At 34.9% G+C, this 72089-nt stretch overlaps 1 protein-coding gene across 1 annotated transcript in view; it reads right to left on the reverse strand.

Moving 5' to 3' along the window:
- Positions 1-71399: 71399 nt before the first annotated feature.
- Positions 71400-72089, reverse strand: part of LOC131034400 (laccase-11-like) — a 2955-nt gene continuing 2265 nt past the window's right edge. Inside the window, exons 5-6 of the mRNA XM_057965869.2 lie at positions 71665-72089; positions 71400-71574 (exon numbers count right to left, since the gene is read on the reverse strand). The exon at positions 71665-72089 is cut by the window's right edge and continues 508 nt beyond it. Coding sequence (XP_057821852.2) covers positions 71444-71574; positions 71665-72089 — 556 coding nt within the window. The 3' untranslated portion in view covers positions 71400-71443. The remainder of the gene's footprint in view (positions 71575-71664) is intronic.

The following is a 72089-nucleotide window of genomic DNA, read 5'->3' on the forward strand; positions in this document are numbered from 1 at the left end:
AAAGGTATGAAGTTTTTTTAAATCTTCTTACAATTATTGTGGTAAACTGGGTCATAAGTCTGATGTCTGTAGACATCAACTAGTCAGTCAAAAGAAGTCTTTCACTTTTGATGGCTATTGTTGTAACTATCACAAGTATGGACACACTACTTATGAGTGTAGATCTCAATCCAGCAACATATCTAGTAGAAGAATCTTTAATGGATATTTCTTCACATACAATAAATATGGGAACAAAGCTAAGGAATGTATGTTCAGGACAAATGCATCAAGATCACCATCCAAACCGGTTGGCTCTAATAGAAAGAGTAATTAGTTCAATGCCACTTGTTCCACTTTTGGCAATTTTGGTCATGGTGCAGAAAATTGCAAAATGAGAATGGGTCAGAGAAACAATGCAGGACCATGGAAGACAACTGGTATGGCATGTTTCAATTTCTCTAAGATCGGTCACTTAGCTAGAGAATGCAAGAACCAATCCTATAACTATTCTGAAGACAGGAACCAATTTGGCAAGAAGAAAGGGCAAAATGACTTGAAAGGAAAGAAAACAATTGAAAAGGTGAGGAATGAAATGAAGAAAACATGGACTAAGAAGGAAGAAAGAAAAGAAGGAGAGATTTTTTCTAAAACTAATTCATCATCCACTGGTGATGACAGTTCCTCTTCAAACTAAGCATACCGATGCTCAGGGGGAGCACATATGGTAAGATCATTATTGAATCCCCTCGACCGATATGAGGTTATGTCTATCTGCATAGTTTAGATGCATAAAAGTTTGTTTAAATATCTTATTTGGTAAATGTTTTTAGGGTTATTGTAAATGTTGTTTGTGTACTAGTATCTGTAACAAGCAACCAGTAAGAAGTAAATCAGTGTAACTTAAGTTATAAACTGTCAAAATTGTACAAACTAGTTATTGTATTGAAGCGCCGATAAAACTTAATAAATAAATGTCAATACATTTCATTTACCTTTCTTTCTTGTGAACATTCTTGAGCTCTCGTGTGACCCAAGGTGATCAAAATCTTGCTAGCTCTATTTATGCGAAGTGATCAAGCAGTGTGATAGTGGTGATTGGTAATCCTAGAGGAGAAGGTATTCAAACCATGTTTTTTAAAAAAAAAATTATTTGAAGTTCATCATGACATCTTCTATGTCAACTCATGTGTTGGTTGAAGCAATTGAGGAACCACAACCCAAGTTCAAACTACATCCTATGAAGGCTAGAGAGATCAACATGACCGGTTCCCTATCATTTGTGCCCTCCGATGTGTTACTAGTTGAAGATATTCGCTCCTTCATCCATTGCAAGCTTGAATAACTTGGAGATAAATTCATTCAAAATGAATTTAAAGATTTCTGTGATCATGAATTGTTGAAGGTAGAATGTTTGCATCTGAAGACCAAGGATTTTGTCAAATGCTGTTGATTTTCTTGATCAATTTCATGTCGATTGGGTTAGGTATGTGCTAAGCAGAGTGCATAATCAATTTGTATGGCTTGAAGCTGAAGCACCAATCAAAATCACAAAGGATGTGATCCAAAGAGTAATAGGGTTTAGCGCAACTAGTGAAGAACTAACCCTAAGATCAATATCATCCACACTCAGTTGAATCAATCCTGATATGACAAGAGAGAAATGAAAATCACTCACATTGAGGACACAGAAGTGAGGTTTGCTTCTGCAATGTTGGGTTATAGGGTCTATCAATCAAGCTGCATGAATAGTGTGCCAAGCAGTGCTATCCATGTAGCCTATCGAATCATCAAGGAGGATGCTACATATGATATCTATGAGATCATCCGAAGTCAATTCCTAGTGAACATGGATCAAATTAAGAAGGACAAGAAGCAATCATTCAAGTATGGTTCAGTACTGGTATTTATATTCTTCTATGTACAAAATTTCTTTCTCGGTAAGGGAAATGTAGTGTGGTCTGAAGATAAATCTATCATGGTTCAGATAGGTGAAATTATTAGAGATTTAGGTGATAAGTTTGGAGAAACAATTTGGGGTTATTTTGAAGAATTCCAAACCAGAATGCACAAAAGAGAGAGAATCTCAACCGGTATAGTTCAAAAGTATAAGGACAACATTTGTTTTCTTGTTGACACTAATTGTTGCATTATTCAAGCGGTTCAACCTAGAACCTTTTGGGTACCTGTTACGGGTTATAAGGTCAAGGCAGACACTACTAAAGTATATGAAAACATGTTACTGTCTAAACTGGTAGACAGAAAAGCAAAGAGATTTAGAACTGGTGAGGAGGCAAGCTCCAAAAAAAAGGGAACTTGAGGAGCCTATCATACAAAAGAGACTAAGGAAAATAATTGATACCTAGACAAAAAGTATGGAGGTGAAGCATCTAGTGCAACTGCTTCCACCAATACAAGTGAACAAACATGGGCCAAATCAAACAAAGTTGAAGAACAAATAGGAGAAAAGAAGAAAATGCCGAAGGCAAAACCTTAAAGTACTCCATCCAGGAAGCCAGAAGCATACACGAAAGAAAAGGACTCAGATACTCCTACATCTTCCCCGAGTAAAGGTAGACTAGTAGGAGTGACATATGCAAGAAAGAAAAAGAGTGAAGGGACAGTTGACACAAAGGCTAAAAAGGAGCCCAAGAAGGATGAAAAGGAGGGTGATAACATTGGCACCCAATCTAATGTGGAAATAAAAGAAGTCAGAAGAAGTGGTAGAAATGTAGTTCCAACTGTCGATGAATCGGTCCATGGGATCAAAGAGTATGGAGGTTTATTTGGTGTTGGGATAAATAATCCCCTTTGCAACAAGGAGGACAAAAGAAAAATTGTAGAAGCAATTATCTGGAACATGCATAAGTTCTGCAGAACTCCCAGTGAACTATATGAAATAATTCCATCAGACTTGCAAAATCAAATTGAAGAGAGATGGAAAACAACTTTAGCTATTGAGAAAGAGAACGGGATAAAAGCACTCATTGAAGTGCAACATGATCTTGATTATAATCAAGCATGTATAGTGGCAGAAGCATGTGTTCAACATGTCAAAATAATGAACATGATAGGGAGAGTGGCTATAGGAGATGTACAAGGTGTGCATGATGAGGGTGTTGCCTTATGGAAAACAATTTTGAGCCAACAAAAGGAAGCTGAAGAAGAAATAACAAAGGGAACAAAATAGGACCAAGGTGCAGCTTCGCTTGACAAAGGGAAAGGTAAAGACAAAGACTCTACTAAATCTTTTGATGTTTTCATAGTTGATGATATCATAGGTAATGTTGTCTCAGATATTCCTAATCTGACAAAGGATGTAGAGAAACTGGTTGAATAGAAATCAACTATTGAAACTATTGATATTGATGTTTCACTAGTAAAGGGAACCACTCAAACTAAGAATCCCGATGAAGATGAAGTCATAATTGAAGATATACCTTATGAAGGAAAACCTCATATAACTTCGGTAACAATAAATCCTACTGACAATGAGCCTCTTCTGTCAAAAAAAGGTGCAGAGGAAGGGAACCCAAAGGTAATAAATTCATCAATACCACCTGTTGAAGATTCAGAGAAGAAGGAAACTGAGGAGAAGGAAGAAAACCAGAAGGAAGCAGAAAAGAAGGAAGAAGAGATGAAGGAAATAGAGGAGACTAAGGAATCAGAACAACATAAGAAGAAAAAAGATTCTTCGTCCAGTCAAATTGAAGGTGGTAAGAAAATAGTTGAGGAGACTCCTCCGGTGAAGAGGAAGTTAGAGATAGCGGAAGAAAAGGTAAAGGAAATAGAGGAGGAAGAAGAGGAAGAGTCGGTAATAGATATTAAGAATATGACCCATAAACAATTAATGAAAGTTTCAGAAAATTGAAACTTCAAGCTAAAAAGGCAAAACTTAGAGAAAAGAAAAAGAAGATCAAAATTCTTAATATTGCAAAGACTATTTTGTCTGATCTCATTCATGACACTTTTTTTTATGACAATGCACCCATCATTGATCAGTTGAGCACTATAGTCAAAGCAATTGGTTTAGAGGTGTGAGATGCACTATAGTCAAAGCAATTGGTTTAGAGGTGTGAGATTTTGCCAAGATCTAGAGGCAATGGAAAGCAAAAATAAGAGAGACAAAATATATGATAGGAATAAACTGCATTCTATCAAGATGCAAAATATGATCAACTAGATCATTACAAGATGTTGATTGATTGACTGTACAAACAATATAGATGAGCCTACTTATATAGGCAAGGCTAGGGATATGTGAGCACACAAACATGACATGTGGCTCAATAAGAAACAAGGGTAGGTAGGAAATAGGTGTAGGTAGGTAGGAGAAATGATATAATAGTCCACATGAGGTGGATCACCCATTGAATGTGGAGTGTAACAACAAGATAAGACCATAAAAGGTGGAAATTATCCTACACACACCATCCCAATGTTGGCACAAACACCCAAGTGTCTCATACCCAAACTACTATGAGATGCATTTCCTAAGTAAACTTAAGTATAGTGTAATAATATCCAAGATGAATAATTATTTAGCAACCAATCTGGAGAAGGTTGTAGTTAGACAGTATGAAACAAGGAGAGGTGAAAAATTAATGGAACGCATATCAGTTGGCAAAGTTGCTCTCTCCAACAACACTGAAGAGGTCAAATCTATACTACAAAAAATTGTCCAATTATTAGTCAAGTCATCAAGCTTCACTGATTTAATCAAAGATCTTGAAGATAAAAGAGCTCATACTCAAAGGGAAATCCAAGAGCTGATAGGTTCTTTTGATCCTCTTACAAGCTCTGCAATGACCTTTAGTGGAAAGATCAAACAGTTAACTCATGAAATCAAAAATTTAAAAGAGGAAGAGGATAAACGAGCTCTTAATTTGTTAGAGCTAGAGTGCTACCTTGCACCGATCATTGATTTCATGCAAAGGAATGTCAAAGAAGTAGAAAGCCTCATAAGTGCACCTGACTATAAGACAGTATATAATATGGAGGATTTTGTTACAGTTTTGCATGGACACTTCAACACCATGAAATAGGTGAAGCCTTCATGGGAATCCTCTTTGCAAGCTGCTAAGGAAAATTTCAAAGACATTTTTGCTTTACTTGCATGAATTATTTTGTATATTCTTTGCCATTGATGTCAAAAGAGGGAGTTTGTATATACATGAGGCACATAAACAAGATATCAGAACTGGCACATACATGACTATTTTGCAGTGTTTTCCACCAACGCCAAAGGTGGAGTTTGTTGCCATTATGATGCATTTTGTATGACCGGTGAAATGGTTGTCATTGTTGGCAACATCAGCTTCTAAGTATCTGCAGTCCATCAGCAAAGGAACAAAGGGTAACCAGTGAAGAACAAGAGTCCTTATTCTTATCGGCAGTGAGTATACCAGTATATAGGGGTTAAATGGATAAGCAGTGAGTAGACCGGTATATAGGAGTTAACTGGCTAAGCAGTGAGTAGATTGGTATATAGGGGTTAACTAGCTAAGTAGTGAGTAGACCGATATATAGGGGTTAATCGGCTAAGCAGTGAGTAGACCGGTATACAGGGGTTAATCAGATAAGAAATGAGTAGGCTGGTATACAAGGGTTAACCAGCCAAGTAGAAAGTAGACCAATATACAGGAGGTAACCAGTTACGCAGAATTGGACAGGTACATAGGTGACTACCGACATCACAAGAGTCACAACCAATAGACTTAGAAACATCGAGTTGAACAGGTAGTCTTCCCTTTTCAATTGGTGAGATTTTCGGCATGAATGGTTGTCTTGACTGATATTCACGGAATGATTTTTGGAGAGCAATTTGAGGCACAATAATAGATTTTTGAATCTGGATTTTGGAGGGAAATTTGGCGCCATATCTAAAGGCTAATATATTCACATCTTTCATTCTGATTGTGTGTTGTTAATGTGAAAAAGATCTATGTGAATAAAAAGGGTGTAGAGAACAGAGTGCACGAGACATAGGTATGAATCGGTGAAGCCGACACTGATCAGAAGAACAGGGCATGCAAAGTGGATCTATGAGACAGAGGTAGTGTCATCAGACAAATCAAGAATCTTAGTTTCCATCTAACAATTGCAGCATTATAAATCCCTTAACATGGTGAACCTTAACCGGTTCTTTATGTAAAATCTCTTAACCGAGTCACTTCATAAATGAAGTTGTAAAATCCTCTAGCAAGGTGAACTTGAACAGGTTCTAAGGTATTCTTAACCGGATACCAGTCACTTCTAACAGGGTGATGTTATCAGAAAGAACTGATTGTAAGCTCTTAAACAGGGCAGTCTGTTTCACTATAGTAAAAGAGATTGTGGGTTATCCCCTCTGTGGTTTTCTCCCTCTAACTGAGGGTTTCCACGTATAATTGCTAGTGTTATGTGATGCTTATTTGTGTATGTAAATTTCTTCTCTTTGATTTTCTCTGCTTTCATGATTAATGCAACGTTTAAGTTAATTTGGAAGGATAGTTGCAAACCGGTCATTTTGAAAGTTTGAATTGTGAATAAATTATTTTGACTGATTAACTCCCCCTCTCAGTCACCAGTTATCACTAATATATATTTACCCTAGATATCTCCTGGTAAGGGTGATGACTACTATGGTAAATTTTATATTCCCCCTTGAGAGATTGATCTATCAATAGAGTATAGGAAGATGATTGCATGATTGATATTGTGCGAGTGGTTAAGTTAAGATGCACATTTGATGAAAATGCACAACTAAGAGGTAGAACTGAACAATTGATAGAAATGATCAGTATACCGAGGTTGATAAGTTGATTAAGCTAATTGAGATTGATGCTAACACAAGATAAGTTGATCCAATAATTGAATAATTAATTGATCTAGGGGTGATGAGATTTCAAGAAGCAAGTTGATTTTGACAAATCCACTGATTAAAATATTAAGAGACATGCATAGGTTGGATAAATCATTTGAATGATTTCTAAAAAAAGAAGGATGATGAAGAGATGATGAAGGGAAGATGAAAGAAAGAAATGAAAGGTAGAAAAGAATGAAAAGGAGATGAAATGATGAAAGAAATGTTCAAAGGAAATGAAATGATAGAATAATGGAAGTGATGAAAAAGAATAACAAGAAGCAATGAAATAAAAATAAGGAATGAATGAGATAAATGAAGAATTGACGAGAAAGAGATGAAGAAGTGATGAAAAGAATGAAAATAACAAAAGGAAAGAATATGACAAAAGAAATAAAGATGATGAAAGAGGAAGTGATGAAAATTTTTATGTGTTTAAAGTGTTTATATCATCATTGAGCTTATTATGGAAAAAGGATGAACTCATCCATTTATGAAGTAGACTTGAATGACTCATACTAGTTGCATATAGGAAGACACATTAGATAGTGAAGAAATGCCCCAATTCACATGAGACCCATACGTCCTTGATGATCATAGACAATAATGTCCTAATATAAGTTGTCATATTACTAAAGATCAATCCACATGTAGTGAACAAGTGAACATGCCCCATCCTCACGTTTCTAATAAAATACATGATCCTAGAGATAAAATATCTAGTTAGAGACATCCAAAAAAAGAAAAAAACATGTCACCACAGATAAAACTAGAAGCAATCAAAGACCAAACAAACAAACAGACATCATGTTTCATGCAATAATAATTCTTGTCAGAATTGGTTTGAAGACATTGATAGGAATATTGTTCTGTCTGCACAACTATAATTTGATCGTATCATGATTTTGCTGAAACCCAAAAGCTATACTACATGTCTATCTGAAAATATAATGTCATCTGCAAAAAATCCAAAGCTACACTAATTTTTTGTTTGAAAACATGCTACCATCTGCAAACTGGATGCTTTATTGTGGAGAAAAGATTGAATTATTCAATAGTTCCTCTGACCATGAGATATCAAGTATCCCAATCTTCTATGAATTGAAGGATATGACCAAACAACCCAGCTTAGTGTGCAGGGAAAAAGATGCCTGCCTGAGAAATGAAAAACAACTCACAATACATGATGAGGATGGAAAGGTTATTATGAAATGGTGGGATAGGAAGGATATGGATGGGAAATATCAAGCATAATCTTGAAGGAAGAAAGAGAAAAGTCACTACACATGGTGCCAGTTTCCCAGTATTCACCATGGTACTTTCCCAAAGCAACTGTTTTCCAGGTTTTCACTACAGGGCGAATGATTTCTCTTTACTTTATATTTCTTTTCATTTTTTCCATCACACAAGACATCTAATTTCTAGGTTTCATCAAGGCGATTTTTTTTTCTTTTTCTTTCCTCTTTTCTTGATTTTTTTCTTTCATTTTGTCAAGACCTTTTTTCATTTTTTTTTTCACTTTTATAGGACTTTTTTTAACTTTTTCTTTCCTTTTTTCAGGACCTTTTTCATTTTTTTCTTTTCTTTTTTCAAGAACTTTTAAAATAAATTATCTAAAATGCTCAGGTATAAATTTGCGAAGGTGAATGACAATTGATTGGATCATCGAGTGATTCACCCTTTGGAGTGGCTAGTTGAGATGCTCTTGATCTAGACATAGTAGTAATAATGTACGGACCTATCCAGTTAGGTTCAAAATTGCTTTTATGTTTTGCCTTCCTTGCTAAAGAAACTAAGATATAATTACTAATGTGTGTGCCACATAGGCCCATATGCACATCAACAAAAGGGATTTGGGTAACTCTGATAGCAAAGCACTTTGAGGAATTTCTTCAAAAGGTCTATTGATATGACATATTGCCAAAAGTGGACGAATGTATGAAGCGAATGAATGTGGAATGAAGGAAAATGAGTGCAAAAATAAGTGAAAGTAGCATGACATGATGGAGACTTAGGATCAACAAGTATGCCTTTTAACATGTTATTTAGGGACCTTTTCCCCCAATTATTTTAACATTAAGGGAGATCACTTCATGTGATTTTTTCTTTATAGGATTTTTATCCCTAATTTTTCCTTCTGTAGAGTCCAATAGCTTTTGATTTTGAGTTATACTAAAGGACTTTTTCTTATTTTTAACTTTTGAATTTTCCTTTTCATATCTTAAATTTTTATCTCTGATTAGTAAGGGCTTTTGTAATTCCTATGGATCCAAGTCTGGGAGAGGAGAAACAATGGAATGAGTGGATGAGATGGTAAGGCTATATGAATTCTTAAAAAGATTGGCAATATCTTCAATGGATTCTTCATTGGAACCACTCTCAAGACTATTGATATCAAGAGTTGCTTGCACCTCTAGAGGATATTTGCATTTAGTATTAGTAGCCACAACATTAGGTGATTCTTACCCAATTCCTTGATATTCTAAATTATCTTGTTCCTCCATTTTATCAAATAAAACTTCCCCTTTTTAGTTTCCATCTTATGTGTTTGTTCATAATTTTGTAGAGACAAAGGTATCTTTCCAATACAAAGAGCATGAATCATGGTATATTCTCCTACTCCTTGTTTTTTAACTTTTGTTTTTATCTCAGTCTCTTTAGATCTAGACGTGGATGATTTCAAAGACTCGGGATCAACATATGCTTGAGAAGGAGGTACTTCAAGATTGCTAGGAATGGTGGATTCAAACTTAGGATTTAAATTGTGGTAATACATGAAGGTATTTGGATCTCTGGTATAGTAACTTGAGTGCCATTATGTGGGAACTTTATACATTGATGGTATGTATAACGAACAACTTGCATTTTATGTATCCAAGGTTGTCCAAGAATATTATTATATGTTAAGGGGTGATCAAGAACGTGTCAAACCACATCCTTTACCATAGGACCAACCATGATTGTTAATGTAACAAATCCCTTAGATGACCGTACCTCCTCATCATAAGCCTTGATAGTGATTTTGTTTTTTTTATCCACTGCATTTTTAGAGAAGCCCAATTCTTTGAATACTTTCAAGGTACAAATATTGAAACCTACTCCCCCATCTATTAACACTCACATAACCTTAACTTTATGGATAAATATTTCAAGGGATAATCGAAAGTGAGGATATGAGGGGCAGTGATATGACCCACCATGGCTTGGAATTGATCTAGATGCAAGGTGGTAGGCACAATGGTATTGCAAAACACTTTGTCAAGAATGTCTTTATGCTCAAGAGATAAACGAAGTAGCTCAAGTATGAAAATTTGTGTGGTTTCTTCCTAAATGCTCTAAGAGGTTATATTGTAAAGTTGGGGTTGTGGGTTTAGAACTAGGTCCAGGACCTTGAAGGATAACTGTGCCTCTATGGGTAACAACATCACATTTAGGTTCTTTTCCTTTGATTAGAAAGGTGTTCACATGATTATCAGATTCACTAATATGGTTTATGCAATAGTCTTATAGAGCATTACTATAGTTAAAACCATAACTAGATTTAGGGGTTTTTTCTTTAGCTTTATCATGTTTTGGAAAGGGATTCTTAAATACCTCATGGTCAAAGTTAGCAGGAGTATATCCATAAAATGAAATTTTACCCTCATTAAGAAGATCTTGTATCACGTGTTGAAGCTTATTGCAGTTGTTTATCTAATGCCCCTTATGTATGTAATAACCACAAAAATAATCTTTGTTCCACCATGAAGGCTTAACTTGTGGATCATATTCTCTTATCTCTCACAATGTTATAACATCATTTTCAAGAAGCTCATTTACTGTAGACTCCTTGACTATCCCAATGGAGTGAAAACTCTCTTAGTAAAATTTCTCTCCTTCTCTTTGCCCTTATTTGAAGAAGAACCTTCAAGATTATAGACTGTCTTAGAAACTTTAGAATCAACAACTCCATAATTAACAATATTTTTGTTCTTAGCCCAAAAAGCTATCTTATTATTATTGTTTGTACTAGAACTTCCTTTATAATATTTGTTGTATATCTTAATAACTCCATCATCTATAATAGTTTGTTCAATTCAAACTCCCATTTTGATCACTTCCTCAAATGAGTCTACACATTTGAGATGAAGTTTCTTTCCAAGTTCTATGGTAAAATTACGATAGAAAAGATCAACAAGTTTCTTATTAAGGATTTTTTATGGTGTTCTTTTAGTCAAATGTCTCCATCTCTGTTAAAATGAAACAAAAGACTCTCCTTGTCTTTGCTTTGTATAGTTCAAAGATCTCACATAGTCACTTCATGTTCACAATTGTATGCATAGTGTGAGATAAACAAATATGCCAATTCTTGAAATGACTTAATAGTAAGAGGTAATTTTGAAAACCATTCCATGGCACCACCCCCAAGACTATGAGAGAACAATCTCATGAGGTAAGTTTCTTCGATAGTGAATTCCAAAGTTGCAACATAGAATTATCTCAAATTATCTTTAGGATCAATCACCTTTCCCTCTATACTTATCAAGCTTAGGTATCTTCCAATTAATAAGGAAAGGTAGTATTAGAAATCTAGGATCAAAATGATAAGGACATATATTGTCAATGAAAAACTTGCAATCAATGTAGTTTTATTACTTAATAGTATCCAATTCATATAATGGTTCTCTAAGCTCATTCAAAATGGGATCATATGTGGGTGTTGGTTTTGAAGTCTATGTAGAACTCTAGTAATCGGATCTTAAATAAAAAGGTCTATGATCCTTTACTTTCTCCTCATTGCGAGTTTTTGAGATTTTAGACTTATTAGATCCATCTTTTCCATTTGTGAGTAAGGATGCATCAAAATCAAGTGGCATTTTTAATATGTCATCAACCATGGCTTTGAAATAAGGTTTTGGATTAATTTTTGCCACTTTCTTGAACAATTTGAGAAATATTTTTTCTAAGTGCTTGTTCCACATCTACTCGATCTACCTCCTCACCACTATTACTTCTACTACTACTACTTGTACTATCATTTTCATTTCATTTTCTTGATCCTCTAGAATCTCAACATGTTCTTCCTCTTCATCAAGTGGCTCACAATGTTTTCTTATTTGTTCCAAGTCCCTTTCATGATCTTTTTGCAATTATTCAATTCTCAATTGATATCTAGTCTTAGGTAGCATTATCGATAATTTTGATCTTTGACCTATACGACAAAATAGGTAATTGATTGATTATGAAGACCACTATGAGGTTTCAAGCTGACTTAGATGATGGCAAATTGAAAGTGACATGAAGGTAACCCTAGGTCTAAAAATGATTATGTAGGCAAGATTAACTTGTGTTATGATAAATAGATACAAGGACAATGATTAAAGGAGGGTATGCTAAGGTAGGAGATGATGAATTCCAAGAAACTTTCCCTATTCTAAGACATTGATATGATTCCTGACTCAAGTATGATAAACCTCAAGCACTAAAGGTGATATGAAAACTAATGTTTGATTTAAGGCCAAGGAGAGTAACCTAGATACAAGCTAATAGTTTTGTTTAAGAAATAATGTGACTGCAAATTGGGATGACTACTAATAGATATGTAGATGGATATGACTAATGGAGTGACTCTAGATATGCAAGGACTAATGAATCAAATCCTAAAAGATCATAATTGGAAAGATGATGCCAACAAAACAAGATATATATTTCTATGTCATTGAAGTGTAATGTTCTCAAATGTAGGATCACTGATCAAATGTGCAAAGTTCTGATACTATGACAAGTTAGGTTAATCTTTGAAAACTATGATTGAATTTCCTTGTTTGTTGTGACCAATTGTAACAAGAAAGAACTAAAGCTCAAGAACACAATATTTAAATGTTTGAAAGGTAATAGTGTAAACATGATGTGTATGTTCAATAGCCCCTCAAGGCCAGTTTTTCACTCGTCTCAACACAATAAAAAATACTTGAATAAAAAAGCCTATAGTCAATTGGTTTACAATGCAAATGATCCATCCCACAACTTGGTATTTCTTCACCTTGAATGTTCAACACCTTAAGGAGTGTTTAAAAATATTGGCTTTGCAAGAGAGGATTAGTTGGGGACCCCAAGCCTAAACACATAACACAATCACCCTTTTTTCAAAAAACTATAAATAGCCTATAAAACACCAAAAATTTATATCTCATCTCAAAGAAATACATATGGTTAGTATCTTGGGAGGGATAACCAGCTATCCACTTGCACTAAAATCTCCACACCAAGAAAAATAAGGGTAGGCTTCTAAGTAAGGTGTTTAGTAAGAATTTGGGGACTTAATGTCCATTTGAGCATCAGGTTTCCCCACCCTCGGACAAGGCTCCCCCTGTCATTGTAAGGTCTAATATGTCTTAGACAAGTGTGCATATGTAAGGAGTTGGCGGAATGGCTAAACACCAAGAAGCGGAAGGCTTTCACCCTCTGGCCAATTTATATAGTGGATCAAATTGAAAGCACCGCTTAGGTCATTCCCTCTTGGACGACCCTAATGACTTCTTAGGATGCAGGCCCTCTAAGGTTAATAACATTTTTTCTTACACTCAAGGTCCTGATGGCAAGGGGAGAGGATACTTTTGTTATTATTTTGATAGGATCTACTAAAACAAAATTTTGTGCAAATTCACCAAGCAAATCAAACACTTGTTCTTTTTAAGAACCAAATCGAAGTGTGATTTAAGCTAAAATAAAAATAGTTTGTTTCAAAATCAAAATTTCTTCGACAAACATCCCACACTACACAAGTTAGTAGTTTCAGAATATGATCTTTGAAAAGAGAGAATGGATGCCTTGCACAAATTGTTAGCCCTGCAAGATTGTGTTGGGAATTGACACTCATTAGAATAATTTTTTTGTCATTGATGGCAACAAGATTAGATTGGAGTCATATACCGGCATTAGGAGGCATTCATAGGGAGACACTGACATTGAGCATCCAGTGTTACATCCAACACCGACACCGATAATGGCACCGGCATCCGGCACTCCAAGGAAGCCGACATGAAGGAAGATTTATTTAGAAAATCATTTTGAAATTATTGTATAAGGCCAACATTGTATATCTTTTGTATTGTAAGCCGACATAAGGCATATTGTTTGTAAAGGGTATATAGGTCAATGTGTTAGGTCATTATGACAAGTAATTATGTAAGAGTAAAATATGTGGATGATATTGTGTATTATCATAGAATAGGATTGTGGAATGCGAAGATCATTTGTATGCGAATTTTATTTCATGCAATGATCTGTAGATGTTTTGTAAGATATTCTTGGAGGGAAGGAGATATTGGTAGAAGTGTTTAGGGTTTATGAACCGGTACAGAGCAGAGCTATAACTGGAACTCTTTTTGGCATAAGAGATGCATTGTGTGAGTTCATTTTTATTGTTTTCCTCCAGTAAAAGCTCGTAGTCAGTGAGATTCTTTAGTGATGAGCAGTGTGCACTAGGAAGTGTGCCTTCCTGCATGTGCAAGCCCCCTCTTTATGTAATATCTTTCATATGGCTATTGAATTGATATTGTGGGTCACAAATCCCACCATGGTTTTTCCTCTTTGAGTTTTTCCATGTATAAATTATGTGTGTTGTGGTGTTCATTCATGTGGATGGTTTATTTGGTTCAAGTTATATGTTTATTCATTTACCAGTTTATATGTGTATGGTGTAAAAGCATAAAATCTTATCTTACCGACACAACACTGATTCACCCCCACTCTCAGTGTTCTTGGATCCCAACAATTGGTATCAAAGCCTGGTACCTCAGAAGAAGTTTAATAGCTTGAGGAAGATCTTGAAACTGGAATCTTTAGGCATGGCTATGGAGAAGCAACTTGAGATGGCTCTTGAGGATTATGATGTTGAAAGGATGAAGAACTTGAAACTGCAAGATGATTTGAATTCTGCAAATGAATTCATTCTTGTCCTGCAACAAAGGTTATCATCAACACAAGCTAGGATAAAGGAACTTTTGTAAAAACAGGATGATGATAATGCACTCAAGGAACATTGTCAGACACTGAGTCAAGAAAACATGCTCATGCAAAATGAAATGCAAGACCTAACTATGAGGATGTCAAAGGATATTGAGGATAGAAAGAAGAAAGAAGAAAATCTTGCTACATCTCTGAAGAACAAATTTGAGGAATGTGACAGATTGGCTCATGAGAATGATATGTTGAAAACTAGTTTGGTGCAATCCCATAATAATGAACAAGAATTTGAAAGACAAGTAATATCTCTGAGAGATGATCTAACTACTGCAAGTCAGTACAAAGAAAATTTTAGGATTAGTGTTGCACAACTGGATGACTTATTGAAAAGACAAAGGCAAAGTTATGATTCTAGAGGACTTGGATTTGTACAAGGTGAAAGCTCGTGTACTATAGATCAGACAACCGGTGTGCAGAACTCATCAGAACAAAGGAAATCGGTAAGGCAATCTAATGCTTATAAATTCAATGGTATATGTTTTGTTTGCAACAAATTTGGGCATATGGTTAAACAATGTAAACATAGAGAAAATCAAAACTACAATTTTGTTCCCGGTCAATGCACAAATTGCAATAAATATGGTCATAAGTCAAAAGACAACAGAATGAATGTTAAATGTCATGCATGTGGAAAGTTTGGAAAGTTGTCTAATCATTGTAGATCAAGGAATGACACTGGATATGTCAAAGCAATTCAAAAGAACAATGTTACATGTTATGCATGCAACAAAATAGGTCATATTGCTAAGTACTATAGAAGAAAGACTCAACCAGTTAGCAACAATCAATCAAATGAGAAAGGAAAGCATAAGGTAGATGAAATACAATAGGATCACACCAAGAGATGGGTTAGAAAATCTGAAGGACCAAAAAATGTAGACACTCAAAATTGTCATGTCTAATTAAATAAATATTTTACTTATTTAATTATCTAAGCCTAATTCTTCTATTAATTAAATAAATCTTTATTTATTTAATTAATTCATTTATCCTCTTCTAGCCTTATTTCTCATTTAAATAAATACATTTATTTATTTAAATTACCCCTTTCCTAAATTAAATAAATATTTTATTTATTTAATTGTCCCACTTCTTCTATTAATTAAATAAATCTTTATTTATTTAATTAATTCATTATCCTTTTCTACACATGACACATGTCATTCATCTCTTAATTCATACACTACCTACCTCTTTCATTATTTTATTATTTCCTCTACCTACCCTCTAATCCTAGCCAACCTCTCTTTTTACACCTCTCAATCTTAACCCTCCATTTCTTATTGTGTCTTCTATTTAAGGAGATGCTTTCTTCATTGTCAAACCCTAATGACTAATGACACATGCTAATGACTGATTTTGGAGTACTTGGCTACACTACAATTCCACTTGCAACCACATTCCGTTCTTTGTTGAGCTCTTGTGCATATAAAAATCTGAGAGCAAATATATCAAGCAAGATCAATGGAGATAGGAAGAATGGAGATCAAAACCCTATTGGACATGTGATGGTATAATCTTTGTGATTTTGAGTTATTTGCATTGTCTTAGGTTATCTTCATATGTTATGGTGGATCTTTGTTCATTATTAGGCTAGGGTTTGGTGGTTGAATTCATTTAGTCTTTCAATATTGTTGTTATTTGTTATCCATTTTCACCATACACATTTTGGCACGCCCGGTGGGACTCTTGTCCCTTTTGCATTTAACATTTTTGTTGCAGATTTTGCATTTTTGAAGTTGCAGATCGGACGATTTCGACGACATTTTAGTTTTTTTCCGCGTCTGCGAGTGTTTGGATCGCGTTTTTGTGTTTCAGAAGCGTCTGTGATGTCGTGAATCGCGCCTGTGTTTTTGCCAATTTTTATTTTTGCAGGTTTCTGGAATTGCGTCTGAGAATTTTAACCGTGTCTATGACTGATCTTATCGCGTCTGCGTTAGGGAGAGGCGTCTGTGGTCTCTGATCGCGTCTGTGAACTACAGAACCGCGTCTATGTAGTTCAGACACGTCTGTGTCTGGTATAAAGGCGTCTGTGCTTTCTGTTTTGCAACTTTTTCAAGTTCCTTCGATTTGGGTTTTCGGATTTTGTACTTAGAGTTTCAGATCTGGTTTATTTTCGGCTAACCCTTGCAGATCTAGCTAACCTGGTTGTGTGCAGCTTGCTTTGGAGGCTAAATACGTTTTGTTGAAGGCCCCTTTTCACAAAGTCTTTTTGGGTTTTTTAAAATTTACCTAACTTGTGTGCTTGCAGGAAGGGGTTATCATTTGAAACAACCCAAACTACTAACAATTTTGTTGCAGGGCCTTAGCTAGGGTTTTGTAATTTTTTATTGTGTGCCTTGTTTCATAGCTTAGCAAACACTTCAATTGGTGCACTAAAATTGAATCATTGTCTTTTGTGTCTTGAGCAATAGGCTCTTTTTGTTTACTCTTTAGAGGGCCTGTCTTCCCGTGTGGTCATTAGGACTACTAGTGAGAAGAGAACGACCCAAGTGGTAGCGAGGAAAACCCACCTCATCCAAACCACTATAATCAAATGTATTCATGGTGAAAACTATGGATAACGTGTGCTGATTAGTTCATACCGACACTATGTCTCCCCATAAACCCGTTTGATCAAATTTATTTGATCATTTGTAGGGCGTAACCCCTACCGGCTGGAAGCCTTCTATATTTACAGAGCTGAAAGTGCCGCATTTATTGCCACACGAGCGGATGCCCTTACTAGCACCTCTTTGTTTTAGATGCCCAAATCCTTCTAGTTGTTGAGGCAGGAGGTCGGACCTCTGGTAGCGGCCCACACACATACGGTTCTTAGTAGAGATACAAAGTTTGCCATGGGGAGTTTTCATGGGGACTGATGCTTGGATGACCCGAGAAGTGAGTGTCGAGGGTGGAGCCAGTGAGGTCAAGCATCTAAGTATCCGCTCTGAATAGCGTAGCCTCGGGGGTAAAACCCTATGCGGGATCAACAACTATTGTCTTGGCCAGCCCTAAGATTTGTGCTTGTCTTATGCTAAACACTCAAACATTCAAGACAAAACAACAAAACATTGTGTCTTTTGTGTCTTCAAGTGTATGCAAAAACTTTTTACATCAAACAACACACTTTTTGGAGTCTAAACAGTCTGCAAACATTGAGTCATCAACACTGTGTCCTCTTGTCACGAAAAACAGTCGAAAAATCAGATTTGGTCACAACAAAACAACTTTACAGATAGGAAAAATTGCACTAAGGTTACATAAACGCGTCTGTGTCTGTTCAAACCGCGTCTGTGTCGGATAAGCACATCTGTGAAGTACAGAATAGCGTCTGTGTTTTTAACAGCGTCTCCATCAAACAGAGTAGCGTCTGTGTCTTAAAACCGCGTCTGTGAAGTATACAGAGGCGTCTGTGTCAGGATTTGAAAACTTTAACAGTCAAGCAAACAAAGAAAATCAGTTTCGGCATACTTGAGCTTCTTAGGTTGTCTCTTCAGGTTTAATCTAGCATTCAGCCTGTTCTAAGGTCTCACACAGTCCATCATTGCTTCATACCTCATTTTACATTCACAATTGTTTAAACTTGAGTCAAAAGGTCACTTGTTTGTCCTCATCATACTTGGTCAACACACTACATACAACTACACTTTGCTGAGTGGTCCCTCATCAAGGTTTCTTACCTTTGGGTCTCATTTGGTCTTACTTAGAGTCAAGGTCAGCTTACCTCATCAAGAGAAACTATCCTCTCTTTGGAAGTCACACCTACTCTACTACTTACATACTTGGTCTTACACTTTGGACATTGCAAGTACACCTCAAGATTCATTTACACTCCATACAACTCTTGGTCTTCCATACTCTTGTCATTTTCGTCCAGTCTCTCACATATTGGTCTAACACCTAGTTCATGGTTGAAACCCGCCTTCAAAAATCTAGGAGAATAGCTAAAGAAGCTCAAGAATCTGTAAACATGAGTTCTTATGAGTATGACAATGATCTATTCTACAATCCTGAGCACACTACATTACCAGACATGAATGTTTATAGACACAATCCAAATGTGGAAAGCGCAAACACTATAAACAATGCTACACACAATGACACAGTGGACAATTCTTCAATACTATCAGCAGACATACAAGAATCTATAATGGACCCTCAATTCAATAGATTGGTTGAAGAGATAATGAGGAGAGATCGTCAATATTTTCTAAACATGATGGCACAAAGTGGAGCCAAAATACCGCATGATTTTGACTTATCTCAACTTATGGAAAGTAGACCTTCACAACAAACTCAACCTAACATGGATCAAAGGAGACCAAATAGTGGAGGACCAAATAATATGATGCTGGAGTCACCATCAGTTTTGCTTCAAAAACCAGCAATACCACATACACAAGCTCAAACATATGATACTTACATTCAAAGACCATCATGGAGACCTTATGCTCAAACACATGCTCAAGGTATGGATCAATCAAGACAAGTGGATACTCAAGGACATCCTCAAAATTTTGACACAAGGAGACCTCATGTCAAAATTGGGGGCAACACAATGGAAAATGAAAGACCTGTTGAATATGGTTTATACACACAAAACAGATATGGAGTCCCTCAACAAGAAGTTATGCCAAGTGCTCCATATATGTCGCAACAATATAGACCTCCATATGGACATGTCTACAATTAGTATCATCCATATATGCAGCAAGCTCCTCCTCAAATGGGTGTTTCAAACATGGGATATGCTACAAGAAATCCATCTCCTCCCAAAAATAATTTGGAGCAACAAATTAGAGATCTACAAAAGAAAGTGGAAGACATGGGCACACCAAAACCCACATATACTATGAGAGATATATGCCCTTATCCCTTCGATAAGAGCATTCCAATGCCTCCGTTTCCTCCGCACTTTGTAACACCAAAATTTGACAAATATAGAGGGAGAGGAGACCCCAAGGCACATATAAGACAATTCTTCACAGCTTGCATTGAAGTAGCGGCAGAAGAAACATACTTGATGAGGTTGTTCCCACAGAGCTTAGGCGATCAAGCTATGGAATGGTTTTCTCAATTACCTCCCGGTATTAAGTCATGGGGCGACTTAGCAGAGGCATTCATTCAGCATTTCTCTTACAACATTGAAACAGATGTCTCAGTTACTACCTTGTGCAATACTAAACAAAAGGAAGGAGAATCTTTCGCAACATTTTTACAGAGATGGAGAAACCTAGCTAGCCGATGCTCTTGTGAAATCCTGCAAAAACAGATGGTGGAGATGTTCACACAAAACGTTAATAAAGCTATTGGCTATGATCTCAGAAAAGCTTGTTTGTCTACATTCAAGGACGTTATTGAAAAGGGCCTAGCAATAGAAAAAGTCTTAATTGAACAAGGAGTTATCAAGCTATTCAAAGAAAACAAAGAGGACTTCAAAGGAAAGGACAAACCAAAATTTTGGAACAAGAACAAGAACACGGTTAATGATGGTGTTGTTGATGCCAATACAGTGAGACCAAAGTTCGTCTTTTCTGGTTCAAATTCTACCAACAATCAAGTGAACAATCAAATGGCTGCTAAACCACGAAGGAAGTATACTCCATTGGGAGAACCACTTGAATCAGTATTCAAAAAACTTGTAGCAAACAAAGTAATTACGGTCCCAGATTTTCCTCCATATGAACCAAAGGTAAAACCGAATTGGTGGAATGATGATGAATTTTGCGAATTTCATAAGAGCAAGGGTCATAAGACAAGTAATTGCCATCGATTGAAAAACATTGTACAAGATCTCATTGACAGAGGAGACATTGAGATTGAGGGACATTCATCTAACCAAGAGCATGAGGTGTTTAAGGAACCATTCCCAAAACATGACAAAGGAAAAGGCAAAGTCACAGATGATCAAGCCAATTACACTAGAACATCTTACAATTATGATTCCACTATTAATCACATCTCAATGGACAATCATATTTCTACCATTACTATCAAAAACAAAAATCCTGAGAATCCTTCTCAAAGACCCAAAATTGTCCTAAAAGGTGTAGGATCTTCGTCCGAATCTACCTCTGAATGTCATGTTACAACCCGTCGAGGTAAGATTACATTGCCAGGTACCTCCACTAAGAATACCAATCTTTCATCAACCAAGCCTGAGTACGACCTTGTAGAGCAATTAGGGAAAACACCCGCACTCATCTCTATTCTTGAGCTCTTACGTATATCTCCTGCACATAAAGCTATCCTTGATAAAACCTTGAGAGATACTGCTGTCCCTACTGATATGAACGTGGACCAGTTTCAAGCCATGGTGGGATACTTATCTGTTCCACACTCCCTCACATTCACAGAAGCCGATGATGCCTCCATAAGTCAGCCTCATAATGCACCTCTACACATTGAAGCCTTCATACATAAACACCGAATAAAACGAGTCCTGATAGATGGAGGAGCAGGTCTTAATATTTGTACATTGAGCACCATCAGACAATTGGGATATTCTGACAAAGCTGTGAATTCTACAAACCAAATCACTATTAAGGCTTATGATGATGAAGAGCGTTCGTCCAAGGGCACAGTCATCTTACCACTAAGAATAGGACCAGTCACAAAGGACGTGGTTTGTCAAGTCCTGGATCTAGACCTCACGTATAACATATTGCTAGGACGTCCGTGGATTCATGAAATGAGGGCAGTCCCATCAACATACCACCAATGCATTAAGTTTCCTCATAATGGAGTCGAGGTAACGGTCAATGGTGATCCAAATCCATTCATATATTGCAATAACTTGAGATCACATACTGAGACTATCATTCCCAGCAATCGTGAGGCTACTCCTTCTTCAGCATATATTGATCCTGAGTCATTAAAGCCCTCGACATCCAAACAAGGTGAACTTAGAGCCAAGTTTCAAGACAAAGGCATGGGAGAATACACTTTGAATCAAACAATGTTCTTACGACAAGTCAGGAACTCCCCCAAGGAATATGGGAGGCCACATCCTAATAAGCAAATCTCCCTCATGCTACTCAAATGGGATCCTACCATCTTTCAAAAATGGGGCGAACTAGAGGAAGAAAATTTATATAAAATGCTATATAAGGACGCTGAAGAGGATACACATGATCAAATTATAATACCCTGTGAGAACTATGGCAAAGGTTTCAAAATTCTGCAAAGATTCGGGTATGATGGAAAAAGTCCTCTTGGACTACGCAAAGAAGGTGTCATGGAGCCTTTACAACCTGAGCTAACTACAAGAAGGGAACGCTCCAAGGGGCTTGGTTTTCTAAATCCCAAGATTCACAATAAAAGAACAAAACAGATATGGCGAGTCAAAGTGGCTGAAGTTCAACAAGAAGATGACTATTCTACAGATTCCAATGAATGGGAATGGGGTTCAGACAAATCCTCCAGCGACTATGAGCTCAACGAGACATTTAGAGAGCCAGAGGAACCTACAGAGGAGGAGGAGTTTTACAAGAAATTCAGAGTTGGTCAAGAACCAACCCATAAGGATCCCGCACAGTTGACGTTTCAAGGCCCTAGGTCAAGATCACATAGGATGAGGACACCTGTCCCTGAGGGTGCTACTAGTGATGATAATTTGGACTCACTCACGATCGAAACTGATGAGGAGAGTGCCATTGACGACCTCGATGACTATCTGGACATACCTGAATATAACCACATCTTCACTATTAGCCTTGCGGACTCTAAAAACACTAAAGACCTTCCCCTCGTTCACCCCCAACTCATTGACTGGGATCATGACGGACCAGCACAGTTTGATACATTTCAAAATGACGAAGCTATTGTCGATTATCTTGGCATTCACGATGATCTTCCTCTTGGAGACCATAAAGCAGGATACGCCATAGAGCTAAATAGCATGGCATACTTTGGTGAGGGTGTCGGGCCTTCTAGTCGTAAAAATGTGAAAATAAAAACAAAACAAGGGTCTTATGGTGAAAACCACACTGTGGCGCTATCTGACTCTAAAAAAGTAAAAAGAAAGGACGTATCTGAGGGTGAAAACCTCTCTGAGGCACCCGAAGATGGAAGGCTCGACATTCTCCCAGCATCATACGAGGAAAAATCATCCATGTTGGTAGAGGAGACTATAAAGACAAACATTGGTACAACAGAGGTTCCACATAACATATTTTTGGCTCAATCATTGACAGAGGCCGAGAAAGCAAGATTCATAAGCTTCTTTAAGGAACGACAAGTCAACTTCGCATGGTCTTATGCTGATATGCCTGGACTAGACTCGGATTTAGTAATGCATCATTTAACAGTCAAACCGGGGGCAAAACCAGTAAAGCAGAAATTGAGGAAAATGCATCCACAACTGGCATTATTAGTCAAGGCAGAGCTGGAGAAATTACTGGATGTCGGATTCATACGTCCAATTGATTATCCCGAATGGATTTCCAACTTAGTACCTGTTAGCAAACCAGATCGCAGCATCCGAATATGTACAGACTTCAGGGATATCAACAAGGCTTGTCCAAAGGATGATTTCCCATTACCAAACATTGATTTAATTGTTGATCTCACAGCAGGCCATGAGATGTTATCCTTAATGGACGGATTTTCTGGATATAATCAAATCAGGATAGCGCCTGAAGATCAACATAAAACATCATTCACTTGTCCATGGGGAACCTTCTGCTGGAATGTCATGCCCTTTGGGCTGAAAAATGCAGGTGCCACGTATCAACGAGCTATGACTACTATCTTCCATGATCTCATGCACATAACCGTGGAAGATTATGTCGATGATCTTTTGGTTAAATCAATAGACAGAAATACACACTTGGACATACTTTCAGTTACTTTTGATCGGCTGGAAAAATACAAGGTAAGACTAAATCCAAAGAAATGTGTCTTTGGAGTAACCTCCGGGAAGCTCCTAGGATTCATTGTGTCTAAAAGAGGAATAGAAGCTGATCCAGCAAAAGTCAAGGCTATCTTGGACATGCCGCCACCCAAGAATATCAGTCAACTTCGGTCTTTACAAGGGAGACTCCAGTCCATACGAAGATTCATAGCACAACTTGCAGATAAGTGTAATCCTTTCCAGCACCTGCTACACAAAAACATCAAGTTCAAATGGGATGAGAACTGTCAACAGGATTTTCAGGCCCTTAAAGACTATCTTTTGAACCCGCCAGTTTTGATGCCACCAATTCCAGATCAACCATTGCTACTTTACATATCAGCTACTCCAACAGCACTGGGGGCACTCCTAGCACAGCAAATACCTGACGGCAAGGAAAAAGCAGTCTACTATATTAGTCGCACATTGGTGGGATATGAGCTAAACTACACTCCAATCGAACGTGCATGTCTCGCTGTGGTCTTCGCTTCACAAAAATTACGACATTATATGCTCACTCACAAGACTAAGTTGATTGCCAGAATTGATCCACTAAAATATCTTCTCAACAAAGCTACACTTACTGGGCGGCTAGCCAAGTGGGTAATGATCTTGAGTGAATTCGACATTGAATACGTGGACAGAAAAGCTATAAAAGGACAAGCAATTGCAGATCAATTGGCAGATGCTCCCATGATAGATGATGTTCCTCTATAGTCAGAATTTCCAGATGAGTCCATTCTAACAATATCACCTGCAAAGCCATGGCAACTATACTTTGACGGCTCATACACACAGCATGGGGCAGGAGCGGGTATACTCTTTATAACTCCTCAAGGTGATTCTATACCAAAGTCATACCGCTTATCATTTCCTTGCACCAACAATATAGCGGAATACGAGGCATTAACAACTGGGCTAAGAATTGCAGTTCAGTGGAAGATCCAAGAGCTTCATGTTTTTGGGGATTCTCAACTGGTCATCCGTCAAGTAACTGATGATTATCAAACAAAAGATGAAAAGCTAATGCCTTACAAACAACTGGTAGATGATCTGAAACAACACTTTGCAAAGATAGAGTTTGAGCAGATACCAAGAGAACAAAATCGTGCTGCTAATGCCATGGCTACAATTGCTTCGCTCATTGATCTACCGCAAAATGAGATCTGCTATGAATTCCTGGTAGACAACCTGCTGATTCCGTCATATGAGATTACTCCTACAGAAATGATATGTGTTGTTGGTCCTGAATCCCAGTTATATGGTTCCATATTCACATACCTTCGCGACAATATCTTACCTCCCGATCTATCGAACAATCAACGTCGCACTTTCATTCGCCAATCCTCTCGATACGTTATCCTAGCTGATATCCTATACCGATGAGGTCTAGATGGCACCCTTCTGAGATGTTTAGAGAGTGACGAAGCTCAGATTGCATTACGAGAAGTGCATGAAGGGATATGTGGTCCGCATACTAGTGGTCCTACCTTGGCCAAGAAACTGATCAGGACTGGATACTACTGGCCTACTATGGAAAAAGATGCATATCAGTTTGTCAAGAAGTGTAAGCAGTGTCAAATTCATGGAGACCTCATACATGCACCAGCACAGGAACTACAACCACTTGCATCTCCTTGGCCCTTTTGTCAGTGGGGACTCGATCTCATAGGCAAGATTCACCCTCCTTCTTCCAACGGTCATAAATTCATTATTACAGCCACAGAGTATTTTACAAAGTGGATTGAAGCTGTGCCTCTCACACAAGTTACTGGGAAACAAATCGCTACCTTCATCTTGAACTACATCATTTGCCGATACGGGATTCCTACTTCCATTATTACTGATAACGGGCATCCCTTCAAAAATCAGGATGTTCATGAACTCTGTGAGCGCTTCCATATCTCTCAACGTTTCTCCACACCATACTATCCCCAAGGTAATGGCCAAGCTGAGGCGTCTAATAAAACAATTCTCAAAATCCTTAAAAAGACAGTCGACGATGCTGGCCGTAACTGGCATGTCCAACTCAATCCCGCACTTTGGGCCTATCGTACCAGTGTCCGCACACCTACAGGAGCTACACCCTACTCACTTGTCTACGGCGCTGAAGCCATCTTGCCTATTGAGGTCGAGTTACCTTCTTTACGGGTCTCCTTGAGAAACATAATCAACGATGAAGACTACAGGGTCTCTCGCTTACAAGAACTAGAACTGCTGGAGGAACGAAGGCACACTGCTTTTAACCATCTCAAGGCTTACCAACAACGAATGAGTCGTAGCTACAATCACAAAGTTAAGCCTCGCACATTTGAGGTAGGTGACTTAGTACTCAGAGAGAACCCCAAAAATTAGCAAGACAGAGATAAAAAGGGCAAGTTCGAACCAAACTGGCTTGGTCCTTACATCATAACAGCGGTATATGGATCTGGGGCATATCAGCTCTCAACTACAGAAGGTGAACCCTTGGAGGATCCTATCAACAGCATGCACCTTCGCAGATTCTACACATAAGCTCTTTGGAATATCCTAATGCAAAAATACAAAAAAAAATCAAAAAATTTCAAAAATACAAAAAAATTATAAAACAAAAAAAATCGTCACTTGGTGAAAACCTGGCAAACAGGCGCCTTGTGACAACAAAAAAATTGAAAAATCAAAAAAAAGTAAAGAGAAATAATTTCGTCCAACGGTGAAAACCACTTCGGTGGCGCCCTGGGCAAGTACCATGGTGAAAACTGGGTCACCAGCGCCATGCGTAGAGACATTGCTCCTCCCTCCTTCAGGATTCACTTTCATCCTTTCACTTTGCACACACTCACAACCTATCCATCCATAATAAACTTACCCATTCCCATCATGGCTTGTTATTGATCTACCTAAGAATTGGTTAGCCATCCATAACCCTCCCTTTTCACTCCCTTGCCATCCATAATAAAATCAGATCCTATCTGTGACTACGGCCAATCCTACGTCTAGTAATGGGTGTGGAACTGAGAACATCACATGTTTCGAGGAGTACAGTTTCTTCTAGATTCCTTCAGTCTATCCGCGCACAATCCGCAATAAAGCAACATCTGCATCGCCAGTCTGCAATAAAGTTTCGTCTTCTCCGCAATAAAGTATCAGTTTCATGGATTCAGTCAGTTTCAGATGAGACACAGCAGCAACAATGAGCTTCAACAAAATCAAATCTTTCAACAGACTCAGACAACATATGGTTCAGTGCTATCTATCCTTTTTGTGAAAGTGAACATTGTGACCACAATCAAAATTCGACTTATACAAGTGACAAGAGACACTAAACTTGAGGACTACAGTAGATGTTGGTGTCGAGTCTTGGTTTTCTTTTGATTTTATCTTTTTGGTGACATGTCTTTTAGCTTTTCCAGGATGTCTTTGACTAGAGATTCTATCTCCAGGATGTCTTTGACTAGAAAGGCGAGGATGGGGTATCGTCACCTATTTGTTTTTGCTGTCTGTGGATTGTCTCTTAGTAATGCTATGACTTGTCCAAGGGTATGAGGACACTGTGAGTCTAGTATGAACTGGGGCATTCCTTGTTTGTGAATGTCTTATCTCCATGCAAACAGGTACAATGACTTTCTGGGCCGAACAAATGCCTCGATTGTCATAACCTATTCTGCCATAATAAAGCTCAATGATGATAACGCACAAGAAGCTCTTTCACGTTCATATCTTCTGTCTTCCATCCCCCTTTCTTGATTGACTTCCATTGTCCTTCTTGAGTCCGCGTAGCCCGCTATCACATGACTGAGTATAATGACACACCAAAAACATTTGCAGTTCATATAGTTACACCTACATCACCACATATAAGCATTTCATACATACATATAGATATCACAATTGCATCACATCCTGCATACAACACATCTCACATTTTCATTATGTAAATAATCATTTGCATTATCATATTCATTTGCATTACATACATTCACATTTGCATCATGCATCTCATATACAACATAAAAGAACAAAAATATATTGCATTGCATCATATAAGCATCCATATCATAAAACATAAACATCATAGAAGCATCTCATCACATAGGGTACACATGCATATAGCTGCCACAAAAATGAATCATCTCTCATATATATATAAAGTGTCATGATACAATGATGTCAAAAGAATCATATGGCTACAAAGAATCACCCGCAGGTGTCTACAATACAAGAAGTGATACATATACTGATACAATGGGAGCCCACTATAGCTATGAGGAACTCCCTCCCTCGGAGCCGCCTGGCCTCGACGGAGTCTGAGCTGTAGATGGTCCCGCCCCAGGATCCCCCTGTCTCTCTGGTGGTGGTGGAGGCCCCATGACCCCACCGCTGGATGCCTGCCTCCTGCGACTCCCTCCCGTAGCCGTCGCTGTGCGCGACGATCTATGGAAGCTCCTAGCCCGCTGATCTGCTGGCATGGCTGCATAGTATAGATCCCTCCAGTAGGCGATCTCCTCTCCGGCTCGCAAGACATATGCATGGCCTGCCCCTGCATCCTCTGCTGCCCACCTCCCTGCCCTCAGAGCTATCTTGGCCTCAGTATATCTCTGGATGGCCTGATCCCTCTCCCGCTCTGTGTCTCTGACCCTAATCCTGAGGTGATCTCTCTCCCGCACCAAATCCTCAATCTCATCTGCCTGGCCCTGGCAGATCTCTCGCAGCCTCAACAGCTCATCCTCCTCAGGATCTCCACCCTCAGCCTCTGCCTGTGGCTCCTCCTCTACAGGTGCCTATCCCTGTGCCTCTGCCTGCACCTGTCTAGGTGCCTGAATAGGTACCTGTGCCTATACCTGTCCCTGTCCCTGCACCTGTCTCGGTCCCTGTCTAGGACCCTGTGCTGCTGGTACCTGTAGGGGCAGTCCACCCCGTCCTCTCACCACCGGAGCTGCTCTCTCCTGTCCTCCCTCCCTCCGAGGTGCTACTCGCCTCTCTCCCACCACTCCCCTCCGCCTCCGCCGGCCCCTACCTCCATCCCCTCCACCATCATCATCATCTCCTCCAACCTCTCCCTCCAGTGGCTCTGCCGGATCTGTCAACCTGGGAAACGGATGCTCTGCCCAATACGCAGAGTACTCTGCGTCCATCCCTGCATCATCTACCTCTAGCCACATGTCCCATGGCATCGGCATCATCTCTACTAGCTGTGTCACCGCTTGATCATATGATAATAGCGGCCCAAACTGCACCTGATCTTTGACCGTACGGGCATACATGCCCGAGCCCCGTGGCATCCGCTAGATCCGCCCAAACTGCCTCTCCAGAATATAGGGCGTCCGCCCCATCAGATACCTACTCCTGAAAACATATGGTAGCTCCAATGCGTCGTCCTCCCACTCCTCGCACCCCAGGTACGGCCTCCAGATGACCATGTCTATGTCATCTATGACGCGCCTCCAATGCTCCAATCTACCAATCCGAGGCTGGGAAGTAATCATGTCGTACAAGTGCATGAAGCTTCGTCCCTGTCCTCTGCCTCTGAAATGAATGGGTCGTGTGATGGGAAGGTGCTCATAAGCCCACACCTGCAAGAGAATCACGCCGCAGCCCAAACCCACTGATCCGTGGTACACAAACTGATGCAGCTCATAATACAAATTTGCCAGGACACATGGCCCCCATGCATACCTGGTGTGCTCTGTCATCAGCGTCTCCAATGCCCCTCCCCAGCCCACTGCCAATCCTCGTGTGGCCCTGTCTGGACACAAATACCCACTGATGGCTCCCCCAATAACTGCCGGCAATGCTAAACCTGTGGCAGTCATGGTATCCCAGGCTACATGACCTGCTCGCATCTCCAACCCGGGATCCTGGAAAACCCGTCTCAATGCCTCCCTGTCACCATCACGGTCATAGGGAATCAACTCTCCATCAATAGGGATATGCAGAATCCTGTAAACATCCTCTAATGTAACTGTCATCTCACCCATCGGCAGGTGAAACGTGCACGTCTCCGAGTGCCATCTCTCAGCTAATGCAGTCAGCAACCCCATGTTTGCCCGAAACTCAGGCACATAGAGCACATGTGTAAGACCCATCTCCTCAATGGATATCATGTCCTGGATCGACAACTCTGGTCGCAATCTCTGTTTCGATGGGAATCTCTCCCGTGACTCTAACATCGGCAAATACTCCTGCAGTCAACCAATCAATCATGTCAGTTATCATGGCATTCACTGTTTATCACAAAATGCTACTTGCTATCTAAATGCATACGCTTACCTATCCTAGTGACACTCACTGTTCATCACAAAGTGTTGCTATCTATCCTAGTAGTGCTCCCTGTTCATCACAAAGTACTACGTGTGTGACATTCCCTGTTCATCACAAAGTGTCACTCACATTCGCACTCCCTGTTCATCACAAAGTGCTGCCTATCTTGGTGCTCCCTGTTTATCACAAAGTGCCTTGATTTATCCTAGTCTTCCTAGAGGACCTACTTGAGTGTATCCTCTCAGCAGCTTATCCAATCGACAGCGTATGTTCATCACAGAACTGCCGATTTGACCTAAAAAGACTCAACTTATGCATTTTGACTCACAAACGTGCTTATAGACTGCACAAACGCGCTTCTGCAACACAGACGCGTTTTCTGAACACAAACGTGCCTATGCCATGCACAAACGCGACTAGGGAACACAGACGTCCCTGCATGACATAAACGCTCCTACAAATCACAGACGCTTCTAAATTTCACAAACGCGTCCGCATTCAGCACAAACGCGGTTCCAGGCACAGACGCGCCTGGACCCGACATAGACGCGCCTGCTGGACACAGACGCGCCTAGCACTGACACAGATGCGGTTGCGCGTTTTTGCACTTTTTAACTATCCTATTCCTAGCGCATTTATTGCTACTAAACATGCATTTATGACAAAACTTGAAATGCGTGAAAGTACGAGGAGGTTCTCGGGTACTTACCGGCTCTCCTGCATCGGCTGGTCGCTGGAATCGGCGAACACGGTCGAATCTATGAACCAAAGCCATCGCTCCTGACTGCTGCTGCTCTTTTCTCGCTCTGCACTGTGATCTCGTAAGGGTGTGGATGACAATGAGGATGTCTTTTGCCCGTGGTCTATCTTATAGCCTAGCCTAGCCCTCGTCTTCATTTCCCGAGTCAGTCTTTCTCATCCTGTGACTTTGTCACTTTATCCGGTCAGTCCATTCTAGCCTTTCTTTCTTATCGAGAGATTGTCTGCAATCTTTTCAGACTTTTTCATCCAATCTCTCGAGGGGGCATATTATTCCCATATTGGGGCAACTCTGTATCAGTTCATCTTATCTTCTTTGAAACAACGCGACAAGCCGCATTGTCTCAAAGAGGGGCAAAATGTAGACACTCAAAATTGTCATGTCTAATTAAATAAATATTTTACTTATTTAATTATCTAAGCCTAATTCTTCTATTAATTAAATAAATCTTTATTTATTTAATTAATTCATTTATCCTCTTCTAGCCTTATTTCTCATTTAAATAAATACATTTATTTATTTAAATTACCCCTTTCCTAAATTAAATAAATATTTTATTTATTTAACTGTCCCACTTCTTCTATTAATTAAATAAATCTTTATTTATTTAATTAATTCATTATCCTTTTCTACACATGACACATGTCATTCATCTCTTAATTCATACACTACCTACCTCTTTCATTATTTTATTATTTCCTCTACCTACCCTCTAATCCTAGCCAACCTCTCTTTTTACACCTCTCAATCTTAACCCTCCATTTCTTATTGTGTCTTCTATTTAAGGAGATGCTTTCTTCATTGTCAAACCCTAATGACTAATGACACATGCTAATGACTGATTTTGGAGTCCTTGGCTACACTACAATTCCACTTGCAACCACATTCCGTTCTTTGTTGAGCTCTTGTGCATATAAAAATCTGAGAGCAAATATATCAAGCAAGATCAATGGAGATAGGAAGAATGGAGATCAAAACCCTATTGGACATGTGATGGTATAATCTTTGTGATTTTGAGTTATTTGCATTGTCTTAGGTTATCTTCATATGTTATGGTGGATCTTTGTTCATTGTTAGGCTAGGGTTTGGTGGTTGAATTCATTTAGTCTTTCAATATTGTTGTTATTTGTTATCCATTTTCACCATACACAGTTAGCAACAATCAATCAAATGAGAAAGGAAAGCATAAGGTAGATGAAATACAATAGGATCACACCAAGAGATGGGTTAGAAAATCTGAAGGACCAAGTGGAGATGCAACAACACTAGCAACTCCACCAGTAGAATAGGGCATTCCTCCACCGATAATTGAGGCATAAGCCTTGGGGGTTGGAAAACTCACGACAAATCTTGCATATTCTCCAGAGAAGATCTAAGGAGATCTGGAGAGTTGTGTTCATCATTTATGAAGGTTCACCTAATATAAGAATGTGAAACTGACATCTGGTAGGGTAGATCGTGAAGCATTTATAACAGAGAAAGATTAGGGTTATTCTTTGATAAAATGGGAAAGTGGATTCATTTTCACTCACCCAACATTCAAGCATTCAGAGTGAAGAAAAGGAAAATTTTAGGCGATTAAGAGTGAGAAAAGGCATTGTGAAAGGATTTCAAGCAGTAGCACTCAATCTTCCAACCGATATTCACTTTCAGGTATTCTTTGAAATGGCATCTGGATCTTCAGCTCCTACTTTCATTGCAAATCCCACTGTTGTCGAAGTTAAGGATAGGATGAGACTCGTCTTCAAGGAGGTTCGCCTAATAGCTAAGAAGGAAGACTCTATGGGAGCATTCTCTAGGGTTCCTGACGGCGTGATGTATGTTGAAGATGTAAGGGCATACATTCAATGCACCTTGGAGGATCTAGGCACAAAGGAGATCAAAGACATGTATCAATTTGTGATACTGGGAAGCTCCGGAACTATCAAACTAGAATACAAATCCATTGAGGATCTAGGGTTAACTAGTATCCTATACATACCAAAATTCAAAGATGAGATCATCAGATACATTCTGAGTAGGGTTCACAACAAGTTTATCTGGTTGGACCAGCCTTACATGATCACCAAGGAGTTTATTCAAGTAGTCACCAGCTTACCCAAGATTAGTCAAGAACCTGGCAAGAAGATCTCTAACATGGAGGTTGAGAAACTCACCGGTGCAACCTATCACAATAGATCATTGAGGATCAGCACAATCATCGACACTGATGTGAAGTTTGCAACTATGATAATTGGTTATAAGGTAACTCAATCTAGTCGATTAAATTATGTTGCTAGTTCTTGCATTCATATTGCATATCAGATGCTGAGGAATAATGCATAATATGATTTATGTGAATGTTTGAGGAGTGAATTGATGTTGAATCTTGGAAAGATCAAGGGAGTTAAGAAAGGAACTTTTAGATATGGAAAGCTCACTATTTGTTTGATGCTTTACTTCATGAATGAGCTGCCTAGTCTAGGGAAGAAGCATTGGGCTCATGACATACTGGTAGGTATGCATATCAAGGAAGCCATCACCAATCTTGGTACTAGCAGACATGAGAAACTTTGGGGTTATTTCAAAACATTTCAGGAAAACATGAGGCAGAGGGAGAGATTATTAAAGAACATTGTAGAGAAGTACTCCACTGATATTTTTTTCATGGTGAAGACCGATGAAACCCTCATGGAGGCAGTTGAACCAAGGACCATGTGGGTCATAGAGCTTGGATATGAGGTGGATGATAACATTCTAGATCTCTATGCAAAAATGTTGTTGGATGCTCCATTGGATGACAAGACCAAACACTTTGGCATAGCAGAATAGAAGGCCTTTGAAGTCAAAACTAGCTTCAACAGGAAGAGAAGGGAGAAGAAAATAGAAAAGATGTCTACATTTGTGCAGAATTCCATTCATGAGATAGACACTGAAATGGGTTCTGGATCCAAACCGGCAGCGGAACTGGCAGTGGCTAGTACCCCGAAAGTGAAGAAGCCTGAAGCTTACATTTCTACCATCACTTTTGAATCTGATCTAGAGAACAATGAACCTCTAGCTTTCAGAAGGGTACAAAGGAAGAAAGTAGATCAACCACCGGTAGAGGAGAAGAAGGTGGAGCCAAGGAGGAAACTTGTTAGAAAGGTAACAAAACCTATTGCACCGCCACCTCCGGCAAGGAAGCCTACACAAAAGAGAAAACCAGTTACATCTACTCTGGCAACCCCCATAAAAAAGAAGAAGAGTGATGCTACTAAGTCTGGTAAGGCCAAAATGACTTGTGCTGGATTAATTAATGAAATTACAAAGGATAGAATTCTGAAAAATATATCTATGTACTATGAGAGTTTGGAGGAAAATGAGTAGAATGAGATAGAAGAGGCAACTTTGTTGCATAGAGAGAGAAAAGATATTTTGGAGAGTAATGAGTCTTAGAGGATTGGTGAGTCCAAGACTGGATTCACTGGGTGTACATAAGAGAGAGTGTATGGATATGATTGCTAAACCCACACCGACAGAAGTATTAGAGGAGGAAACACTTCCACACCTACTAAATGGACTGGTATCCATATCTGAAAACCTTCAAAATTGGATGGGATACATACCTACAGTTGTTGGATAAGGCTTACCTAGAAATTTTGAGGTTAGTCAAGCTCCGACAAAATAAACAGTATTTATTCATTCTTTTGTTCTGAATTCTTTCAATTCTTTCACCTGTCTTTGGCATTGATGCCAAAGGGGGAGTGTATATATGTGAAAAATATTAGATAAAAACATATGGGAAGGATATCAGAAGGAGTTTATTGCTCAAGGGGATCATATTTCAACTGGACTGACAGGTAATCCATTTTTCACATGAGTGTTGTCATCAATGCCAAATGGGGAGATTGTTGGCAATTCACACTCATTGGATTCATTTTGTTGTCATTGATATCAACAAGATTAGATGGGAGTCATATACCGGCACTAGGAGGCATTCAGGGTTACATCTAGTAGCGGCATCCATCACACTAGGGAAGCCGACATCAAGGAAGATTTATTTAGAAAATTATTTTGTAATTATTGTATAAGGCCGACATAAGGCATATTGTTTGTAAAGGGTATATATGTCAATGTGTTAGGTCATTATGACAAGTAATTATGTAAGAGCAGAACATGTAGATGAGATTGTGGATTATCATAGAATAGGATTGTGGATTATAACAGAGTGGGATTGTGGAATACGAAGATCATTTGTATGTGAATGTTGTTTCATGCAATGATCTGTAGATGTTTTGTAAGATATTCTTGGAGGGAAGGAGATACCGGTAGAAGTGTTTAGGGTTTATGAACTGGTACAGAGCAGAGATATAACCAAAAATCTTTTTGGCATAAGATGCATTTTGTGAGTTCATTTTCATTGTTTTCTTTCAGCAGAATCTTGTAGTCAGTGAGACTCTTTAGTGATGAGAAGTGTGCTCTAGGCAGTGTGCCTTCTTGCATGTGCAGGCCCCCTTTTTATGTAATATCTTTCATATGGCCAACGAATTGATATTGTGGGTCACAAATCCCACCATTTTTTTTCCTCTTTGAGGTTTTCTACGTATAAATTATATGTGTTATGGTGTTCATTCATGTGGATGGTTTATTTTCTTTAAGCTATATGTTTATTCCTTTACCGGTTTATATGTGTATGGTGTAAAAGCATAAAATCTTATCTTACCAACAAAACACTGATTCACACCCCCCCCCTCTCAATGTTCTTGGATCCCAACAGATTGGTCCCAAAATCAAAAAGCTAACTTGCTAACAAAATCTCACCAGCAAGTGAATTAAAGACACACTAACAAAACAAAAACAGAGACCTACTAACAAAACACAAACAAAGACTCACTAATAAAACAAAAACCAAGACCTATTAACAAAACAAACTCACGGAGGCGAGACTGGATTATGACAGATGGACCTACGAACTCTTGAAGAACCTGGAAAAAAAGGGGAAAAATATGGATGAGAAGAGGGAGGATGACGACAGAGATCAGATAAAATGGAAGCAGAATGTGGAGGAGAAGGTTAATTTGCTAGAAGAAGGGAGAGAGGCGATGAAAAATCTGTTGGGCATTATCCCGAGTATCCTATCAGCTGTCACTAAAAACTTGGAGGATATTGCTAAGGTCTTTGATCATACCAGCTCTCCTAAACTGGTAGTTGAACTTGACATGGATGATGATACTATCTATAGATTGGTAGCGATGAAGCTACTCCGGTTGGTGGCACTACGAAGAGGACCAGGGCTAGTGTCAAGAAAGTTGTGGCTGCTTCTGCAAAGGATCTCCCTAATCTCAGGGATAACATTAAAGAGCTGCATGGAATTAGCAACACCCTAGCGAATGCCCTGGAAAAAATCAACTAGTGTCTCTTCTAGAATCTGGCTGGCTTTGTTGGCTTTGTGGGGCTTTTGTTGGTTTTCCTTGGTTTTCTGTTGGCTTTTCGATGGTCTGTTCCTGTTTGTTTCTTGTCTCTTTTTCTGATTAAGTTCCTCTTGTAAAGGGTTTCGGGGCCCCTTCAAAACCTATTTTTACCTTAATCAAAAACAAAACAAAAATAAAGATTCGCTAACTAACTAACAAAAGACTCTAAAACAACTTAACAAAGAGACAATAACAAAACTAACAAGGCACAACTTAGTCGAATGGCTTAAGGCATTGTTGCAGAAAATGAACAAAATTGATTTGTTTCAAAACACTTCCAGAACATGCAATTACTTAACAAAGTGCATAAAAGAAAACATGGTCGCAAGCAAGTTTTCTTAAAAAGGCATTAGAAATTTTCAAATAAATTCCACAACCTTTGGCAATATTCTCATTGTGTTTATAAAAAATAACACTCAAAATGTCATTGTACTCATATGTATGTTTTCACTTATAAATTTTTAATTTAAAAAAAAAATTCCTCTCAAACAAAACATAAAATCAATAAAAGATGAGGATATTGTCCCATCAGGCATGCCAATGTAGGAGGGAGGAAACAGGAAACTAAATCATAGATTTAGCTTCTTCCAATGTCAATACAATAGAGTACCTACAATATCACACAAATGCAACTCTACAATAATCTAACATCCAAGTTCATAGGAATTTTCACTCTATGTCCTTCCTATCTTCAAGATTTGAAAATGAATAGTTATGCATGCTATGAAGAATGGAAGAAAATGATTAATATAAGATTAGGTTTCCTCAAATATGCAAAATGGAATTGCAACCACAAAACTATTTGAAGTGAGAGAGCTCAATATGATAGAGGCAAATGCATTTACAAGTATCCTATTTGAAAAATAAAGTTGAGGGATGAATGTGGGGTAAAGGAGGTAGTTATGGATAAGAATTATCCCACATTCATTGAGTGAATGCAATTTATGGGAAATGAAAGGATAAATAGAAGATATTTTGTGATAGGATGGAGATTAAAGATTAAGGATGGCTTTATGAAATGATAGCTATCAATGAATAAATAAATGATGATTTAAAATAGTTAGGGGAGGTTTTTTCCTATAGCAGTGACATGGTTGAAGGAGCCATTAGACATATCATTGATAAAGGACGACTTTCAAAAGCCCATACCCACAATGGCAAACTATTGGAGCAAATTATTTACACTATTCTTCACACTACTAGGGACATCATGGATCTTACCCATGTGGATATTAGGAAGGTAGTACACACACAACAAGTGTGGACATGATCATGAGCACTCTCAATGGAGTAACGATGTATCCCAAAAATGGCACCATTGCTAATGCCATATGTATGGAAACTTGGAGAGGGAATTTCCAAGTTAGGTTAATTGTAGTCCTAAACAGAATAGGGCTAAGCAAGAATAGAATGTCCACATATGCTCACATTGTAAGGTAGAATAAGGACTCCCTAACTCCATCATAGATCAAGCGGCTTCAAGAGGTTATTAGGGCTAAGCAAGAATAGAATGTGCACATATTCTCACATTGTAAGGTAGAACAATATTTTTATTGTTGTTTCTTAATGAAGGGAGATACCTTATATCTAGGAATTTGCCACATATATACAGAATGATATGATAAGATAATAATAATAATGTAGTTTGTTGATGCCTAATTTTTTTTAAGACAATAGCCTTCTGGGAAGTTCATTGAGCAGGGGACTTATTGCACCTCAATGAATGACCTTTGAGATTTTAGAAGTTGACCATTCATTTATGTGAAAGGGAAAAGGGAAATAGATACTAAAAATTAAATTAACTATTGTCAATGCACCAGAATCTAGAACTTAGACTCCAGAGCACAATAAATCATAAATAAATGCATAATTCAAAGGATGGACAACTTTCCTTTCCACAGTTTAATAGAAATATAAAAAATATAATAATATCTTAATAATAATTTAATATAATTAAAATATCATAACATAATAATAATTTAGTACATATTACAATATAATAATATAATATTTTTTTAAAGTAGAATAATAAACAAATCTGATATGTTTCACATACTATACCCATCTAGAGATAAATATATTAGTATAATATTAGAATCCACACATAAAATAAATATTTTAATTTTTTTATTAAATTAATAAATTAATATCAATAAAAAATCATATAATCTTAATAAAAAGAGTTAAAACAATTCTGAAAAATTATTTATATTGTACTCGCAAGCACCTTTCTAATAAAAAAAAGACATAAAGGAACATATAATTTTTAAATTAATATTTAAAATATTTAATTAATTTAAAAATTAAAATCATTTTAAATTTTTATTTATATTCTATTATTGAAAAATGATATTACTATAACAAATATAGTAAATTCAAGGAAGAAAATTCTATGTCTACTTACAATAGGAATTTGATGGTTGGGTCATTATAATGCTTTTATTTGAAGTTTTCATTAAAAATATATATATTTAATCTAACTTTATTTACAATTATATTCTATTTTGAAAAGATTCTAAACTAGTAAACCTATTTTTACAGAAATATAGGTGAAGTATGCCTAAAGATATCATATGTGTTCACTATTCCACTAAAAAATGACTATATCATAGTTAATATTAAATTATTAATATATTATGATTTTTTTATCAATATTAATTTATTGTTAAGATATTACTATATCTTTTTATATTTTTATTGAAATAAAACTATAGCATAATTAAATTTAAGAATTGTATAAGAACTAAAAAATCAAATATAACAACTTAACTTAAATTAAATTAAATAACTTAAATTGAATTAAATAATTTAAATAAACTAAATTAAATAACTAAAACAAAATTAAGTTAAATAGTTTTGTTTCTTTAGAAGAAAAAGAAACTAAAGTCAAATTTCTTTACACCATCATTTAAATTAATTAATTAAATTTAAGGATTATATAAGAAAAAAATAAATAAAACAATTTAAATTAAATAATGTAACCATGGTAATCTTGTATAAGAATAAAAAAATCAAATTAAAATTAATAAATTAACTCAAATAATTTAAATATACTTAAATTCAAGCTAATTAAAATTGAAGAATTGTATAAGAATTTAAAAATATGATAAACAACTTAAATTAAATAAATTAAATTAAATTAAATAGTTTTCTTTATCTTTGTTTAGAAAAAGAAGAAACTAATGTTAAGTTTCTATATGTAATTAAATAAAAAAACTAATAATCCATCAAAAAAAATTTAAAAAACTAATAAAAGTTTAGAAAAACCTATTTTATATTATATAAACTAAAAAAATAAAGTTTGACTTTTATTTTATTGCATGAAACCAAAATTTTAAGCAAATAAAGTAAAATTAAAAATTTTAGTTTTATCATCTAAAAATAGTAACCCTTTTCTATAAAATAGAATTAAACTTCTTTTGACAACATAGTGCACTAAGATTTTAGAGGACAACAATAAGAAGTTTTCCCAAAGCAGTGAATAGAAAAAGAGTTTGTAAGGTTTCGTTGGATATAGAGAGAGTTTGTAAGGTTTCGTTGGATATAGAGAGCAACCTGATGTGGTGTGAGAGTTTGATTTGAGCATCTTGATTTGGGGTTTTGTTGGATATAGAGAGCAACCTGATTTGGTTTCAGAGTTTGATTTGAACATCTTGATTTTGGGTTTCGTTGGATATAGAGAGCAAGCTGATTTGGTGTGAGAGTTTGATTTGAGCATCTTGATTTGGGGTTTCATTGGATATAGAGAGCAACCTGATTTGGTGCGAGAGTTTGATTTGAACATCTTGATTTGGTGTATGTAGATCTATGTCTCTCTTTTTTTTTAGATTGTATATATAGATAGATAGATAGATAGATAGATAGATAAGGTTAATAAAAAATCGAGATGCATCAAATTTAATAATATGAAAACAATTAGATTTGGATTGATTTTTAAGACTAGAATAATGAATGTATTTCACCACTTCAAATTTGCATGAAGATGTGTCTTATAACCGGAGCTTTTCAGGAGGAGGAGGCTTCTATAACTAATCCGACGCTTTGTAAGAAGAGTACAAGCTTTGAAATTTAATTATGCCCTAATGAATATGAGGCATATGAAGCCTCCATTGCCGTGAAAATATTTTTTACATTAAATATAGGCAAGTGGAATATGCCATACTTTCCTTATGTTTATTATATTTTTGTGGGATTAAGGGACTTTTTATTAAAAGTCATTATCGGATCAATTTAAAAAATATAAAAAATAGTTAAAATTTTGTTCCAATATCTTTTATTTTTTCTAATTTTTACTTTTATTAATGAGTTATATTGTGGCATATAATTTGATTAAAGTCATTTTATATTTTTTTACTATTTATTCAAAATTAGACAATTGAATACTATTTATAGTTATATGTATTATTTTATCTAATGTATAAATTATTTAATACATACACATAACAAGTATGATATTAGTTTTCTCCATAACATATACTTTATATATGCATGCTTCAAATTTTTAAAGTAATTGCTTAAAACAACGAAATTAATTATATATTATTATAATTATCAAATTGTAATTGACCATTGATATATTGATTTTTACTATAATTATCAAATTGTAATTGATCATTGATATATTGATTTTGTTCATCATTATATTCTACAGTTTCTTTCAAACACTCTAAATGATCTATTCAACCATTTCACTTCAAACTCACATATTATTATTAATCAATTAATAATAAATGTAAATACTAAGTTTCATTTCTTGTATTATGATAAGTTTTTGAATTGATAATCTTATTAAAAAAATCTAAATTCATATAATAAAATAGAAACTATTGTAAAATTTTATATTAAAATATTTTTAAAATGAGAAACAATCTCCATTTTTTCACTTTTGGATTGTATATGACAGCTCAATTTTATTTTGGACCATTGACATGCTCTTTTTTTCTAAAACGGTACATATAACAATTTAAATTATTAATAAACCATAATAAATTATAATAGATAGTATACTATATAGTATTTTAACTTATAATACTAATATATACTATTTTAGAATTTTTATTATAAAAATACAAATTTATTTATAATATTATAAAATAGTAAAATATAATTGTTTCTATTTTCTTAGAAACTTAATCAATTTATTTTTTAATATTTTCAATAAGATTGTCTTAAATATACATTAATATTAATAAATTATAGATTATTAATTATTAATCCATTATCATCTAATATTAATATAATATATAAAGTTTATTATAAATTTATATTAATTTAGAATCTTTTCAAAATCAGAGTTCCAGCAATAAAGCAAGAAACTGCGTGTACAGAAAAAAGAAAGAAAGAAGAGTTATAAAAACATCATACTGCTAAGCTTTAATGGCTTGTAAACATTCAGCAGGGGAAAGGCGCAGCAAAAGAACAAGAAACCATTTTGACGTTCTTCCTGAAGAAATAGTTGAAGAAATTCTGTGGCGGCTGCCACCTTTTAAGCTTTTCCAAGTTCAGACTGTGTGCCGTTCATGGCGTGAAATTGTAAGATCTTCTGCCCAATTTCATATTCAATGGGAAGAGCGTACAATGGAGCATTCTGATTTTCATGAGTTTAACAATTGGTGCCTCAAAGCTGGATGTGATTCTATTTCTCTTTATGCCCATAAAAAGAATGGAAAACTTAGGGTTTTGGATGCATTGGACCTCCAATCTGTGGAGCTTCCTGATGATATGATAGGACCCGAACATCTTTCCTTTTATCTTAAGAAAGATTTAGCTGTTGTAAAAGTTGCGGCTGTTTCAGATACTTATGAGGTAGAAATTTCAGTACATTAATGGTGGTATATATTACCGGGTTTTTTCTGCCCTGAAACTGTTTTATTGTAAATCTTTAGCACATTTTATTGTCCATAATTTTATTGAGTTTAATGGATAAATCAAGTTTATATTAATTATTCAATCTATACTTAAGTAAGAGTTTATGTAATTCTTTCTCATTTATTTTATTTTTTTAAATAGCTTTGTTTCTTTTAAATTGTTTCAAATATTACCAATCTAGTAGTTGATGCTAGATTAGTTAGTTAAGGCATGCAAAAGAATGATTTCTTCATTAATAATTTCATTCAATGATTTCTTCTTTAATAATTTCATTCTATAAGTTAAAAAATATTTAATATTTATTAATGTTTTTAATTATTAATATATTTGTTGACGTATACATTTGTTTATAAATGATTTTTGTATGAAGAGAAGATATCTATTTTAGGATTTTAACTTTAGATTATTTCTTTCATATTTATTATAGTTTTTATTGGATCTTTTTTCAATTATTAGCAATCTAAAAGTTGATGCTAGACTTACTAGATTGGACATGGGAAAGAATGACTCCTTTTAATGATTTCATTCTACAAGTTATTAAAAACATTTGATATTTATTTATGTTTTTAAATATTAATATGTTTTTTACGTATACATTTATTTATGAATGATTCTTATATGAGGGGAAGATTATCTCTTTTAGGGTTTTAATTTTAAATTAGTTGACATGTGTTTTGTTTTTTCATTAGTCAATCTATATTTAAGTAGGAGTCTAAATATTTCCTTCACACTTATTATGGTTTTTATTAGATAGCTTTTTCCGAATTGCTTCAATTATTAGTAATCTAGTAATTGATAGCTAGACTTGCTAGTTTAGACATTCAAAAGAATGATTCCTTATTTAATGATTTCATTTTACAATTAAAAAAACATTTGATATTTATTTATGTTTGAAATATTAATATATTTTTTAAGTCTATATATTGTTTAGAAATGATTCTTGTAAGAGATGAAGATATCTCTTTTAGGGTTTCAATTTTAGATTAACTGATGCGTGTTTTTCTTTTTTCTTTAATAAATCTATATTTAAGTGGGAGTCTATATATTTCCTTCACACTTACTATTGATGACATTTTTCTTTGAATTTCTTTAATTATTAGCGATCTAGTAGTTGATAGCTAGAATTGCTACTTTGGACATGCAAAATAATGATTCTTCATTTAAAGTGACCTCAAATATTTATAAAAAAAAGTGTTCTTCAAAACTGCTATATGATGTGTCATTTCCTATTCTTGAATTTGATAATGTGTACACATGGTCTAAAAATTATATTTTGATTGGTTATTTTGTTGGGTGTTCTTAGTAAATGAGTCAAAAAATTCTAGGTCCTTCATGTGATTTGGATAGATGTTATTCAAAACCTTAAAAGGTTTCTTTCATTTTATTTTATGGAATCAAGACATGTCAATGTCATTCCCAATCATATCCTTTGGTATGCTCATAGCCCTTTACTAGTGTTTCCTCCTAGGACTTGATATTGTTATCTTTGAGAAAAAAGATTCTAGGTCCTACTTTGGATCAAGTTTCCTTGTTTACCCTTAACCTATTGGTATTTTTTATGTTGAGGTCAATTTTCCTAAAGACCTCAAAATCTCTATTGACATTTAAATTTATTAGTTATACCACATATATGAAGTCATTTATAATAATATGTCAAATATTTGCCATTATTCTATTGAATTTTTGTTATCCCTTAAACACAAATCTAAATATAGTACATTAGTAATGTCAAGATCCAATCTTACATCTAAATCTAATAGTGGCATACCTCTTCAAAAAATAAAAAAGAATGTGCTACTATGGGAAACCACAATACCAACTAAATTGATGGAATGGAAGCCCCCATCTTGTTGGGATTAGGTGTCTCAACCTTGGAGTCCTAACATTGATTATTTAATAATTGATTTATTCTAATTTATTTATTTCCTAAGTTGTCATTCACATTGTTGGTCCTCTTGGTGAGGTGGCACCGTACATGGCAGTGATGAAATGGAATAAACTTGATTTTAGGAAATTGGTGTCTACTTGGAAGATTCTACATTTTGGGAAGGTGTTGTCATATATTTTCAACTTGGAGTTGACATTGATTTGGCAATTTCTTATGTTGACTAAAGAGTCTTGGCTTGTGTTTTATATTATGGATTGGAGTTGTATTTAAGTAGTTAATATTTATGGTGGAGTTCACTTTTGACAAGTGGTGTGAGGTAAGGAAAGTGCCTATTCCTGGTTATGGGAGTTGATATGTTGAACTTGCATTACGCTGGGCATGATACCCATTTTGGATGAGATAGGTGATATTGCTTTGGAAGGTTTCTATATGCAACATGTCATGATAATGGTAATTATATTATATATGACATGACTTGCCTCTTAGGCTTTGAAGTTGGTTTTGGAAATCATGGAAGCCTATTACTTTGTGTTGAACTTTATAAATATGTGATGCCTTGGCTTATTTTTTAAGAGAGGTTGAAGATTTTGAGAGATGTCATTATGCTATTGGAATTACTCCTGAAGAGCATTGGCTCTGTGCATTATATTCTAACTGTTGTTGTTGTTGTTGTTGTTGAGAATATAATTGAGTCCGACTTTTGGAGTGTGGGTTTTTTATCGAAAGGGTTTCCCCACATATATGTTGTGTTATGTGTTTATTCTATTTTTAATATATGTTAATGTTTAATTAGATGTGCATTTGAATCTGTAATTGTTAAAGGGTTTAGAATTTTGTTACATTCACTCTCCTAATAGTTCAGTGTAGGAAGTTGTATTCCACTACTTGGTTTCCTTTCAGTTGGTATCAGATCCTGATCACCTTTGATCTCAGTTGTGGGGATTATTGGGTTTTTTGTACTGACCTAGTTTCAATGGGATTTTTGCATAAGTGATTTTCTTGATATCCTATTGCAGAAAAAGATGGCAAACACATCTAGCGGGATTGAGATGGAGAGTGATTATTTTGGTGAAACATTGGTTGCAGCTTTGGCAACATATGCATCTGAAGATGTGTGGTTAATAGATTCTAGGGCATCTTTTCACATGACATTACATAGAGATTGGTTCTTGAAATATGAATAATTTGATGGTGGAAAGGTGTACCTCGATGATGATTCTCATCTGGAAATAGTGGGTCGTGGAAGAGTCTGAATTAAATTCCCCGATCATAGAGTGAAGGGAATTGATGGTGTGTTGCATATCCTCGGTTTGAAATGAAACCTCCTTTCAGTGAGTAAATTGAATGATGTGGGTGTGCAAGTTTTTTTCCCGATTGGAGGATGTAAGATGACTAGAGGAGCTATGGTTTTGGCTAGAGGAATTCAGATAGGAACCTTGTTCAAGATGGACGCTTGCATTGTCCATTGCAATAGTTCTTTTGATAATTCAAAGAAGAGAAAATCTTTAGATCATTCATCCTCACCGTTGGATAATGCAGTGAAGAAATCTGTTGCATCTACTTTCGATGGTCGTGCCTTTTGGGTACCTAAGGGTGCTCATTCTTTGGAAATGAATCTTCTCGCAGAGAAGAAAATGTTATGGCACCAAAGAATCCATCATATTGGTGAGAAGGGTCTCCAAACCTTAAAATCTAAGAGTCTTGTAGAAGGTCTTGAAGATTGCAATCTTGAGTTCAACTTCTGTGAACATTGTATCTTTGGTAAACAAAATCGTGTGCAACTTTATAAAAGTTTTCATAAGTCTTATGGGGTGTTGGACTACATTCATGCAGATGTGTTTGGTCCTATAAATGTTCCTTCGTTATCAAAACCTGTATAGTTTGTATCTTTTATACATGATTACAGTAGGAGGATATTTGTTTATTTCCTCGGGAGTATGGTTGAAGTATTTAGTTAGTTTAAGGAGTTTAAATCCTTGGTTGAAAATCGGACTGATAGGAAGATTAAATGTTTGAGAATTGACAATGGTGGTGAGTTTTGTTCTACAGAGTTTGATAAGTTTTGTAAAGAGAACGAGATTGAAAGACATAAGACAACTCCATACAGCCCTTGGTAGAATGGATTTGTAGAGAGAATAAACAAGATGTTGATGGAGAGGGCTAGGAGTATGTTGAGTGGAGTTGGCTTTGAGTAGAAGTTTTGGGCTAAAGTTGTAGCCACTACATGTTATTTGATCAACAGATCTCCTACATCAGCTCTTGTTGATAAGACACCCATGGAGACATGGTCTGCTAAAAAGCCTTTACTAAGGCATCTCAGAGTATTTGGTTGTGAGGCATATGCACATGTGCCAAGTGAGAAGAGGTCTATGTTGGACAACAAAGAGGTTAAATGTATCTTCATTAGCTATGGTGACGGTGTGAAAGGGTACAAGCTTTGGGATCTAGTGGCTCGAAAGGATCTCTATAATAGAAGTATAATTTTCAAAGAGATGAAACCTTAAACTATATTATTGCAGCTAGAGAAAAGGAGGAAAAGAAGGACATAGTTCAAGTTCCAATTACTCCAAGAAATGAACTACACACTACTAGTGGACCTCATAATGAGGAGAGCTTTAGTAGTTCTGGACATTCTGAAGAAGATGAAGAATCTCAACTATTGAGGAGGTCTATGTGTGATAAGCGACAACCAAATAGATTTGGTTATTCACCAGAAAGGTTTAATTAGTCTTTGTTGGATTCAAATTGTGTTTTTTCCTTGATTGCTAAAAATGATGAGCCTAGGACTGTTAAAGAGGCTATGGGTATGGATGATGCAGATTCCTGGAAGAAAGCCATGGATGAAGAGATTGCTTCTTTAAAGAAAATTGAAACTTGGGATCTGGTACCTTTTCCTAATGGACATAAACCCACTGGCTGTAAATGGGTGTTCAAGAAGAAGTTGGGTTTTGATGGCAGTGTTGAAAAGAATAAGGCATGGTTGGTCGCAAAGGGGTATTCATAGGAGGAAATTGACTTTGGTGAGATTTTCTCTCCTGTAGCGAAATTGACATCCATTTATTTTTTGTTATCACTTGTAGTAGCATATGATTTGGAAATTGAGAAAATGGATGTGAAGACAACTTTCCTTCATGGTGACTTGTAGGAAGAAATTTATATGTCGTAGCCTAAGCATTTTGTGGTTGAAGGTAAAGAACATTTGGTATGTAAGCTGAAGAAATCTCTGTATGGTTTGAAATAATCTCCTAGGATGTGGTACTTGAAATTTGACACTTATGTGTTGAGTTTGGGATTTCAGATATCTAAATCTGACCGTTGTGCGTATTTCAAAACATAAAATGGTCGCATTCTCATTATTACATTATATGTAAATGATATGTTGTTTTTTGGGAATGGTAATATGATTTCAGATTTGAAGTTTCAGTTGTCAGCATAGTTTGATATGAAAGATTTAGGTGCAGCAAGGTATATCCTAGGGATGGAGATCAGAAGAGATAGAGCTAGTAGAAAACTTTGGTTAAGCTAGAGAACGTATGTGAACTCGGTGTTGGAGAGATTCAACATGTCAACTTGCAAATCCTTGGTAGTTCCTTTATTGCAAGGAATGAAGCTATCAGTTGAGGATTGTCCAAAATATCTCGATGGAATAGAGGACACGAATAGGGTACCATATGCAAGTGTTGTAGGCAGTTTGATGAATGTCATGGTTTGTACTAGGCCAGACATTGCCCAAGCAGTGGGAGCCCTGAGTTGATTTATGGCTAATCCTAGACGAGTACATCGGGATGCAGTGAAGAGAGTGTTCAGATATTTATGGGGTACTTCTAATTATTCCCTATGTTTTCATGGTTATCCTAGTGGACCTCGACATTCAGTTTGTATTCATGGGTTTGTGGATTCGAATTGGGCAGGTGACATTGACAGCAAGAGATCCACCAATGGATATGTTTTCACAATGTTTGGTGATGCTATCAGTTGGATGAGTAAGTGGCAAGTTGTAGTCACTTTGTCCATGATAGAAGTAGAGTACATGGCAGCAACTCATGTTTGTAAGGAATCCATTTGGCTTAAAAGGTTGTGTTCTAATATTAGTTTTGATGCAAGACAAATTATAATTTATTGTGACATTCGGAGTGTCATTATCTTAGCTAAGAATCCTACTTTCCATGCCAGAACAAAGCACATTGATGTATAGTTTTATTTTGTTCATGATATAGTAGAAGATGGAAAGGTGAAGTTGGAGAAGGTTGATACTTTGGCAAATGTCGTAGATGCATTGACAAAGCCAGTGAGCACTAAGAAGTTTAGATGGTGTGCTATTTCAATGGGCCTTGGGGTCTGAGCAATTGATGTTGTAGACTCTTGACAGGTCTTTGAAAAGTGGGAGAATGTTGGGATTAGGTGTCTTAACCTTGGAGTCCTAACTTTGATTATTTAATAATTGATTTATTCTAATTTGTTAATTTCCCAAGTTGTCATTCACATTGTAGGTCCTCTTGGTGAGGTAGCATCCTACATGGAAGTAATGAAATGGCATAATCTTTTTTTGTAGGAAATTGGTGTCCACTTGGAAGATTCTACATTTTGGGAAGGTGTTGTCATATATTTCCAACTTGGAATGGAAATTGATTTGGCAATTTCTTATGTTGACTAAAGAGTCTTGGCTTGTGTTTTCTATTATGGATTGGAGTTGTACTTGAGCAGTTAATATTTATGGTGGAGTTCACTTTTGACAAGTGGTGTGAGGTAAGGAAAGTGCCTATTCCTAGTTATGGGAGTTGCTATGTTGAACTTGCATTACACTGGGAATGATAAGCGTTTTGGATGAGATAGGTGTTAGTGCTTTGGAAGGTTTCTATGAGCATCATGTCATGATAATGGTAATTATATTATTTATGGCATGACTTACCTCTTAGGTTTTAAATTAGTTTTGGAAACCATGAAATCCTACTACTTTGTGTTGAGATTTATGAATATGAGATGCCTTGGCCTATTTTTTAAGAGAGGTTGAAGATTTTGAGAGACATCATTATGCTTTTATAATTACTCCTGAATCCTATAATAGTGTGAAGACTCTTGAAGATTGTTGGCTCTGTGCATTGTATTGTAACTATTGTTGTTGTCGATAATACAATTGAGTCTGGCTTTTGGAGTGTGGGTTTTTTCCCAAAAGGGTTTTCCCATGTATATGTTGTGTTATGTGTTTATTTTGTTTTGAATATCTATTAATGTTTAATTAGATGTGCATCTAAATTTGTAATTGTTAAAGGTTTTAGAAATTTTTTGCATTCACTCTCCTGATAGTTCAGTGTAGGAAGTTGTATTTCGTTGCCTAGTTTTCTTTCACATCTTTAAATGATAGTCTATAACAAAATCATGTTGATCATTTAGTTTCCAAATCTCTTTACAATTAAAAGGAAAAATATTATATTCCAATATCTAGAATCCTTCAAAAAGATGAGTAAACATCTACTTACTAAAATTCCATTTACTACTAGTGCTTTATCTTCTCAAATAGAGATATTAGATTTTGCTTCTTTCTTTGCTCAAGTAACTACATAATTCTCTTGCATAATGGTTTGGTGCTTAGAGAATGAAATGTACATTATAAACAAGTAGAAGAATTTCATACCAACTTTCCAACAACAAAGTTATGAACCCATGATGAAATTTATTTTTTACAAAATAATTATGAAGATCTTAAAGAGCTACATTATGATGATATTCTTTTTTAGATTTATGTATTTCATGTATTTTATCTCATGGCTTGTTAGATGTCTAAAAAACTTCAAAAGAAAGTATACTATGTTGGATATTCAACAATGAATTGTGAATTTGGTATTCTTTACTTGAAAGAGGTCAAAATTTTAGGAGTTCCACTTTTTTTTTTTAGTTTTCCACATCATATGACTAACTATGTAGTTTATATTTAGTTAACATGAAGTAAGATGTAGCACATTCGCTACCTTTATTTTTCTAAAATGATGGTCATACTTAATAGATTGGGGATGTGACCTCGCCAACTTGTAATTATTGGTTGTCTTTAATATTGATAACAACCCCTTTGATATGTTAATATTTATGCTTTTATCATTCAATGAAGCTAATAAATCTAGTCTTTAGCAGTGGGTTGTTAATTCAATTCCTATCAAACATTGGGTTGCCTCTAGAAACTTTAATATGGTGGAAGTAAATTATCAAATAAATGTTGCAATCTCCCATATAATGAAAAAATATAAAGGGTTCTTATAATACATGCATAATATTGGTTTCGATCAAAATAAATCTTCATGTTACACATGAAATAATATTTTATGTTGATTTGAAAGGCTTTTGAAATGGCTTAATAGAGTCACCTGTTGATAGGAAAATGATTTTTTTTTCTTTTATTGATAATTATTTTGTGTTAGTAGAGCCTCTACAAAACCATATTCTTTTCGATCACTTCTTGATGAACATTTCTAGATTAGAAGATCTCTACTAACTTATTAACTAATCCATGTCATATATTTACATGTGTAGAATTCAAAATCACACCCTCAACATCAAACTAGCTAGATCAAATAGATATGAAACATGTATGCCAATTTTACACATGTATGGGCACCAACTAGCCCTTTTTATTAACATGCATATGAAGTTGCCACTAAGATTTTTTTTTTATGGATTTTTTTTTTTAACCCCCTGAAATATTTTTTATTACACCACTAAGTTGGAAAGTTGGAAGTCTTCAATCTTTGATAATTAAAATAAATTGTTAATAATAATTATCTTTAGCAATATCAAATTAAAGTTTAAATATATTGCTAAAAATATTAAGTACAAGTCAAATTAACAGCTTGCATGCTTTTGTTTTGTTTTTATTTTTTATTTTTAATTTTTTTATTGCGATAGAGCTCACGTCTAAATATAGCAGTCTACCTATTTGGCGCTCAAAAACATTTATAAAAGAGCAATACAAATTCACAGTTGAAGCAATACGTCAAGAAAGTGCGTCTGCAGGAAAGGAAAGAAGGCAGAATTATTAAAGTGGTAAGCGTAATGGGTTTTAAGCACTCTGAAGGGAAAAGACGACGTAGCACAAGAAGCAGAAACAATTTTGAGCTTCTTCCCGAAGAATTAATTGCAGAAATTCTGTCAAAGCTGCCGCCTTTTAACCTTTTACTAGTTGAGAGTGTGTGTCGTTCATGGCGTCAAATAGTGAAATCTTCTGCCCAGTTTCAGATTCTATGGAAACAGCGTAGTGTGGAACAAGTTCAGAGTGATTTTAAGTTTAACAATTGGTGCCTCACAGCTCAATGTGAATTTTTTTTTGTTTATGCCCATAAAAAGAAAGGAAAACTTCGATTTTTGGATGCATCAGACCTGCAATCTGTGGAGCTTCGTGATAAGATGATAGGACGCAAACGTCTTTCCTTTTATGTTAAGAAAGGTTTAGCTTCTGTAAAAGTTATACCTATTTCAGAGAGATTCCGGGTGAAAATTTCAATACCGTGGAGATATGTTTCTTGATGAAGGTTGAGAGGGAAAAGTTATTGTGTTTCTTCAGGAATGGTCATGCAATTATGTTCATTTATGAGATGAAAGATGGATTTGAATGGGAAAATCAGTCTGCCTTTGATGATGCATTAAAGAAGCTGATCAAGGAACTCAACGATAGAGGTCCCTACTTTGACAAGCTCAAGATGTTTACTCAGATCCTGGATCTGAAGAAGGTGGTGTGGATGGAAGGTCCACAAGGCTGGACCACGTGGTTAGAAAATCAGGATGAGATTCTCCAATAGATGCCTAGTATGCTGCTGTAACAATTAGTATAATGATAAATACTTTCCTTCGTGACTCTTTTTGGTAGATGGTTGAGGCTCTGCCTCCCATGGTCTTTTTTGTATAAAACTCTCCATATTTTGATCTCTCCATTTTTAATACAAAAACAAATTTCAATACCGTATGGTATTTTTGGGAGGCTTTTTCTGCCCTAATACTGTTTTATGATAACAATATTTTTAAGAATTAATGACATTAGATTTTTACATTATAATTTCATTGTCAATGGTTTTCTTTCTAGATTAGATTGTGAGTTTATTTGTACCAACATTTCCAATCATACTCTATGATCCATCATAAAGATAGTACAAAGCTATAAAAATGTTAACAAATTTTATTATGAGTTTTAAATAGCTTATTTTTCTTTAAATGGTTTCAATAATTAGCAATCTAGTAGTTGATTTTAGATTTGTTAGTTTGGACATTCAAAAGAATGATTCATTTATTCTACAAGTTAAAAACCTTTTTATATTTAGTTATGTTTTTAAATATTAATATTATTTTTGAAGTATACATTTGTTTATAAATGATTCTTGTATGAGAGAAAGATATCTCTTTTAGGGTTTCAATTTAGATTAGTTCCTGCACTTATCTTGGTTGGATGAAATCATTAAAAAATGAATCATCAAAGAAGGAATCATTCTTTTGCATGTAGCATCAACTATTAGATTGCTAATAATTGAAGCAATTCAAAAAAAAAAAGAAACTATCTAATAAAAAGATTAATAAGTGTGAAGGAAATATATAGACTCTCACTTAAATATAGATTGATTAACGAAAAAAGCAAACACATGTCAACAATTTTAAAACTAAATCTTAAAAGAGATATATTTTCCTCATACAAAAATCATTTATAAATAAATGTATACTTTAAAAAATATATTAATAGTTAAAAAACTACTTACATATAAAATGTTTTTAACTTATAGAATGAAATCATTAAAGGAGTCATCTTTTGCATGTCCAAACTCGAAAGTCTAGCATCAAGTACTAGATTGCTAATAATTGAAGCAATTCTTGAATGAAGAAAGTTATCTAATTTAAACCATAACAAGTGTGAAGAAATTGATCTAAAATTAAAATCATAAAAAGAGATATTTGCCCATTAATTTATAAATAAATATTTATTATTAATATTTAAAAACATAAATAAATATGAATATTTTCAATTTATAGAATAAAATCATTAAAGAAGGAATCATTCTTTTGCATGTTCAAACTAGCAAATCTAGCCTGGAGTACTAGATTGCTAATATTTGAAACAATTTAAGGAAATTTTTTTTTTTAAAAACAAGCATAATAAATGTGAAAGAAATATATAGATTCTTAAGTATAGATTGATTAACTAATCTAAAATTAAAACCCTAAAATAGACATCTCCCCCTCATAAAGTAAATGTAAACTTCAAAAAATATATTAATATTTAAAAATATAAATAAATATCAAATATTTTTAACTTGTAGAATGAAATTGTTATTATATCAAGTGTCAATTTAGTTTAGTGTTTAATTTTGTTTCAACTTAGGGTTCAATATAGTGTTAATGTTACTCTTTCATTTGGTTTAGTGATAGGGTTTCCTTTGTTTAGGGTTAAGTTTAGGTTTTGATTTGGTTTAATTAGGTTTAGGTTTAGGCTTCAATTTTGTTTTAAGGTTATGATATAATTTGGTTTAGGGTTAAGATTCAATTAAGTATAGTGTTCAATTAGTTTAAAAGTTATCTAGGGGTAGGATTCAATTAAGTATAGTGTTCAATTAGGATGCAATTTATTTGAATTTTCAATTAGGTCTAGGGTTAAGGTTCAATTTGGTTTAGCATTAGGGTTAGGGTTCAACTAGATTTAAAATATAGGTGTCTCTCATGATGCAACATGGAAGATATTAAAAAAAGATATTAAAAAATTTAATATGTATTATAATCGTATTAACTATCTTAGATTAAGATAAGGATATCATTTTATATAAAAAAAATAGAATAGTATTAATAATAACATTGTAGCCCTAATTCTAACTAAACCATAATGTTTAATTTATGAATAGGATTAAATTATAGTTAGGGTACAAGGGTTCATGCTATAGTTTAATTTATTATATTATTATTATATTGTAATTAATATTAAATAATTATCATATTATGATATTGTTATTAATATTAAATTATAATTAAAATATGATTATATTTTTTAATATGTTATTATTTTTTATATTTTTAAATTTCTATTAAACTCCTTACAAAAATAAGAAAAGTTTTAATACTAAATTATTATTATATATTAAATATTTTCAATTTTTAATAAAAACATTTTTACATGTCATATGTGAGTGTAATATGTCTTCTACCTAATAATTTTTCTAATATAACTGTATTTTGTATTATTAGTATTTTAATTTATTTTTCTAATCTAAATATAGCAGTCTATTTGGCGCTCAAAAAAACTATAAAAGGGCAACTACAAATTGACAGTTGAAGCAATAAAGGAAGAAACCGCGTCTGCAGGAAAGGAAAGAATGCAGAATTATTAAAAAAAGCAAGCATTATACTGGTAAGCGCAATGCCCACTAAGGAAAACGTATTTTTAATAAAAGTTAGAAATACCTGTTTGTGACACTTGAAGAAAAGTTTTAAAAATATATATATATTATTTTTTTTATTTTTTTTTATTCAATCAAATAATTTTTAATTATTTAATTTATAAGTACTAATAAAATAAACTACAGTTATACTAGAAAAATTATTAGGTTTTCGTTATTAAAAATTGAAAGTATTTAATTTGAGGTGTTTGTAACATATGAAAAGTAAAAATATAATAATAATAATTTTATACTATAAGCTTTTTTATTTTTGTAAGGAGTTTAATAGAAATTAAAAAATATTAAAAAAATAATATATTAAAACATATAATCATATTTAAATAATAATTTAATATTAATTAATCAATAAAAAAAATTAATATTAATTATAATATTATAATATAATAATTATTTAATATTAATTATAATATAATAAAGTTTTAAGTAGAATGATGAACAAATATGACATATTCTTCTAAAATACATATCAGTTTGATCATTTTAATGTCTTTTATTTCTCATTTAAAAAAAAATATTAAATATCAAAATGTGCGCGCACACACACACATATATAAAATTTGAAATCAATGTTAAATTAATGATATATGAAAAAATACTTAAATTTAGTAAATAAGTTTCTAAATTCATGTGTTTGTATATTCAAAATTTGTTTTTTTTTAAAATATTTTAAATTAATATATATGTACATAATAAACATTGTAGAATCATATATATTACATATTAATATTAAATAATAATATGTTAATAATTATTAGTAATAGATATCAAAATCTTAAGTTTAATCTATTATGACAAGTTTTTAAATTTAAATTAAAAATAACTATTCTAAAAATTTATATTAAAATATTTAAAAATTTAAATAAACAATTTATCTTATCTTCTCAAAATATTTTAAATCAATTTATATTTTAATATTAAATATTATAAAATAATATATATTAATATTATACATTAAAATACTGTATTTTACTATAATCATTTTTAACAATTAATTAATAACTTAAAATACCATACATAATTTTTTTTTAAATATAACATATACCTACAATCTAATAAATTTTGAAGTTGTCTTATACCATTTAAAAGTGAAAAAACCATCATGTAAACCATCAAATTCCACGTCAAACAAAAGACATACCCCACAGAACACGTCAGCTTACATGCTGTTTTTTTGTTTTTTTGTTTTTTTTTAATTTTTTTGTTTTGTGCATGCGATAGAGCTCACGTCTAAATATAGCATTCGACCTATTTCGCGCTCAAAAAATTCTATAAAAGGGCAATTTACAAATTCAGAGTTGAACCAAAAAATCAAGAAACCGTGTGTACAGGAAAGGAAAGAAAGCAGAAATATATTATAGTGATGTGCATAATGGCTTTTAAGCGCTCAGCAGGGAAAAGGCGTAGAACAAGAAGGAAAAACAATTTTGAGCTTCTTCCCGAAGAAATAGTTGCAGAAATTCTGTCGAAGTTGCCGCCTTTTAAGCTTTTCCAAGTTCAGAGTGTGTGTCGTTCATGGCGTCAGCTAGTGAAATCTTCTGCCCAGTTTCAGATTCTATGGAAACAGCGTAGTGTGGAACAAGTTCAGAGTGATTTTAAGTTTAACAATTGGTGCCTCACAGCTCAATGCGATTCTATTTTTCTTTATGCCCATCAAAACAATGGAAAGCTTCAATTTTTGGATGCATCAGACCTGCAATCTGTGGAGCTTCCTGATAAGATGATAGGACGCAAACGTCTTTCCTTTTATCTTAAGAAAGGTTTAGCTTCTGTAAGAGTTATGCCTGTTTCAGACAGTTATGAGGTTCAAATAGCAATAAATTAATGCTATTACCAGGCTTTTTCTGCCCTAAAACTGTTTTATTGTAAATCTTGTGATAAGTTGATAACAATATTTTCAAGAATGTTATCAGATTTTATTGTCCATAATTTCATGGAGTTTAATGGATCATACATCATGTTTAGTTTCTGTTCTGGACAAATTTGATTGGGGAGGCACTTAAGTTAAGCCTGCAGATATGGTATCATGATATTTTGAATGATTTAGCTCTAACTTTTATATATAGTTACAATTCTAATATTTAGATTTAAAATGTATTTCAATGATATTTTAGTTTATATGACATAAGATACTTTCATGTCTTTTTATAATGCATCTTGATATAATAATAATTCTTTTCTACGAGTTAAAAATATTTGATATTTATCTATGGTTTTAAATATTAATATATTATTAAAGGTATACATTTGTTTACGACTGATTCTTGTATAATGGATGGGAAGATATCTCTTTTACAATTTTAAATTTAGATTAGTTGGCATACATTTGATTTGGTCACTAATCAATCTATATTCAAATAGGAGTCTACTATATATTTCTTTCACATTTATGATGCTTTTTAAATAACTTTTTTTCTTTAAATTTCTTCAAATATTAGCAATCTAGTAGTTGGTACTAGATTTTCTTGTTTGAACATGAAAAAGAATGATTCTTCCTTTAGAGAGAGCTCAAATATTTATGCCAAAAGTGTTTTACAAACTACAAGCCTTCAAAATCACTGGCATTTCCTAATCTTGAATTTAATAATGCCTACTTGAATGGTTTAAAAGATATACTTTGATTGGTTATTTTCTTGGGTGTGTCCACTCTAACATCATACTCAATGAATGGGTCAACAAAGCCTAAGCCTCTTATGCAATTTGGATAGATGTTATCCAAAACCTCATAAAGGGTTTTTTTCTCTTTTTAATTTTATGAAATCAAGCCATGTGTATGCCATTCCCAAACATAATCCTTGGTACGCTTGTAAACTTTCTTGGTCTTTACTCCTAAGGCTTGAGATTGTTATCTTTGGGAAACAAAATGTCTAGGTCCTACTTTGGATCAAGTTTCCTTATTTGCCCTTAACCTATTAGCCTTTCTTAAGCCATATTGTTACCTTTTAGACAAAATTATTTGTGTTGTTTATGGATTTTTTTTTTCTCATACTAAAAAATGTGTTTATGTTGAGGTAAAAAATAAAATAAAGATCTCAAATGCCCTATTGATATTAAAATTAGCTAGTTATCTAATATATTTAGGGAGTCATTTATGTTAATCTACCAAATAGCTATCATTAATCTATTGAATTCATGTTATCCTTCAAACAAAAAATCAAATGTAGTACCATTGTAATGTCCAGATCTAAGGTTAAACCTAAACCTAATAGTGGCAGGCTTCTTCAAAATTATGAAAGAATGGACTTGTATGGGAAAACACATGGCCAAGTTAATGGGACGAAAACCCCATCTTCGAATGGTGGGTTGTAACAAAGTAATATTATATCTTTAGTTTCAAAATCTCTTCACAAGGAAAAGGGTAATAATATATTCCAACATGAGGAATACACCAAAGAGACAAATAAACCTCTTACTACTAGTTCTCTATCTTCTTAAATAGAGATATTAGCTTCTTCTCCTACCTCCTCTCAAGAAAATCCATAACGATCTTGCATATTGGTTTGGTACTTGGAGGATGGATAGTATGTTCCAAAAAAGTAGAAAAATTATATATTAACTTTTCAACTAAGAATTTATGAACCCGTGATGGAAATTTAGTATTTGTGAGATAGCCATGAAGATCTTTAAGAGCTAGATTATGATGATATCATTTTGGATTTCTATATTCCATGTATTTTATTTCATGGAATAGTCGAGGTATAACAAATATCACAAGAAATTAAATTATGTGTGATAATCAACAAAGAGTTGCAAACTTGGAAATTATTTATTGGAAAGAGATCAATTTTTTAAGAGTTCTAATTTTTTGTGGGTTTCCATGTTATACAGTAATAAACATAAGTGTTATGTGTTGGCAAATGCACACTCCAATGAGACATTGTAGGTGATTGAAGGTTTTGTCATTGATGGCAACCTTACAATCCTATGACACAGGAAAGACAACTAACTGGCACTAGCAAGGTCAGACTCTACACCAGCACATAGACCACCGGCACCGACAGTGAAAGGAAGCATACCGGCACAGAGGCCGACAGGAATTTTGTTTGTAAATTATTTTGTTAATTATTGTAAAATCATTGTAAGCCGACTTGGCAAGATGTAAAATGACTCATATATATAAGAGTTCATTATAGAGGAAGAAAAGGATGAAATGAGGAAAAACAAGGCAGACCTATTATGCGAATTATAGGTTAAGGGTTTATGTATGAAGCATAGCTATAAACCGGTACTGGATCTGGCATAGTAGATGTTATTTTGAAGTAGTACAAGACATTGGATTTATACAATCCATTTTGTAAGTCAGTGAGACGTCCCATTTTGTAATTGAGCAGTGAGCTCTAAGCACTTGGCCTTCCTACATGTGCAGACCCCTATTGTAGCAGTAATATTCTCTTATTGGCTAGTGAGTGAATATTGTGGGTCACAAATCCCACTAAGGTTTTTTGCACACTGGGTTTCCTCGTTAAACTACTATGTTATGGTGCGTTTTTCATGTGGTTGTTGTTATCTCTGTTTATTGCATTACTTTTTGTTTACTGGTATACAATATTAAAATGTTCTACATGTTTTAAGTTAAGAAAATCTTATAACCAGTTAGATACTGATTCACACCCCCCCCCCCTCTCAGTATCTGTGGGAATCCTAACAATTGGTATCAGAGCTTGGTCCTCTATTTTCATTAGCCTAACAGCTTGAGGAAGATCTTGACACCGGTAGAGATGGAAAACTTGATGAAGCAATTAGAAGGAGCTCTCTTGGACTATGATGCAGAAAAATTAAAAAATATCAAACTTGAAGATGATCTAAAAGCTGCACTGGATATTATTCAAGCACCTCAAGAAAATCATACCATTTCAAGAAACAAGAGAAGAGAACTTTGTGAAAATATGCAAAATGAGAATGATGAAAAGGAAACTCTTAGTGATCTGATGAATAAGCTGAAACAAGAAAACATGACAACAAAGAATGAGATGCAGCATATGACTATGAGATTTTGTAAAGAAATTGAAGATAGGAAGAAGAATGAAGAAAACTTGACTAGAAGACTGAATGATGCTGCAAATGAAAACACAAGACTTAGTTATGAAAATGATATGTTGAAAACAGATCTGGTGCATGCACAGAATGACTCAAATGAACTCATGAGACAAAAAGGTATCTTGGAAGGAGAATTGGCTGCTGCAAATCAACATAAAGAAAAATTCAAGAAAAGCTCAGAAGAACTTGGTGACTTGTTGAAGAATCAGAAACCTAATGGTGACACTAATGGTCTTGGCTTTGAAGCTGGTGAAAGCTCCGGTACTGCAAACACACAGGATCATGGCAAACTGGTAAGACAACCTACTGCTTATAAATTCAATGGAAAATGCTTTAACTGTAACAAGTATGGTCATAGAGCAAATCAATGTAGATCTAGAAATTATCAGAATACCAATACACCCACCGGTCAATGTTCAAAATGCAACAAAGTTGGTCATAATTCTGAAAATTGTAGAATGAATGTGAGATGTTATGTTTGTGGAAGATTTGGACACTTATCTAATCAATGCAGAACACAAATTGGCATAGGATATGGAAAAGCTATTCAAAAAAATAATGTGACTTGTTATGCTTGTAACAAGATTGGACATATTGCAAAATTTTGTAGAAGCAAGTCCTCACCGGTAAATAACAAAGGTCCTAGTTTGAAAGGTAAAGAAAAGGTTGAAGAAGTTAAGCAGGAATTCTCAAAACAATGGATCAGGAAAACAGAACTAAATGTTTATAGGAATACTCCTCCACTGGCAGAACAGAGTAACATTCCACCGGCAGGAGAGTCTTCATATAACTAAAGAAAATTTCCTTGAGGGTTTAGCAATCAAATGTGAAACATGCTATTATTCCCTCGGTTGATGGTAAGAAGTTGAAATTACTTCTATACCGGTAGATAAGTGAAGTCATTACTTAACCGACAAGCATTAAATGTGGTGGTTGGAAAAATTAACATTATAAATCAATGCTTTGGCTCCGATTTCATTTCACCGAGCATTCAAACATTCAAAGAGCACGAAAATTCCAGAGCAAAGACATTTCAAGCAAAGAAGCAAAGCAATTCAGCAAGCAACCTTTTCCTAAGGCAGATAAAGGTATTTATATCCATGGCTTCTTTATCTATTCCTGAATTCATAGCAAAGCCTACTATAGTCGAAGTGATTAAATGCCCTAGACCTATATTTCAGTTAGTTCCCGAAATTGCAAAGAAGGATGATAATGTTGGTGCATTTTCTCAAATCCCCAAAGGAGTAGTTTTTGCAAAAGACCCTAGAATGTACATTCATTGTCACATAGAAGAATTAGGTGATGAGGAAATCAAGAGCATGTATAAGACTGCAATTTGTGATGATTCCGATAATGTGAAACCTAAACACAAAATAGTTGAAACCCTAGGATTCACTGAAATCCTCAGTATTCCAGAATTCCCTAAGGATGTTATAAGGATAATTCTAAGCAGGGTTCATGGTGAATTCTTCTAGTTAGGCTCAGTTCACAAAATAACTAAAGAGGTAGTAAAGGTTGTGACAGGGTTACCTTCCACCGGTAACAGACCTGATAAGACAAAGAAGGTCTCAAATGACCTAGTGATCAACCTAACAGGTGCAACATCTGACAAGAGATCTTTAAGAGTGAATGATGTAACCGACATCAATGTCAGATTCATTAGCATGATTTTAGGCTACAAAAGCACACATGCAAATAGGTTAAACTCAATCTCTAGCCTATGCATAAAGAGTTCCCATGATATGATCAAGGATAATGCAAAAATAGATGTGTGTGAATGGTTGAAAGATGAGCTTATTGATAATCTTGGAAAAATTAAGAAAGACAAAAAGGGGATATTTATATTTGGAAACCTACTTGTCTGTTTAATGCTGCACATAAAAAAATAGGTACCCGGTATTGGTAATAAGAATCTTGGTTTTGACATACCAGTAGGCAAACAATTGTCTGATTTACTGAATAACATGGGTGAAAATAGAGAAAAGAATATAAATGAGTACTTTCAAGCTCATTGAAGGTCCGGATGAATACTAGAATCAGACTTTCACAAGCAATTGTAAATAAGTATAAGGATGAAATATGCTTTGTTATTAAGAAAGATGAGATTTGGATGGAGGCAGTTGTCCCAAGAACCATTTGGGTTATTGAAATAGGTTATGAAACTGATGACCACATAATTGAAACATATGCAAAAGCCCTTCTGGAAGCACCTAAGGAACCAAAAGAAGAGGTATTTGGTAGTGCTGAAACTATTGAGAATCAAATTAAATCAAAGAAAAGGGTAAAGAAGGTAGAAGCAATAGTAAGAAGAGGATCTAGGCAAGCAAAGGCTATCAAAGAAGATGTACTTAAACAAACCGGTATCACTGGAGATGAGTTAGAAACACTACAACCAAAAACTCACCTTTTACCGGTAGCAACTTCTTTGAAAAGTGACATGCCAGCTGCATTTAAGAGAGTTGTGAGGAAAAGAGAACCTTTGCCGGTATCTACACCTTCTCTTATAAGAACCAGACAAAAAAAACACACAGTAAGGCCCCCGGCTAAGAAGATAACTCCAAAGAAGAAGAAGTTAACACCCAAGAAGAAGACTCAACGAAACATTGCTCTAATTGACAAACTACTAGATGAAATAATAGAGGATGGACCGCTGAAAAACATCAATAAATTATATGATTCATTATCAGTTGATGACAAGGAGAAAGTTGAAAACAGTGTAATTCTACACTTGGACATTTACAAGAAATTTCTAATGCAAGTTGTAGATGAATTGCCGGTAGAACTGTTTAAAAGACTTGAAGCAAGAAGGCAAGCTGTTGTAGAGCTTGATAAGAAAATAAAAATTGAAAAACTACTTGTTGTTTATCCAATCAACTCACCAAAAGAGATAGATGATTTGATCTCATAGGCTAACCGGTCAGTATTTTCAACTGCACACTGGCATGTAGCACTTATGGTTGGTAGAGCAAATGAGGTTGCAGAGGAAACGGCCAATGCATGGGACATATTCCTTGTAGAGAAGGAAAAACAGGAAGAATGTAGAAAACCCAAACACATCAAAGTATATTAGAAGGATGAGGATAAGGGAAAAGGCAAGGTTGGTGGACCACCTAGCATAAAAATAAAAGATAACTTATCCCCACCGCCTCTAAATACTCCACCAGTAGTTACCACTGACAATCAACCAGATAGTAAGAGTATGGATATGCCACAAGAGGACACCAATCCTAACTCTGAGGTATTATATACAGTGGACATTGATACTCAAAAGGTCAATATTGTGGTAGATAAGGATACAACTGAGAAGATAGATATGGCTAATGAGCAACCGGTAACCTATGGTACAGAAGGTAAACCGGCAAATGATAACACTGAGCAATAGGCTCACACAAAGAAAAAGGCTCCATCACCGCAACAGGTTCACACTGAGTCAGTGCCACCGGCAACAGCTGAGAAAGACAAACCTTTGCTTAAAGAAATGGAAACACAAACTGACCTACCAGAGGTCACCACAAGCAAGGATATTGCTCCCACCGGTGGTATACAGATTATTGGCTCATCAAATAATGTAAAAGAAGTTCTTTTGGATTCCATAAAGAAGATAACAAATTGTAGCTCATAGGCTTACAAGGCAATAGATGACACCATTCCAATTTTGAAAATGATAGCACCAAAATGTAATATAGATAATAAAGATTCTTTGAGTCAACTTGACACTTTGTCCAAGTATATTACTGAAAACACTGTGACAATTGAGCAAATAAAAGAGGAAGCATTCAAGGAGAGATTAGAGAAGGAAAAACACAAATTCTTTGAGGAAGAAATAAAGAAGTGTACAAGGCAATTTGACACACTTCTATTGGAACTATGTAGCACATTGAAGAAATTCAAAACTTTGTACAGGGATACATGTAAAACTAACTTTTTGACAGTTGATATAGACAAGAAAATTAGCAAGATACAGGAAGAAATAAATCAACTAGCTAATAATTTCATTAATTCATCTAATTCATTATCAGTTTTTGAGCAGAAGATAACAAGTTTTGAGGAAGAACTATTAAAGTTGGAAAGAGACAAAGAAAGAATAAAAGGAAAGGCTAAAGATCTAAAATGGAGATGTAGTCCAAAATTGGACTACCTTGCCTCCTTAAGGAAAGAAATATCTGATGCCTTGATTCAAGGACAGAAAACACTAGCAGAGAAAATGCAACACCTCACCAGTATAGTTCAAAGAACAGAGGCCGCAATAAAAGACAAGAAAAAGTTCATTGAGAGCTTGAATCTGGTTTTGGCAGATCTTTTTCAGATTGTAACCAACCAGTTACAAGGATGAAGCAGGAAACCACACTCATTGACACTTTGACAACCTTTGTCATTGATGCCAAAGGGGGAGTAGTAGAATGAGAAAAATAATCAGTAAAATGACTCATCAACTCAGGGGGAGTACACATTCTTTGGTAAGACAATACCAGCAGATTCTTTTTTTGGATGACAGTTTTTGGATTTTTCTCATGAGTGTTGCCATCAATACCAAAGGGGGAGATTGTTGGCAAATGTACACTTCAATGAGACATTGTAGGTGATTGAAGGTTTTGTCATTGATGGCAACCTTAAAATCCTATGACACTGGAAAGACAATTTACCGGCACTAGCAAGGTCAGACTCTACATCGGCACACAAACTACCGGCAGTGAAAGGAAGCATACCGACACAGAGGCCGACAGGAACTTTGTTTGTAAATTATTTTGTTAATTATTATAAAATCATTGTAAGCTGACTTGGCAAGTTGTAAAATGACTCATATATATAAGAGTTCATTATAGAGGAAGAAAAGGATGAATGAGGAAAAACAAGGCAGACCTATTATGCGAATTAGAGGTTAAGGGTTTATATATGAAGCAGAGCTATAAACCGGTATTGGATCTGGCATAGTAGATGCTATTTTGAAGCAATACAAGACATTGGATTTATATAATCCATTTTGTAAGTCAGGGAGACTTCCCATTTTGTAATTGAGCAGTGGGCTCTAGGCACTTGGCCTTCCTACATGTGCAGGCCCCTATTGTAGCAGTAATATTCTCTTATTGGCCAGTAAGTGAATATTGTGGGTCACAAATCCCACCGAGGTTTTTCCCACACAAGGTTTCCTCATTAAACTACTGTGTTATGGTGTGTTTTTCATGTGGTTGTTGTTATCTCTGTTTATTGCATTACTTTCTGTTTACCGGTATACAATATTAATATCTTCTACATGTTTTAAGTTAAGAAAATCTTATAACCGGTTAGATACTGATTCACCCCCCCCCCTCTCTCTCAGTATCTATGGGAATCCTAACATTATGTCATAATTTTAGCCCTTTATAATTTCACACTCCTTTGTGAGCCCTTGCTTAGTGTGCCCTCTCATAGCTCATTTCAATCCTATTGTTGCCCCTCTCATAGCCAAATTGTCATCATATGCTCATGACATGACTAGATCCTATGTCTTGGGCTTGTGCACTCTATATCCATCCTTCTCTGAGCTCCTATTTTGTGTGGACTAGGTTTCCTAACACCATAGTCCCCTCGAAAGGGCCCAAAATCAAATGTGTTATCAGAATGTTGGTTCTCGCCATCTATTATCTAATCCTGATATTTTGATAGTACCTTTGGAGGTCAACCTAAAATAGGAATTACCTTATGAACTCTATAGAAAGGAATCATTTCTAATTCTTTTTTATCCAATCTGGTGCAGAGGCACCTAAGCACACAAGCATACTAGGAGGTCAAAAGTCACAATATGAGCAATTTTATTGTATTTGAGTCATTCACAATGTATTAAGATTATTTGAGTCCATTGCATCATAATATGTAAGGATAAATGAGCTATTTTGTCCAAAGATATCATATTTGGTCCATTAAAAGTGTTCATGTAAGAGATAGAGTCATTTTTTGTCAAAACATGCAAAAATTGTAAAAATTGCAAAGTTGCAACATTGTCAAAAAGTGCAATAAAAGTGAATTAATGAAATCCATTGGTTATGAGGTGGTTGGAGTAGTTATAAAGGAGTTGGAAATGGTTTATAAAACCATTTTTAGTCAAAATCAAGAGGGTAGGTCAGTTTGGAGGGGATTTGACAAAGATTATCCATCAAACCCTCAAACTGTCATGAGGTTTTAAGGAATCTATGGCTATCATAGATCCATGGAGGATCACATTTGGTGTAATTTTGTATTTAGATGTTATTTAATGATATATTAATGGAATATCTTTCAGATGAATCCTTTCTTATGCATTTTTGTGGAGTATTTGGCAAGATATGTTTGTTTTTACAATAATTGTCAAAACCTTGCCAAGGGTTACCCATTTTTGGGAAAATGATCATAACTTTTTATTTAACCGTTGGATCTGGCTGAAATTTTGAGAGGACTTATTTACCTTAGTAAGATAAATTATGACCGAAGAGATTTCCTTTATAAGAAATATGTAAAATTGTATTGATGACTGTTTGTTACAGTTCATGGTGAAAGGCAGACTGGTGAAGGCAGCAACAGTCTAGTTGCAACATTTGGTGTGGTCACATGAGGAATATTAATGAAGAAATAATATATTTGTTGGAAAGGTCTCTGAATATTCTTTCCATTGTTTTTGGTCTTACTTAATTTGGTTACGAATTGAATATTTTATGATTATTTTGGTGAAAACAGTTTTTAAAGGATGAAACCTTGAACTAGGGTATTCCATGGCAAATAAGAATTTTTTCTCTCATTTTATGGTGAATTTTATGATCTAAAATATTGAATGAAGGTTTTAGGGATGTAATATAACCTTTTAAATTGGTTTGGAGCTTAGAAGAGTGATTGATCTTTTTATATGCACCTCTTGATTCAAGTTTAAAGTCTACCCTTGAATGAAGGTTTTATGGTTTGTGATACATGCTCTGCATCACAATCACAATCCTAGCACTTCATTGAACAAGCATTATTAAGTGAGTATCTTTATATCTAAGCATTATGGAGCACCAAGTTGTAGCAACCTACACACATGTATATTCATGATTGATCATTTTATGTCTTTTCATGTCATGTTATTACATCGATCCTTGAAGGTATTATCTAAAGAGAATTGCATCACCACCATTATCAAGCCTAAGGTAATATCATTTCAATTAAGCATTTCCTTTCAAATTTAGCCTTTATCCTACTAGGCGTAAACTCTCTTTTCTAATCAATCATAGTTGTAGTGGAGGTTAGTCCCTACCAAATGTTTGACTTAGGCAATCCCCTAAACAAAACAACATTTTCCCCTCTTTTCTATGTGCAAATTATATGTTTGACAACTGAAAGTTGCATATGCATATTGTTACCCCTATATTTTTACTCGTGCCTAAAGTCTCATAATTATCTAAAAACCATTTATTGCTAATGTTTTAATGTTGAAAGTGTTGACCGCCTTTGTTCAAACTTTCAAGGACCCTCATGGACATCCCCTACCTGTCAGTCACAAAGAAATCATTATTTTTCAAATTTTGTGAAAGATGACATAAAATCCTTTTGTAGAGATAATTTTAACCTCCTTTTCTCCAAAATGACCAGTTTATGGCCAAACTCCATGTTGGCTGGGAGATTTTAATGCTTTTATTTTTGGGTTACACATATGCCCAAACAATTAAATCCCAAGTCTTGTGTGTCCTATGAAAAACTGATTTATGGGTTTATGCTCTACTTGGCTTGGTTATTCTACAATTAAAATTTCACAAGAAACAAAGCCCTTAGTAAAATGTTATGCAAGTTTTTCTATGGCAGCCCAAAGGAACAATTGTCATTGAACTTGAACTATTGAACCTTTTCAAAAAGTTCAAAGTTCGGGTTCAAGTTCAAAGTTCGAGTTCGACTGGAGCGGGTTGTATCACAGCTTTAGTTTTATGAGTGTAAGGTCTTTGTAATTTTGGGTCATTGAACTTGAACTTTGAACCTTCTTTGGTTCAAGGTTCAAGGTTCAAAGGTTCAATGCGTAGCAAAATATGAAAACAAAGTGATAAATGAGGCATATTGTGGGCAAAGTCTGTAATTTTGAGCCTTCTGATTGAACCCCACATGTTCAAGGTTCAAGGTTCAAGGTTCACAGGTTCAATGCACAGGAAAATGGAAAGGCAAAGCAATCAATGAAGCATATCATGGGTGCAGTTTGTGTTTTTGTACCTTCCGATTGAACCTCACAGGTTCAAGGTTCAAAGTTTGGGTTCAAGTTTCAAAGTTCAAAGTTTAGGTTCACAGGTTCAATTTCAGAGGTTCAAATTTAGAGTTCAAAGATTCATCAGATTAAACTAGATGAAGGTTCAGAGTGTGTGGGTTCAAAATTCAGCTAGTGTAATAATCCAATAACATTGGCATGTATATTGTTTATAGTTTTTCAATGCAACCTGTAACCACAAATTTTCCGAGTCTTTATTCTAAGACGAAAAAATTAGTCTCTGTTTGGGGGGCATAACTATTAGTTGAACCATTGGATCGTGTTGAATGTTTGATATGGTTTAGAAAACATAGTTTTCTAAATCCTCACTGGAGTGATTGCAAAAATATTATTGCGTTCAAAATTCATTGATCTCTGAGTATGGATCTATTAAAAATTCTGAGAAAAAGGTTATTATGAGAAGCTCACGGTGGGGACTCTTTTGAAATGGAGATCCAAATAGTAATTTATCCTAAAGATATAAAAAAATATGTCCACCTTTCAACACATAATTAGATATGTTTAATTTAAATTTTCTACAAATATTTCTTAGAAAGGAATGGAGGATAAAAGATTTGAAGCTAAAAAAAGAAGAGTTGTCAAGAAGAAGATAAAAGATAAAAGAGAAGATTAATTATTAATCTTTTCAAGAATTAGTTATTGATAACTGCAAGTCTCTTTTAAAAAAAAAGAGAGGCTATATTTATGTAATGAAAAAAAAGAGCAGGCCTTTCTTTTTTTTATCTTTCTGCTGTAAAAAAAGAGAGAGCAGCATTGTTTTCTAGACTACACAGTTTTATTTTTCAGAAGTGTTGAGTCTATGAGCTCACATTTTGGCATTGATGGAATGAATAAAATTTTGTTGATATATGCATTTCTCAATATTTTCTTTTGATTACAATGAGCTTTATTTCTCTTGTAATTACCTTTCATTGCATTTTCTGGTACATCAAACTATGTATATGCATTTGATTCTAAAACTTTGATTTTAGAAATAATTTGTATTTGGAAAGAAATTTGTTGTTAGCTCTTTGCCTGGGTTTTTTGATCCCCCTTTTCCTTTGAGGTATGAGAGAGACTCGATCAAAGTCCAAGGCATTTTGATTCTATTGGAAAGGGTATTTTCTTGGGTGTGGGTAATTAAACTGTGTTTTACTTATCTTCATTCACTTCATTATAAATATGCTATTCACATCTGTGTCATGGCTATGAGTAGATGTTAGTTTTCCTTTATTGCTTTTTGGTTAAAAGCATATTCAAAAAATATACTTTTTTATCCAACGAAGGGAGTTGTACCTTCATATCAAAATTCAGAGAGCACTTGCATTCGCCATTGCAAGTGAATCAAATGTTGGTTCTTGTTTTTGTCTTTCAATTTGGGCATTTGGGAGTCATTTTAAAAAGGTGTTTAAGAAGGACAAATCTGGTAACCAACACATATCTAGAGAGTAGATTGAGAAAAATAGTTCTAGATTTCAAACAAGAAAAAATCCTTGGTCTATGCTGATTTGTGCATGTGACCAACACTTTTTGACTAAATTTTAGAGGGATAAATCTACAAAACATATTGTTCTAGAATTCAATGTTTTAGCTAACAAAAGAATCTTCAAGCCTAGGGCACTTAGAATTCTTGACCAACATTCTTAGGCTTGGACTTGAATTATTGATTGTCTTCCTTCAATGAAAAGTGGAATAGTGATTGATCAATCTTAGTTTGTACGTTTCTAAGCTAAGACTCCTATTTTCCTACATTTTCTTTTGGTGAACCTGACATGTCTTCTATTTTCCATAATTTTTGTTGGGATTTTTTAGATCTAATAAGTTGGCTTATAAATTGGATAAAATAAAAAAATTGTAGTTTGAGAATATATTGGTTTATTGTATCATCAAACCTCTTTCTCTTATAGAAACTTTTTAGGTTTTTTCTAAAATTTTAGCAACTAGCCACACATATTATTATTCTTTCCAAGCTCCCTAAAAAGCCACCATCAAAAGATTATCTAAATTCTTAAGAGATTATTTTGGATATTCTATTATTAGGGAAAATCCTTTAGTATGTTTCCTAGAATTTTCTCGTCTCCCTCTTGATGTATGTGTCCCTAGCATTACTCACAATTAATATTGGAGAATAGCTTCACTATTAAGTGGGTTAAGAAATCCCTAGAGAGGAATGAAGAAGCTAGAAATTCCTACTTCATCATTGTATAATTTCTTCCAATGTTCTTTATGGCGTTAGATGCTAGTGAAATATGAATTTTCAATTTATTGTCATTATGAAGGAACATTTTTAGATCCAGGGAAAATTTGTGATCATAATTATATCAAAGAAGTTGGAATTGGGATGGTTATAGCTTGCATGAAAAGGAAATTTTTGTAATGGATTATCCCTTGATAAAAAAAAATGTACATTTAATGATCCCCTATAATCACATTATCATTTTTTGGAGGGACTCTTCACTTTAGGGGCATATTTTATGTGCATAGGTACCTCATCAAGCTTCATTTATTGAAACCCATATTTTTTATGAGCAACACTTATACTGAGAGGGGTTGAATCAACGTAAGAAAATATTTGACTTGCAAATTCAACAATCACAATAGATCAATCACATAAGATATACTAACTAAGAAACACATGATTTACATGGAAAACCTTTTGGGAGAAAACCACAAATAGACTACTTGGATCTATTATCTAAATCTAGCTACCAAAAAATGAAATTCTCTTATAATTTTTTGTAGGCACCACCCCACTAAAGACACCAATCCCTAATACTAAACACCCACTTAGTAAGAGACACCAATATCTTCTATTAGGAGGCACCAACCTCCACATTGAATCTAATGTCTTCAATGGATGATGATCATTTGATGACAACTATCACAAAATCTACTTGCAACTTCTTTGAACATTTAATTTATTCGTAAAAAATCTACTACAATAAGCCTACTCTACTCTAAATTAAATGATATTGCATTTTATTTCTTTATTTCTTTACCTCAACTTCATCTTCTATTTCTACCCCAATCATACCTCTTCACCCAAGAGGGGCTGGCCTTCTCAAAAAGGGTTGGCCTCATAAAAATAATAAAAAAATAAAGATACCCCAAATAATTTTGTAGTTTGTATTTCCTACACTAGATCTTAGGTTATCATTCATTTTATGGATTTTATTATATATTTCAAATCTGAAAGCTACAAGTTCAAGTAGAAATGGGTAAGTCAAAATATCAATATCAATTAAAATGTGTTTGCTTTCATTAATTATAATGTTTTCATTGTTGTAAGACAATGTATCAAATTTACTTTCTATCTCACTAAATCTTTTAAGAAGAGTATTCGTAGAGAGAGGCACAACATGAGTAGAAATAAGCTTAGGTATGATGTGTGATTAAATGATTTGATGCTATGAGATGATCTAAATTGAATTAGGGTTTTGTAACATTCCAATGCAAATATTTAAATATTTCATATTTGAATCACCAAGCACACTTATCATTTAAATGAATTTGAAAATTAAGGAGTCAAGACCACATGTGTAGTGATCATAACTAGATCGTTATGAAACAAAATGTGAAACATTAGATATGAGAGTTAGGTCTAAACTCTAAACCATTGGGGATCGAGGACTTCGAATCAAATAAGGTAAGTAATAACACTAATTTATCACATTCAAAACAATTATATGGCAGTGGACAGGTTTGAACACTTCTGATTTTATTCAATTAAACCGAACTGAAAACGCAATGTTACACATTTCCGGTCTTGATTTCGGTGAAGTAGCGAATTGCAAGACTATTTTGACGCCACTCCCAGTGCTATTTAAAAACAATGGTATCATCCACAACATTGAAGGCAAAACCAAGTAATGGCTGTAGCACAGTAGCCCTAGCATTTGGGAAGGTCTTGTGGAGGAGGCAATATGGATTGATTTGGCCCTTTTCCATTCTCCACCACGAATGGCATCTTCAATCCCCATGTTGTGTGCACTTCCAGATGGCAATGCATGAACCATACCCCTGTATACATATCAATTCAACAATCAGATGATAGAATTATATACAAAATGTAAACGAGATGAGAGGAAAATGAAAATTTATTGTTTATACCTGGATTGTCAGCTGTAAATCGGATGGCAGTCCACCCGCCTGTTGGCACTCCCACTGTGTTACGCTCTGGAGGATCTACTAAATTAAAGTTTGCTGGATCTTTATTAGGGTTGTAGTTACCCAACCCTGAACCCACTATGAAGAAATTGAAGCCATGGAGATGAATTGGATGGTTATCCACAGTCAGGACGCTAGTGTCCTGAAGAATTAACTGCACTGTTGAATTGTATGAGAGATGAGTGAGTCTTGTCCCTTTGGAAGTGAAGAGATTCTTTGGCGGTGTGCCTGTGTAATTGAAAGGAGTGGGAGGGTTGTCTGGGAAATCTTTAGTGAAAACCCCATTGATGTTATTATAATGTGCTTGCAGAAGGGCCATGGTGGGCATGACGAAGCTTACATTGTTGATTGAAGCAGATGCACGGCTG

This window comes from Cryptomeria japonica, chromosome 4, assembly GCF_030272615.1.
Source record: "Cryptomeria japonica chromosome 4, Sugi_1.0, whole genome shotgun sequence".
Lineage (NCBI taxonomy): Eukaryota > Viridiplantae > Streptophyta > Pinopsida > Cupressales > Cupressaceae > Cryptomeria > Cryptomeria japonica.